Genomic DNA, 72089 nt, shown 5'->3' on the forward strand with positions numbered 1-72089 from the left:
ATGCTCCTATTCAACTAAACCCTACTTAGGAAATGATAAGTCACTTAACTTAGAAACCATTAGAGACTATTTAGTAAAGCAATTGTGAAACCATAGTAAACCCTAATAGCTAATTTATAGAACCATCTTAAATAACCATTCTTTGATATGATGTATATGGGAAACCATAGTAATAACCTTACCAATACTTGTTGTATATAGAACCAATTCTATTTAAGAACCCAACTAGTTCCTATTAGTGAAACTAAAGGAATCCAATAGTAAACCCTAGAAAGCCATAGCACCTATATATAGTAGTTCATATTCTTATTTTAACATGTTCTTCAAAAGTTATTCTCTTGAAGTACAAGTGTCAATCAAACCTTAGAAGCCCAATACTTCTTTGAAATACTAATTATTTCTTAAACAACATGTTCTTCAAAAGTTATTCTTTTGAAGTATAATATAAGTAATCATCAACCATGTCTCGTAGAATTTAAAATTGACAACTGTTCTTCACATATTATTCCACTACTATTCTTTATGTATATGATTGTTATAATGCCTTATATCACTTAGTTATGATGCTAATATAACCAAACCCTAATAAGAACCTTGTTTGAGAACCATTCTAAAAGTGCAACCAACCCTAAATAAATCTTTACAACTCATACATCCTAAATCTTCGAGGTTAGGTTACGCTCGGGACGATTGCATCTCATACTATGCATTATAGCATCTTTGCCAGTTCTTTAGACATTGTCCTTACCGGACGATGATGGTATTTCAGCATTTGGAGTTCTCACGTATCGAAGCTTTTGCTCGCATAATCTTGCGGTCAAGAAAGGCAAGTTCATCGCTTGCTCATGTCATTTGATTATTTTTATCAAATTATATGCAAAGTACTATACTTATCATTCTTGCATTGAAAGGCAAATATTATTTTACAATTATGAATATGACTATGTGGTGGGCAATGGAACCATGGTATGTGATGTTTGGTGGAGGTTCCATTGCACGGGTACTATTCATCTAGGATTAAGTACCAATGCCGTCCAGTGATTCTAGCGCCGTACATATCGCGTTAACCATAAGATCTATAATGGCTCGGGGAAGTCAGCCGTATCTTTTCCCTCTCGCATGCCAACGGACTGGTGATAAGGGTTGCCCGGATCGGTCTATCTTTGGTAAAGGTGGGGACATGTGGTCCTGCACGGTCTACCATTAGATATAGGAGAGGGTAGACTTATTATTGGTCTATGAAGGATTGTAAGGGTTGTCCGGATCGGTCTATCTATGGTGTATAGGACAGGGCATATTAATTGTTCGGAACGGTCTACCTTATTGGTAAAGGTGAGAACAAAGGCCCGGGTCGGTCTACCCATAGATATAGGAGAGGACAGACTTACAAAAGGGTGGGTCCGCGAGGTCGCGGAGAAGGCGGTGATTGGCTTGGATCTTACACCGGCCCCACACCAAGGAAGTGTGGACGAGAAACGCGTCTCGGCAAGGCATCAAGGATAAGTTCTCTTATGGGAAAAGTAACGCACCTCTGCGAGAGGATACTGAATTGTGACTGTCACTCCTCGTTCGGGAAGGGAACTGCGAACGCGGCGAGAAAGGAACTCCACGAAGTTCTAGTCAACTCGTGAAGACCGACGGGCATAGTTTTCAGAATAAAATAAACCTTTTGAAGAAATGTTTACAAAAACTTGCATTGGCCTATGACTTTCCGGTCTATGGCTGTAGCTAGTGCATGATACACATATTTCCTAATATGAACTTGCTGAGTACGCTCGTACTCATTCTATCTCGTTTGAACCCCCTTCTTAGAGCAATGCACCGAAGGAGAAACTACCGTGGAACTCGAAGACAAAGGAGTCAACCGCAACAAGATGAAGAATCCAATCAACGAAGTCAATGGAGTCAACTCCTGCATCGGCTATAATGGAAACCTAGACTAGCAATAGAAGGGAATCTTTCCCTAATCCTAGCACCTAAGTAGCTAGATTTCTATAGCAAGCCAAGTAGCTCTTGAACTTGAAGTTAGCAATAAGATAGACTACGAGTCGTTCTTCTGGAGCTTTATTTGAAGTTTTACCTCACTGTAAAGTAGGAGGCTGTGTGGATCTTATGTAAACAGTTCGTGTGTACTTCTATAGACATACCTTGGACTCGCATATGTTTCTGTTGTATCACTCTGAGAGATGTAAGATGAGTGGAACGGTGTTTCACTTGTGTTATGTCAACGACTTGTGTACTACACCATGCAGTGGTACGCTGGGTCATCACAGATTGGTATCGGAGCAAATGCTTTGACCCTAGGATTAAAACCCTTTAAAGGAGACCTATAGGTTTGGTAGTGTCTATAGGAAGTTGTCTTAGCCAAACCAACTATTCTTTTGACTTGAGATGGGTATTCACTTGAGAATAATCCTGACACACTTGAGTCAATCTTTCTTATCTATATTTCTTAAATAAGGTTAATTAGTTATCTTGCTTCATTCCAAATAATTAAAACACCATTGAAGCTTAAGATAATGGGTGGTAGTAGACCACAGTTGGTATACAATACATGGTAGTCCAAAGAGAGGATACAACCATAAGGAAGATATCCTATTGGAAGAAGTATACCAATGCAAGTTATAATTAAGTAAGAGTCATTAAAAAAAAAATGTCAAATGACTGATGTTAAGAAAGGGAGATAAGTTATATAAGGTAGTATATGTCTATGATAAGTCAATCATAGGAGGTAAGGAAGAGTGATAAGAGTTATACAACTCTATACTTCATGGTAAAGTGGGTAATCATATATGATTTACTTGAGAATCATGGTATGATGGAGTAGAACATCATAAGTACGATAACAAAAGAATGATAAGGAGTAAGGATTTAGGGAATAGTTCGAAAGCTTAGGCCTTAAAATCTTGGAAACTGTACCAAGTATGTGAGAATCATAGTCCTTAATTTAAAGAAGGCTTATTTAGAGCATATCACATAGAGAAATCCTAGAGTATAGGTGGTATATTCTAAACAATCATGTGTTTAGAGTAGACATGTTAGAACTAATTGTATTATAGGAAGTAGTCCTCAATAGCACATATATATGGTATACTACTTTGTTAGTACTTCCAAACAAAACTAGGTTAACTTCAACTAACCCAGGCCATTTTGTTTCAAGTTGTCTCATTGCAAATGTGCAATTGAGATAAATGTTGAGACAAATAGTAGAAATTCACGTATTCGTGCTAAGTATCACGACCTAAACCTATCTTATGTGGTGTTATATACTACACATCTGAACCTGATGTTTAGGGATGTCTTACCCCAACTATTTTATTCAGGCATATCAGGATGTGTATTATAAGCACAAAGCTGGATCTTATTGGATTTTCTTGAATCTTTATTGATTGACTAGATCCATACATGAAGTTTGACTTTGATATGCAAATGCATGTTGCAATATCAAGCTCTTACTTGATGTTATAGGTCTAGAGGGTAAAGGTATTCGTGTAAGGAAGTGACGAATTCTGAAGATTTGAAGACAAGATGAAGGTTCACTTGAAGAAGGAAGTAAAATTGTGGGAAGCAACCACAACAATCTGAAGGAAGGACCAATCAAAACTCACTTTTATCCTTAATCAAGGAGTACTTCAACATGGAAGTATCATGAAAGTGAGAAAAATAGTGAATATGGAGTAGTAGAAGTGGAGCCATATTCACTATGGAAGAAGGGAATGCAAGTGAAGTCACTTATAATACTATTTTCATAGTGTCAACAAGTGGTTATCTTGCAAAACAAACCCTAGAAGAAGGAAAATAGACAAGTGAAGTCGTAGCTGGTATAATAAGACCGCAACTGATATAGGATAATCATGAAGAGAAAGTATGTGAAGTGAGGTACATCTTAACTAAAACTATGTAAGTAGCCACAGCTGGTAAGTAGATTTTGACTACAACCATAACATAGCCACAGCTGGTATCCAATAAGCCACATCTGGTACTAGGTAGTCTGCAGCTGGTACCAGATAGCCCACAGCCTGAACATTTCTTTACCCTAAAAGAAAAGGGGATTCCGCAGCTAGTATTTCACAGCTGGTATTCCATAGCTAATAAATATTTAGTCGGAGGATTCGCATTGGATACTCACAACTGTGTGGATACACCGCAAAGAATTTTTCGTGAGACTTTAGAAAGGTACAAAATATGAACCAGACTTAAACCAACTACCTAACCTTGGAGTTTAATGATTAGAAGAAATGAAGTTGGAAGATCATTAGTAAACTCCAAGGGGAGAGGAAGGTTGAATGAGAAGTATTAAGATATAATATTTGGAGTATGATGGACCAGGAAGAAGGTCTGAACTGAGAGGAAATCCGATCTTATTTTGATAAGGTTGTTGAGAACTACCCCTATAAAAGTACTCTCGGGAGGTTGTCAGACCAGAAGCCAAGGTTCATATCTCGAGGAAGTAAGGGTTAGACCTTAACTTGAGTGGGTAATTGTAATTACTCGAAACCAAGAGAACTTAAGTAAGTCTTCGATAATGAAGTTGGAGGAAGAAGATATCGGAGAACAATCAAAGCCTAAGAAGATACTATACGAAGGAGTTTGACCATACCAAAACTAATGATTATTAGAAAGATCCCTTTCATGGAACCTAAAGAAACCAAAAGGAAGATAACTAGTATAAACTAGAAGCCATGATGGGATGGACTAAATGAGTCTAATCCATTCGTATGACTAAACAACCTGGACCATGCCTATTGTAAACACCTTACGAAGTACCATTACTTTCGTTATGGTAGTAAGGGAAAACAATACCCTGCTTTAAATGAATCTTTTAGAATCGAGGTTTGAACATCGCAGCTGGTACACCATAGTGCCATATTACATCACAGCTGGATTACCGCAGCTGGTAGAACCAAGTTTTGAGTACCCAAATAGGAAGATGTCACCACAACCATTAGTAAAGTCCATTAACACCATAAGATGTCTTAATCCAAGAATCTTTGGATAGTAAGCCTATAAGCTTAGAGTGCTGGAAGAAATCATAGAATAGAAGGCAGTATCAGTGCCAAACATCAGAAGACTCCAGGAAGGATCTGGACAAGGGATATATTCCACTATATTTAGTGGGATCACCATGGAGTTGAAGGATGGTGATCTGTTCAAGACATTTCAACATTCCGAAACATGAGAGCGTTCGAACTTCGGGACGAAGTTCAGTTTAAGGGGAGAGGCTGTAATATCCCAGGTTTAGAGGCAATAAAAGGAGAGAACACCAAAGTGTGCATTGCATTCATGCATAGAAAATCCGGGGAATTTTCGCGCTTCAAATAAAACTTACCACGATAGCCGAAGTTTCACTTGACTTGCTGGAATTGAAGTAGATCATCAAGTCAAGCGCTATAAACTTCACTGTGATCTTTGTTAAAACCTTGTTTTGGGTAGAGATGATTTGATCTATGGATTAGACCAAATGGAATTATATTTACAACAACACATTCTTTAAGAATCAAACCCTAACTTATTAACACTTAAAAGTTAGCAACTACCTTTGTGTGTAAATTAATTCACTTATAAATAAGTTAAACCACAGGGTCTAAAGTGCATAAAAGCCACACATTCTTGTTTAAATCATAACTTATTAAATACATGGAATATCATAAAACTAAATCCATTTACATTACGAATTATAGTTCAAACTATTTGAATCAAACTAACTATGAGTATTTTGAAACTCATATGACCATGCCTTGGTGAAATCAAACCCAACTATCCAAAATTGAGGAATAACCTTCAACTTTAACTTTTTACCAATATTATAATGTAAATACAATCAAATATGATATGATGACTCATCCACAATAATAAAACCATCCACATGATATTTAGTAGCAAATGCCACTTGGCTATCCAAAAATAAATCATATGAGAGGATAATCTCTATGCCATGTGGGATGAAAATATCTACATGACTTGCTTTCCAAGCTTTGCCACCTCATGCTCAAAGGATTGCTATGGATGAGGGCATGACAACCAAGCACCTTACTCATCAAACCAAATCAAGAGTCACCACCTATGTGTCATGATACTAGAGCTTGCCCAAGCCTATAAATAGAGCCACACCCTTCATCCATTTGCTCATCAAGTACCATGATACATGGGAACAAACACATAGAGCCACTCCATGTGAATTAGCTAGGATCAAGATGAAGAAGATAGGAGGTGGAGGCATACCACAAGAAGAAGGTTTATCAGATTTCCTGAAGAACAAGCTACATAAGATTGCAAGGTAGAATTCCTAGGCAAACCATATATTTAGAGGATCATATCATCATCTCTTGAGTAGGATCTTAGGATATTCCAAGACATTGAGAAGTGAGAGAAGTTATAATACTAATCATAGCCATGTTCATACAAGAATACTAGAGTAGTACTAATCTTAGTTGTTCAAGTCAATATTTAATCTTGGAGGTGAGAACCCTATTCCAATAACAATATCTTAGAAAACCAATTCCATAATCATCACAACTTAGTATTAATTATAAACCCTAAGAATCTAGGATGAGTGTGATGAGAGGAATAATAAGGAGGGATTAGTGAGGAATGAGTGGATCTTATCTAATGCATGATCATAACTTGTAGATATAGATGATAAGTTAAACCCATATGATTGATAGATATCATCTACCACATAAAATAATAAGTATATCACTAGTAGTTAACCCCAGACCAAACCTCATGCCTTGTATGGAGGAGTAACCCTAGCCAATTTAGCATAACCTAGCTTATGCTTATATTCTAATCCTAGTTGTGTATCACCTTGGTAATCACTACTAAAATCCTAGACCACATTTAAATACCAATCCAAGTATCCCTTTGGATTATAAGTAGAACCCTGCCATGCCTCATGCCTATTTATACTTAAATTAGTGAAGCATTATCAAAACCCTAAACCTCTTCACATAGGATCCAATCCACCTAAAATATTGTTCCCTAACTTATGTATCATAGATCACAAGTACACATCCAAGCTAGAAGTGCTAAGCAAGAATCATAATCATAAAGTTATCCAACCATTTTCTTAAACCCTAGAAATAATCACTCACATAAAATCATGAACCAATCCCATTTCCTTTACCATTTGTTAAACCCTAGCCATAATTAATTTTTATGTGAATAATCAATATGGTTAAGCACTTGCAAAATATAATATGTTCACCATTCACATGTTATCAATTTTAGATCTTTTAAAACAGAATTGATTCCTAAATTTAAAGTAATTGAATTGAACCCTAAAATTCATATCTATTTGAATTTTAACTTGTGCTTTATAAGAACTAAAGTTAATCCATTATAAATGGTTGTTTAAAAACAAAACAATGCAGTGGGTATTATCATAAAATGATATTGATATTCAAATAGTGTTGAACCTACAAAACAAAGCAGAAATCAAATTTGAATTCAAACCAGTAAAATAGAAAACAAAACAGAATTCAAAATAGAAATTTAAAAGAGAATTGGAGGGAAACTTACCTGGTGGACCTCAGCACCACGGCAGCCCATCACCACCACGTCCACGCAAGCCCACCAGTAGCCCAGTCCACGAACCAAGCACCAGCCCACCGTACCGATTCGCTTTAAGAATCGTGCGAAGAAGAAAGCCACCTTCTTCTTCTTCCCCGGCGTCGACAGCACGCCTGCGCCAGTAGGCCACGACCCCGGCGGCGATAAGGACGACCTGGACGTCGCAGGACATCTCAGAACCGTGCCCAACTCCTCTCGCGTCCGTCCTATCCAACTACGTCAAGATTCACGCCCAGAACTAACGCCGCCATTGCCGTGCATCTCGGCCAGACGCCGCCGTCGCGTCGTCAATCCTGATCGCCTCGAGCTCTATAAATAGGTCAAGAGCTTCCCTGGAAACCCTAAAGCTTCGCCGCCCATCCATTCCTTCCCAGATCCTTTATATCTCTCGCAATCAAGAAACATCACCGACGGCCGTTCTCCGGCTAGCCGTTGATTGAGAGCACCCCGGAGACCGTCGAGTGGCTTGGAGGATGCGCCAGAGCCTGCAGATCATCCTCATGGAAGGAATCGAGTAGGGGAGCCCAGGGTGATGCCAATTTAAGTTTTTCCCCTTGCAGCACATCGCCGGGAATGGCGAGCTAGAGCTCGTCTCCGTCCTCCATCCACCCCGTCGAGCACATCATCATCATCAGAGTGAGATTCCGCACCTGCGGAGCCTTTTATCTCGATTTATCTTTCATCCTAGCTTCATTTTGCGTTTTGGCCGGAGCTCGCCGCCGCGGACCTCGTTGCTCGGAGCTAGCTCCGGTGACCATTTCGAGGGGCGCTGCCACCGGTAGATTCGCCATCGTCTTCTCGTTCAAACGCAACAAGCCGCTCTTCCCGGGAGCTCTAGATCGCCGAAACACCGTCGCCGTCGATCGCCGGAGACCTTCCGGCGAGGTGACGTGGCCGGTGGGGTTTGTTTCTCTTGTTGACTCGGTCCAAGCCCAGCTGGCAGCCTACGTGTCCATAGGTCCCACCAGTCAGTCTCTGCGGGTATAGGTGAACGAGTAAGTTTAGTGTTTTAGATTTATTTCAAATTCCAGAAAATCACTGAAACTTTGCAAAATTGTATAAAATCCATTTCAACTCGGAAAAATATAAATAATATATCAAAATGTTCACAAAAACAAACTCTATTCAAATAAAATATAAAATAAAAATGTGTGTCAAAATAAAAATTCACTTATTTTTAATTTTGTTAATTATGCCTTTCCAATTATTTGAAATCCAATTTGAAATCAATAAATTAGATAAGTTCAAAATTAAATATTAGTTATTCAGTAACTAAGTAAAATGTTAGGATTAATTTTATTTATCATATTTGTATTAACTTAATTATCGGTGGTAATTCATAAACCCTAATTTGAAAATTCTAAGTTACTATTTTCTTAAATAATAATAAATCAAGAAAATACTAAAAATCAATATTAATTTAGTAACTTAAATATTGTGAACTTAAATAATTTTAATTTGCAAGTTATTATTTTTAAAACCTAGTAATAATTGTTAAACCCTTATCTCTGAATTAAACTTAATTAGGAGTTACCCTGATTATTAATTCTTGTGGAAGTTAATAAAATGTCAAACCATTATTAATTATGCTTCAAAGTAATTAGTTACCACACCTATATTTCCAATCATCATTTTAGGAGTTGTACCATAATTTAGAAACCCTAGTTTCAATTTGAATAAGAACCTTGAACTCATTATTCCATGTGTTCATCCATAGTAGTTGCAAACCTAAAACCCTAGGGGTTTAGCCCATGTGATCATAGCCACCTCAACTCTACATGTAGAACCTTGATAGGTAACCAATGAATGCATGTTTATAATCCACCCACATAAAACCAATTCACATGAGATTATCATTTCATGTTCCTATTCTTAATTAAAACCTATATAACCCACTAGTATCACCTAGGTATAAACCCTAGATTATCATTTCACATCACATGCTCCTATTCAACTAAACCCTACTTAGGAAATGATAAGTCACTTAACTTAGAAACCATTAGAGACTATTTAGTAAAGCAATTGTGAAACCATAGTAAACCCTAATAGCTAATTTATAGAACCATCTTAAATAACCATTCTTTGATATGATGTATATGGGAAACCATAGTAATAACCTTACCAATACTTGTTGTATATAGAACCAATTCTATTTAAGAACCCAACTAGTTCCTATTAGTGAAACTAAAGGAATCCAATAGTAAACCCTAGAAAGCCATAGCACCTATATATAGTAGTTCATATTCTTATTTTAACATGTTCTTCAAAAGTTATTCTCTTGAAGTACAAGTGTCAATCAAACCTTAGAAGCCCAATACTTCTTTGAAATACTAATTATTTCTTAAACAACATGTTCTTCAAAAGTTATTCTTTTGAAGTATAATATAAGTAATCATCAACCATGTCCCGTAGAATTTAAAATTGACAACTGTTCTTCACATATTATTCCACTACTATTCTTTATGTATATGATTGTTATAATGCCTTATATCACTTAGTTATGATGCTAATATAACCAAACCCTAATAAGAACCTTGTTTGAGAACCATTCTAAAAGTGCAACCAACCCTAAATAAATCTTTACAACTCATACATCCTAAATCTTCGAGGTTAGGTTACGCTCGGGACGATTGCATCTCATACTATGCATTATAGCATCTTTGCCAGTTCTTTAGACATTGTCCTTACCGGACGATGATGGTATTTCAGCATTTGGAGTTCTCACGTATCGAAGCTTTTGCCTGCATAATCTTGCAGTCAAGAAAGGCAAGTTCATCGCTTGCTCATGTCATTTGATTATTTTTATCAAATTATATGCAAAGTACTATACTTATCATTCTTGCATTGAAAGGCAAATATTATTTTACAATTATGAATATGACTATGTGGTGGGCAATGGAACCATGGTATGTGATGTTTGGTGGAGGTTCCATTGCACGGGTACTATTCATCTAGGATTAAGTACCAATGCCGTCCGGTGATTCTAGCGCCGTACATATCGCGTTAACCATAAGATCTATAATGGCTGCGGGGAAGTCAGCTGTATCTTTTCCCTCTCGCATGCCAACGGACTGGTGATAAGGGTTGCCCGGATCGGTCTATCTTTGGTAAAGGTGGGGACATGTGGTCCTGCACGGTCTACCATTAGATACAGGAGAGGGTAGACTTATTATTGGTCTATGAAGGATTGTAAGGGTTGTCCGGATCGGTCTATCTATGGTGTATAGGACAGGGCATATTAATTGTTCGGAACGGTCTACCTTATTGGTAAAGGTGAGAACAAAGGCCTGGGTCGGTCTACCCATAGATATAGGAGAGGACAGACTTACAAAAGGGTGGGTCTGCGAGGTCGCGGAGAAGGCAGTGATTGGCTTGGATCTTACACCTGGCCCCACACCAAGGAAGTGTGGACGAGAAACGCGTCTCGGCAAGGCATCAAGGATAAGTTCTCTTATGGGAAAAGTAACGCACCTCTGCAGAGGATACTGAATTGTGACTGTCACTCCCTGTTCCGGGAAGGGAACTGCGAACGCGGCAGGAAAGGAACTCCACGAAGTTCTAGTCAACTCCGTGAAGACCGACGGGCATAGTTTTCAGAATAAAATAAACCTTTTGAAGAAATGTTTACAAAAACTTGCATTGGCCTATGACTTTCCGGTCTATGGCTGTAGCTAGTGCATGATACACATATTTCCTAATATGAACTTGCCGAGTACGCTCGTACTCATTCTATCTCGTTTGAACCCCCTTCTTAGAGCAATGCACCGAAGGAGAAACTACCGTGGAACTCGAAGACAAAGGAGTCAACCGCAACAAGATGAAGAATCCAATCAACGAAGTCAATGGAGTCAACTCCTGCATCAGTTATAATGGAAACCTAGACTAGCAATAGAAGGGAATCTTTCCCTAATCCTAGCACCTAAGTAGCTAGATTTCTATAGCAAGCCAAGTAGCTCTTGAACTGAAGTTAGCAATAAGATAGACTACGAGTCGTTCTTCTGGAGCTTTATTTGAAGTTTTACCTCACTGTAAAGTAGGAGGCTGTGTGGATCTTATGTAAACAGTTCGTGTGTACTTCTATAGACATACCTTGGACTCGCATATGTTTCTGTTGTATCACTCTGAGAGATGTAAGATGAGTGGAACGGTGTTTCACTTGTGTTATGTCAACGACTTGTGTACTACACCATGCAGTGGTACGCTGGGTCATCACATACCTCGACAAGGGCTGGGAGAAATTCGCCATCGCGCACGGTGTGGATTTCGGCTGCTTCGTACACTTCAAATATGAAGGCGATGATGTGCTCACAGTGAAGGTGTTCGACGGAACAATGTGCAGGAAGTACTACTACTCGGACGACGAAGATACTCGACGATGAAAGCGACGACGACGTGAAGCCATGCATCCATCCCCTTTAGATAAGGGGATTATGACCAAGAATATATATGTAGCTTCATATGCATCGATTTAGAGATCTAACTATTTTCTATATATTATGCACATGTAAAAGATAATGTCGCATTTCCACTATTATTCGAGCACCACATCCTCCAAACGATGCCGATGCCGATGCCGATATCGGCATGGTCGTAACGGCTATGCTCGCCGCCACCGCTAGGTCAACGTCGGGATGCACAATGTTTAGCATAAGAGTCACTTTAGATTAAGCCGCGAAAATAGTCACCTGCCACAGCCAGTCATTGGCTGCGGAGGCCCCACAGAGCGGCAATATAATTTTCTATAAATAAATAGACGACCCATCGGTCATTGGCTGCGGCAGCCCCATAGAGCGGCCCCATTTGTCATTGGCAGCACCGTGTATACAATCAGGAAATAAAACGATCCACGCGTCAACGGTAGATGGATGGCTACCCGTCGGCACGAGACGGTCGAGAGGAACTGCCCTCTATGCAGCCCCACCTCTCGTGCAGCCCCACCCGTCGATTAACGGTAACGGTAAGGCCTCCGACCCGACGGCAACCCGCGTCTTCGAGGGGTTTCAAACTAGAGGGAGGGGAAAGCTGAGGAAAAACTAACGAGCTGGGGAAAACTGAGTACAACTAACGAAGCTAGGGGCACGAAAATAGAAATTATCATAAGTAGAATAGTTCGGACTAGGCCCACTCAATTTTTCACTAAAATATGCAACAGGTTTGCCCTCTTGTAATAACACACCTCCCAAACCAATTCCACTAGCATCACATTCAAGCTCAAAAGTCTTATTGAAATTAGGAAGTTGGAGTAATGGAGCATGTGTTAACTTATCTTTCAGAATCATGAAGGCTTCTTGTTGTGCATCGCCCCACACAAAGGGCACATCCTTCTTTGTAAGCTCATTCAGCGGCGCAGCAATGGATCCAAAATCTTTCACAAAGCGCCTATAGAAACCAGCGAGGCCAAGAAAACTCCTCACTTGTGTGACCGTCTTTGGCTGCGGCCAACTCTCAATTACCTCAATCTTGGCTGGATCAACTTCAATACCCCGCGCGATAACAACATAGCCAAGAAACGCAACTCGATTGGTGCAAAAGGTGCACTTCTCAAGATTACCATACAAACGTGCATCACGTAAAGCATTGAAAACAGCACGTAAATGATCCAAATGATCCTCCAAAGATTTGCTATAAATCAGAATATCATCAAAGTATACCACCACAAAACGTCCAATAAAAGCACGTAAAACTTCGTTCATCAGTCTCATGAAAGTACTAGGTGCATTAGTCAAACCAAAAGGCATTACTAACCACTCATATAAACCGAACTTAGTTTTAAACGCTGTTTTCCATTCATCTCCTAATTGCATACGAATCTGGTGGTAACCACTACGCAAATCAACTTTAGAGAACATAATAGAACCACTCAATTCATCAAGCATATCATCTAAACGAGGTATTGGATGACGGTATCGAATGGTAATATTATTAATAGCTCTACAATCAGTACACATGCGCGAAGAACCATCTTTCTTAGGTACCAAAATAATAGGAACAGCACATGGACTAAGAGACTCACGAATGTAACCTTTATCTTGGAGAACCTGAATTTGTCGCTGAATCTCTTTCGTCTCTTCAGGATTGGTACGATATGGCGCACGGTTGGGCAGCGAAGCACCTAGAATCAAGTCAATCTAGTGTTCTATCCCACGGATAGGTGGTAGTCCAGGAGGTACATCTTGTGGAAACACATCAATGAATTCCTGCAAAGATTAGCAACCGTAGGTGGCAAAGAAGGAGGCATATCCTCAAATGAAAACAAAACTTCTTTGCAAATAATAGCATATCATTGAGTAGTGTTCACATCAAGTTCAGCAATATCAGATTTGCTAGCAAGCAAAATACAAAGCTCTTACAAGTTCTTACCAAACAGGAGGAAGGTGATACGGCAACCAACAAGGATCAGCGTCTCCAAAGATTGCCAAAGCGATTACCTGGGATCGACACAGTGCACGTGGAGACAATATGTAGAGCTGTAGGAAGGCTAATATGGTAGCAAACAGCAATTGTCAAAACATCAATGCAATATTGAAAGTATGCTCAATAACGGTAATGTGCTGGTCCTAGGCTAGACCGTACTAGAGACGCGAGCCTAGAACACCAACAAGGTCACGGCGCGGCACACAAGCAACTAGCAGTGATGATGTGGCGATGATGTGGCGACGCGAGGTGCGAAAAATCACTATGATGGCAAGTGTCTCAAACTGATCCCCAAGGTCGAAAAATAGTATAGCCTCAGAAAAAAAATTGTCGAAATTTCTGGAAAGTACTCCGAAAAGCGCGCAGGCGCCAAAAAAATGTCGCTATAACGGCCAGTGGCGAAAAGTGATCGCCAAGTTGAAAAACCAATGTAGCCAGAAAAATTTTTCGGAGGCGGTCCCAGACTTTTTTTTTGCTCTCCTTCCAATTACTTACTGGCGGCCGAAGCTTATCTCACGGAATTTTTTCTACAGCACAGACGGAATTAGAAGGCAACAGCTAAGGAGGAAAAACAATAAAACCTAATTCTACTCGGACTCTGTCACGGCAGAGAAACAACACGAATCTGTGTCGCGGTAGGAAACGGGGTATATGGTGGATACAAATGTATGTGGCAGAGTGTATATGGCAGTGGCGGAAGTATATGGCAGGGTGTATATGGCAGTGGCGGAAGTATATGGCAGGGTGTATATGGCAGTGGCGGAAGTATATGGTGGTGGTGGTGGCGGTGATCTGCGTATGGTGCGAGTGGCGGCGGCGGCGTGACTAATATGACCAGAACTCGAAACTCTAAAGGAACTAGATGCTAAGACCAGCAACTCGACACGAGGATGCAGACACAAATTCAACTATGCAAAATTGAAAAGACAATGCAAGGCGTGGCAGGGGTTTATGGGACTATGATATAAAAACCCTAACAGTATTTTTGGCTTTTTCGTGGTTTATGGGTATGATGGCAGATGCAATCTACACTACGAAAACTGTAAAAATCTCACCGAGCAACCTGAAATCTGATACCACTTGATAGGGCAAAGGTGGCCGATCTTTCGATGAGAGTATGATAGCGTCTATTTGTTGGTGGAGTTCGTGCTTGACGATCCGACTACACGTGCAAAGCTCGTGCGCCAATGCAATCGCTAGGACAATCTCCGGGAGTTACCGATCTTGCGGATGCACGATCAGCCTGACCAGCGAGGGTCTTAATTCCTACCTGAAATCGATAACAAGTAAGAACTAATAATGCAATCAGAAGTATTGCGGATATAGATGAAAGCTTTATTGAAAAGGTGGGATTCCGAATAGTCGGTCTTGTTCTGGGCGTTGGCCTCAAAAGAAGTACACGAGAGTTGCAGCAATGGCTAACTTTTAATCTAATCAAAATCTGAGTCTAAACGTGACGGCTATGGGGGTATTTAAAGGAGGAAAAGGTGGGGTTTCGGCCAGCCATACATGTGGTGGCCGAACCAAACCCTAGAAGGCCTTTTCCCCTTCAATACGGACTCTAAAAAGTGGCTGACTTAATTCCAGACTGAAAATGACATGGGCCTGGCCCAAAACTAAAGGTGACGCAGCACCATATTATGCTATGGACGAAATTATGAAGTGGAGAACTCTATATTTCGTCCATGTCTTCATCTCTTCTTATGGTGGCTTCAAAGTTCTGAAATCTCCACTTGTGGCGTCATCTTCAATCCTCAAGTGCTTGCTGCCATCTCCTCCATGTGTGATCATGCTCCAATGCTTGTCCTCCTCATCCATGCTAGGTCCATCATTCCTAAGAGTAACAATCATATCTGATTTAGGCAGCATCATATTCTCATGTATATGAGGAATAGTTCCAAGAAACGAAAGTACCTGATAGTTAAGTTGTTTGGCACGAGCTCGAGTGATTGGTCCTTGTATTTGTGTGGCTGTAGGTACAGCGGTTGTATCAATAGATGGGATGTCCTCATCACACTCTGAGCAAGAAACATGGGCGAGGCAACATGACCTCCCCAAACTACAAGTAGAAACATCGCAGGGGGAGACAGAACCAAACAGTTGGCACATTGCCCGGAAGCACCACCACCGTGGACGAAAAGCACCCGTCAGCCGAGACCAAACCAAACGTTGCCGGCGTGCGCGAAAGGCGAAGCGCAACCGAGTCCACGCCGCTCCACCAGCAGGCCAAAGGCGTAGTCGAAGGGCGACAAGCAGCCGAGACAATGCCGAAGGGCTACTCCGCCGAGATTACAACCAAAGATCAACTGTGTCGCCAATGTGCACGAAAGGCCACGCCCACCGAGCTCACGACACGACGCCGCCGGCGAAATCAAAAGGCATCACAGAGCCGAGTCCACACCCGGGTAGCTTCAGGAAGCACGCGCGCACTGTGGAGCCAGAACCACAAGCGCAAACCGAAGGGCACTGCATGGTCGAGGCTGCACCGTCCACCGGTGTCGCCGAAGAGCAATATATACGCTAAGGTCGAACTAAGGTACCACACCAGGCACGATCTAGGATACAAGCGGGGCAGCACCTGCAGCTGGTAACACCCAAGGAGGCAAGGAGCAACCACCACCAAGCCACAACACTCCTGGATAGGAGAAAGCCGCCTCCATGGCTGCCACTGCAGAACCATGGAGCTTGTCAGCCCGACGGAGCAGCGTCCACCACGATTGACAATAGGGCTTGGGGACCGAGCACCACCACGGCAAGTCCCGGGGTAGGGAGCGAGCCGTGCTCCAAGGCTGCCAACTGCGAACCGAGGAGTGTTCGTCTCAGCAGAACGCGCTGCAGGAGACCGATAGAGATGCGGGGACAAGGGACACCTTGGAAACCACTGCAGAGGGACAAACACCAGCCGCCACGGGCCAGGCCGCCACAAGCCGAACCACAGATGCCCAGTACCACACTGGCCACCGAAGGCCTCGCCCGGAGCTCACCACCGACGCCACGCTAGCCTCATGCACCAGGCTAGGTGGCGGAGATCTGCCGCTAGAGCCCGCCAGATCTGGCGCAGCGCGAGGCTGCGTCGAGTCCGTCGTGCCACGCACAAGAACTGAACAAAGACCAACCAGGGTGGGCAGGGAGAGAGGCAGGCAGCGCCGCCGCAACTGAGCGGAGGGCTGGGAAGCAGCAAGGGGCGGACGGGATGAACGCACCAGATCGGATCAGCCCACGCGGTCGATCTGGTCCTCCCTACGCAGCCCAGCCGTCCCCCAGCAGTAAGGGGACCGGAGAGAGGAACGGGTGCCGAGGAGGAGCACCCACCAAGCGACGACGCTGCCAGCACACAAACGGAGGAGCACCAGCCGCCGCCATTAAAAGACGCCAGAGCGCAGCGCCGCAAGAAACCACCACCCCTTCGGGACAGGGGCCTGCCGCCGCCACCCCTTCGGGGCAGGGGCCTGCCGCCACCGCGGCGGCTGCCAGCGATAACAGCGGAGAGGGGGGTCGCCGGAGGAGGGCCCCGCGCTGCCGGAGGTGGGGGACGCCCCGCTGCCGCCCACAAGCGGCAGGGGAGCGGAGTCCTATTACTATTCGTCCACTCTGAATCATCAAATAGATGCATTTTACTTATTTTAGAAGTAAGGAAGCAACTTTTTGAATAGAATTTTCATCATAATCACCTGCCTAACTTTGCCAAGTTTCCTTGCACGCAGCACATCAGGTATCACCTTTTTACCAGGCACTCAGTACCATGAAGCTATCCTAAAGGGTACCATTCTGCCAGCACCAGAAAAGAAAGCTAGGGCAGCCAGTTAGATATCACAGTTCACAATACATCAGGCAAATCGAGGCCACGATGAAATAGTTTTTGGTACAAATGCAGTTCCATTCGATTATGCCATGACCCAGCAGAGAAATCTACCTGGGGACAGACAGACACTCAGAAATGCTCCTACGCTACACATATATTACTCGGTACTCCTTACTACTACAATTGAATGGAGCCAAGAAGATCGTGTGCGCCCTAAGTTGACTACCACCGTGATTAGACTATACAAAAGTGGAGCAAAGAACCTCAAAATCATCTTCTCTACCGTAGACACAAATTATTAACGGTGCAGGTAGTTACAGGAGGAACCCTTCCTGCAGTACCCGTTCTCGTGGAATTTACATGCCCCCCTCGGGGCTGTTCGTGATGTCCCGCCGCCGCCAAGTGCATCTGACCTACTCCTAGAGTTGTTTGAGCTGAGAAGCCAGGACTCGCTGATCTGAGAGTACCTGTCACGGCGCTGGCTGCCTCGGTTGGCATTACCAGTGGACACGTTCCAGCTCTTCGTGTTGTTCCCTAGCGCTCCTCCCGAATTAGCGGCATCAAATTCAGTGAATACTTCCCGCTTCACTGATGCTTCCTGAGAGGTTCTAACTGATGCTGCTGTTTGGTAATTGTAGTACAAGTTTGGATTCTGGCTAGTGCTCCACGCGGCTTCCATGATTGGCCTCTCACTGGCTGATGGTTGCCAACCAAATAATCCTGTGTTCAAATCTACTGATGATGATACTGGCGCAGCAGTTACTTTCGGTTTCTCCTACAGAAGCACAGAAAACTCAATGTCATATGAAATGTCATGTACTCCCTCCGTTCCAAATTAGTTGACGCAGCCAAAATGAGTGAACCTACACACTGAAACGTGTCTACATACTAGACCAAATCTGAGTAAAGCTGTGTCAACTAATTTGGAATGGAGGGAATAGGAAGGCAAATGTTGGCCAGATATCAGGATAATATTACTACCTGCTCAGTCAATCCCCAATACTCCCCTGGTGTTGGACCTCTTTGGAAAAAATCAATCTCTCCTTGGGTAGCAGCTACCGCATTGATACCGTGAATGCCGCTCCCATCGGATTTAGCCCCTGGAGGAGAGAAATGGATGATTAAACAATACAGAAACAATGAAGGCATGCTAAACATTGACGTACTGACTAACTAACCAGATAAATGTTGGGGAGCAGGCGTCGGTGACAGCAATGACCACATATCATTTATTGGGTCATCTTGGACACCCCATAGCCCAGAATCAACAGCATCACCTTGATAGTAACCAGATTCACCCCAGGGAGATAATGCGATAGGGCTAGAGCATTGTGGTTCTTCCGCAGGTGAAGTGGTCATGAATTCTTCTATTGCTGCTATCGCATCCATGCACAAAGTCCCACGATTCCGTTCTATTAAAGACTCCAAGGCATCAGGCACCACGTTCTCTCTTGTGACAAGAGTAGACCCTTCATGCAATTCTTTTTGAATATCTGAGCCTTCACCTTCTAAATATGTCTTATTCAAGTTAAATACTGATCCCACAACACCAGACACATGTACTGACTCACAAGAGGGAGGCTCAATTACTATGTTCTCCCTTGTGACAGTAGTAGACTCCTCCCGCAATTCCTTCTGAATATTCGAGTGTTCACCTTTCAAACCTGCTCTCTCTAGGTTAAATACTGAGTCCAAGACATCGGAGACATCGATCGACTCAGCACAAGGAGCGGGATCAACCACCAATTTCTCACTTGTGACAAGAGTAGACTCACTGAACAGTTCCTTTTGAATAACTGAATCTTTATCTTTTAGATTTCTTCTTTCCAGATTAGATACTGATTGCAAAACATCAGACACATCTATTGACTCAGACCAAGAGACAGGTTCAACCACCATTTTCTCACTTGTGACAGGAGCGGACTCGCTAAACAATTCCTTTTGAATAACTGAATCTGCATCTTTCAAATCTCTTCGCTCCAGGTTAGATACTGATTGCAAAACATTGGACACATCTATTGACTTGGAACAAGAGGTGGGTTCAGCCACCATTTTCTCAGTTGTGACTAGAGCAGCTTTGCTATACAGTTCTTCTTGGATATTTGAATCTTCACCCTTGAAATCTCTTCCCGGAACATGAGACAAATCTGGCTTGGCACAAGAAGCAAGATCAGCTACCGTTTTCTCACTCGCGACAAGACCAGACTCCTTGTATAATTCTTTCTGAATACTTGAATCTTGACCCTTAGAATCTCTTTTCTCTAGATTAGATACTGATTCCGGGACATCAGACACGTTAATCGTCTCAGCACAAGAAACAGGATCAGCTATCAATTTCTCCCTTGTGAGAAGAGTAGCCTCACTGTAACGCTCTTTTTGAGTATTTGAATCTTCACCACTCAAATCTGCTCTCTCAATGTTAGGTACTGAATCCGTGACCCCCATTTCCTCAGTTGGAGGACCAGATACTAATTCCGGAACATCAGGAGCATCTATCGTCTCTGCACAAGAAGCAGGATCAGCTACTGATTTCTCCATTGGGGCAAGAATAGGCTCGCTGTAGCATTCTTTTTGAGTATACGAGTCTTCTCTACTTAAATCTGCTTTTTGCGGGTTAGATACTGAATCCGTGGCACATTTTTCATCAGTTGGAAGATCAGATTTTTGCGAAACAATATCAACTGGCAATTGGTCAGGTATCTTAGCATCTAAAATTTCAAGTGGTAATGATGTTGAACCTAACTGGTCCATAGATTTCTTACTCTCAGACTTCTGAGTTGCACTAGGGTATTCACGTTCAATATCTTGGTTATCAGGAGAAGAATCAGGGAACATCTTGGACTGCGGAGACTGGTTAACTGAAGCATTTGATGCATCAGCTTCACATATTTTTTGCTCGTTCTTTCTCTCCCCCACCTTGCATGTTTCAGAAATGGCTGGAACTCTTTCAGAGTGGGTCAGCATGCCAGACGGCGAACTAGATCCTCTATCTTCAACAGAAGTTGCAGGAGCACAACTCTTAGCTTTTTCCGAAGTAATAGAAGAATGAAGTTCATCATGAAGGCTCGGATTGGTTGAACTCAAACAAGAGCTTTCATATTGACTTGAAGCAGTTCTGGACTCAGATGGGCTCAAAGCAAGTACAGGGCTGGGGACATCTCTCCTGGCTAGCTGAGTAGGTATAGTCCGTGAATGTTCCTGCCTCAAATCTAAATCCTTTAGAGAACCTTCTTGTAAACTACTTTTAGAATCATGCTGAACCAGTGACCGCGAGGCATGATGATTGTTATGAGATTCTACACTATTCTGCCCGCTGCAACTTGCCTGTGTCGTGCTTGGACTCCACAGATCGCCCCGGCTGTGGCCATTATTCCATTCAGCAGAGCATCTTCCCTGTACTCCATCATGTTTCAAGTCTGGCTGTGCATGTAGACTCCCAGAAGATGAAACAAAACCTGAATACTTGGCATGCTGCTGAATTCGACAATTATCATTGTCAGCAACCTTTGGTGGAACCGAGCTTGTTTTTAGAGAAAACCTGCCATCTGAAGCGTGCGCACTTCCCCTTTCTGGAATAGAAGACATATTATAACCAACTGGGGATAGAGTGCTATTCATATCCACGTTTGAGCTGTTTCTGTGCTGTGCAGAGCCTGCCAATGTTGTTTTACTACTTCTAACTGACGCAGCCTGACCAAAATCTTTTGGTTGTTTTGAAAGCACTTCTGTCAAAAGCAATGATCTTTCTTCACTCTCAAAAATCAGCCATACTCTCAGGTCACGTGGGAAGTAAGCAGTCCATTTAGATAGCTGCAAAAGAGTAAATGGACCCTGGACATTTCCAGAAGGATCCTTGTAATGCCATACTTTCTCTGGCTCTATGTCAGTTGATAGTTTTACTGGGGAAGATGAAAGGGGTGCAGCTTCTGAGATTCTGCTGCTTATATTCATGCCAGATTTTGGAATATCCATACCATTTGTTGAATGGAAATTCTTGGAGTTTCTTACTGCTCCCAATTTCTGTGATGTACTCTGTTTAGATAGGCTTTTGGGATGGCGGATAGCATCAGCCATTTTCTTTGCAAAATTTTGCACTTTAATTGGTGAGAACCCCTTTGATCTTTTGCCATTTTCATTCTGTTCAACTGCACATAACCAAGAGAGATGCCATCAAACATTAAATTTGGTTAATGCAAAAAATCAGATTGCATTGGCCAGTTGTTGCGTTAGCTGAATTTAACTTTGCATTAAATAAACTGAGAGATGTTCCAGTTAATTGAAAATATTGCAGTGAAAAAAAAATTTGAACGGATCAGAATAAACTATTGCAACATCTATAGATAGCTACTTCAGCATACCTAATGAATTTAAGCAGCTAATCCCTATCCATTGAATGACAGATCACTAGTTACATTTTAATACTTTATTAATTATAAGTAAATACAGAATTAATATTATAAGTAGATAAATACCAGCCGGTTTATCCTCCATTTCTTCAGCAGAATCATACTCTGGATCCATATGAGAATCAACATGTACTTCTAGAAGTTCATTCATTATGCGCGTTCTTTCCTCGGAAGTGTTCAGAAGCTCCAGCTTTTCCACATACTCTCGAAGTGTATGATACAGTTAAGGTTCACCAGATAGACAAATAGAGTTGCTTTAGGTTATCATGGTGTTGAATAAAAGCAGGGTGAACGAACATAAGTTATGTGCACCTACAAGAAGATAACTGAAACAAAGCAATGAAACAAAAGGAGGGGAGCCCTAAGATTAGTTAAATAAATGATTATCCATGTGTGTTCAGATCAGCAATTCACACCTAAACTTATTCAACATATTTGTACACTACAATCTTTTTACGGCATATTTGTAAATCTATGGTCTGAGATTAAAAGATTAACACTCGAGTCTAAAGACATTTCAGATCACCTAGAGCCAACCAAGAACATGAGCACCAGATTAAGTAAGAATGCAAAACTAGCAACTTGTAGGCAGCTCGAGGCTCATTAGGATATTCCTTTTTGCGTCCTGTTTCACTTGCACGGTCTCGAAGATAGCCCAGCCTCTGCTTCTCATTTTCCAACCGCTGTTGGAATTTCAGGTAGTAGTATAAATCAGAAATTTTGGAAGAAAACAAATATTAATCAAGACTTGTACATGTAATTTTATTGCAGTAAGATTGTCCTTACATCATTAAATCTTACAGACTGGAAGATCGTGGCTTTCTCTTGAATATCACCCTGAATAGATAAAACAAAACAAACAGCAGATCAGACCTGCACTTGACAAACCAGGAAATCAGTTGCTCATCAGGTGTTTAATCTAATAAAGCTGTACCACTTTTAGTCGGCTGATTAGATTATACTTCATGCTCTGCCTCAAGCGTCTGCACTCCTCCTACACATATAAATACAGATAATTCACTGAGACGGCAAAAGAAGGTGGCAAGGAAAACTATTGACGTTTCGATTAGCAGCACAACGGTAATCCATTGAACCAGAATATTGAATTAGTCAGAGTGAATTTTTACATGTCTAAAAAAGAATAGATGCACATAACCAAAATCCTTACGCCAAATGCCGAGAGCAGGAAAATCCCCTCATGTTTATAGATCTTGCATGTGCAACACTTACAAGTAAGTCCATTCTATACCTAGCTATTAATAATAAGCAAACCTGTGTCACCATCACGTATACAATGATGCAGACTAGGAGTAGAGTAACTATATGGACAGAAGACTTTGTGAACTCATAAAGTATGTAATGGTATTGCATATCCATTCATCTTTAAAGATAGACTCTAAAAAACTATCAAGAGAGAGAGAGAGAGAGAGAGAGAGGGAGGGAGAGAGGGAGATGTATATCTGACCTCTGTAAAGTCCTGATTTGATATTGTATCCATCGTGATAATCTCCTTTTTGCTTAGATTTAATATCTCGAGTGCAAAATTTGTTGTTTTCTTCCCCGTGCTGTATTTTTCTGAAACCTTATGCGTCCCTGAACAACAAAAAAATCTGATTCGATTAATTCTGTATAGATATTTCTACCTTTCGTAAGTAGATGACATTTTGGATGTCAGCAGTATTCAGTATTACAATATTATCAAAATGTTCTATATGAATAAATCTAAGGATACTATTTTCCTCTTACAGATCTACAGTTTGTTTATAGTTTAAACCATCGTTCATTTCCAGACAGAGGTAGTAGAAGTTAAAGAGTTAAAAATCTTACCAACTACTTTTACAAGACGATACATATGTTGCTTCTGTCCAACATCGGTAATTTTTATCCTCACAAAACCCCCAGAAATTTTGTCTGAGAATGTGGGATCATCAAGAAGATCTTCCATCAAGCTGCGACGCAGGTAAATTAAATTTATATTGTGCATATCAATTGCTGCGTAATCCTTGAGATTTGCCAGTGGTTCTCTTTCTATCTTTCTATGCATCCTCTTCCTCCTACCAGGACACGGTTTGTCTGTTATCTCACCATATCCACTGTCATCTATCTGAGCTGAATTAACATTGACGGTCTCATGGTTGTCATTATTTACTGTTGAAGCATCACTTGCAAGAAAGTGCATCTCCAGAAGCCTCAACATCTCAAAATGAGCAACATGTGTTTTTCTGAACAAGCGGTGAAGTCTTGAATCACAGATTATTTGACTTTTCCTTCGAGGATTGCGGAGGTCATTCTTTTTTATGTATTCAAGCAAAATAGCCTGTACGTCAAACTGGGAAATAAAAGATTGGTCACCGTCTCTCATGTGGCCCACAAACTCGAGTAACTCTGGTGAAGCCCATTTGGAATCCAGTGGCACCCCTTCACTTGGTTCTTTCTTGGGCAGACTTTCTGCATTTCCAGTTGCGATCTCTGCATTTTCAACTTTTACATTACAAACAGAATGTGCTTTTCGTCGTCTTTGACCCTTTTTCCTTGAAGCATTAGCACGTTTTCGTTTTCCTGGGGAGCAGTCGGAACCAGCACCCTCGTCATAATTAGCATCATATAGATCATCAGATGATTCATCCTTTTCTTTCCTAGCGTACGTGATAGGAGCATTCCATCGACTCTTGGCATCAGTCAGTTCTTCCATTGTTAATGAAAGCTTCCCTTTCAGATCCAACCAATATAGCTTGAACAGGTATTCCCAGCTCAATCGATCATCAAAATCAACCTTAACCTGCAATAAACAGGAACATACATGAAAAAGGAAGAGCCAATTGGAGAATGTAAGCAGCCAACGAAGCCCAAGAGCAACTAGTAGTTTGGTCATGGTTGCTATATTTCACTAAGGAGCGTAATGCTGAATTGCTGACTGTACATGAGATCGTTGACCACTATCAGTGAACTCTTTGCTTGATATAGTAAATTTCTGCTTTTAGTAAGATATATTTGCATTCTGAAGCGTGGAAAGATGCTTGAGATGGTTACATTATACGTTTGCCAATTTTGAAATGGGGTACACACTGCTAATCGCATCTCAATTATGCAGAGACTGTGCTTCCATAGAGCCACTTGGGAGTGAAATGATCACTAATACTGGAAAAGAACTCAATGAAAAATTTGGGTTGCAGATTTTGTGGAATGCTGCGATGCAAGAAGATGAAATGGAATGACAAAGACAACAGAAGTATTGTATAGATGCGACTCAATTAGCCTCAACAAAAACATGCCATACAAGTAAGAAGACGATAGAATAAATTTCGCAAACTCTGTCTACGAGGAACTACTCTTCGGAGCTTGCATAAAATGCCGCAGCCCCGAAATTGAAGCGAAACCAATGTTTTTTAGATACTAGCATGAAATGAATGGCGATTTGTGAGTAGAAAAAGGTAACCGGTAATACCTTAGTCGTATCACCGCCTTCATCTTTTGCCTCTACTAACACTATAGTGCCGTAGCAGGTGTCGCAGAAGCCCTTGTTCCCCCTGACGCTGAAGAACTTGCCGTGCTTGATGCACACTTTGCAGACGGAGAAGGTGCAGGTGTAGCACATGTAGTGCACCGCCGCCTTCTCGCAGCTGCTGCATATGTGCCAGCCTGAAACGCGAAATGCGGGCAAACAGCATCGGTTAGTAGCCGTAGGCGAACTGCTGGGCTTGGCTCATAAGATTAGAACAACTTGTGAATGTGCGCATTGCTTAATCCCTATCGTGAAATCGCAACGCTGACTGAACATTGACTAACGATGTAATCGGTTGTGAGTATGATGGGTTTTCATTGATAAACCCCGTTGCTCTAATGATGGTATTCATCGATAAAGTGGTCTCTTCGCTCGGATGAGACAAGGGCACATCGTCATGATCAATTAGCTCAGCACACGCTGAATGCTCCTGCTCGCAAGCATTTAGTGAATGCTCGACTTGGGCTTGGCAGTTAGCGCGAGAGAAGCAACTCCATCTGGCGGCATCTAATTGCACAATTAAGCTGGCTAACTAGCTAGCATGGAGAAGCAGCAAGCACGAGTGGCAGCTAGCAAATCAATAACCGTGTCGCTCTAAAGAATGTCAGTCATGGATAATGGATAAAGCAGTGTCTTCACTGGGATGAGACAAGAGCAGAGCATGACGAGTTAGCTCAGCATGCTCAGTTCTTATTCCCGTTGCAAAATTCGCTTGGCATTTAGCGTGGGAGAAGCGGAGCAATCTGGCGGCATCCAATAGCGTGATTAAAGCAGTATAGGAGCTTAGCAGCGAGGTTTGAGCTTAGCAGGGTAGCTGACCGCAGTTCCACTTGCTGCGCCCCTGGAAGAAGGCCTCGTCCCGCTTGACGCAGGCCGGATGGTACACCTTGGGGCAGCCCCTGCAGGTAGAGGATAGAGCATGAATCGAAATCAGGTTTGTGAGCTTGGTAGTTGTTTCATTCCGCGACGCAACAACCGACCCACCTCCGATCGCAGACGACGAGGTCGCCCCCGTCGAAGCAGATGAAGCAGACGACCTCCTCGTCGTCCTCCTCCTTCTTCCTGGCGGCCGCCTGCTTCGCGGCCGCGGTGGGCGCTGCGACGAGGGCCGCGGCCCCGGCCCCGTTCCTCGGCGGCCTCCCCCTCCTCTTCTTCGGCGGCGGCGCTATTTGGGACGGAGCTGGAGGTGGAGCAGGCGCCGGGGAAACGGCGGCTGCTGGCTGGGCTAGGACGGTGTCCCCCATCATCGATCCGAGGAAGTGCGAGTCGTCGTCCATCCCCGACGGCCCGCCGTCCATGGATCGGCGGCGGGCGCGGGGTCTAGGCTCCTCCGGCCGTCGCGCGCGCTGGCCTGGGAGCTCGGCCGAATCCGAGGCGGAAGGTCCACCCACCGCCCGCCCCTATTGCTACAGAGGAGTTGAGGCGCGTCGCGTGCTGGGATGGAGGAGGGAGGAAGACTAGGCTAGACTAGGAAAGGGGAGAGGACTAGGAGGTGTGTGAAATGGGAATAATAATTTCCGGCTTTGGCCAGGCCTTTCGGCTTGCTGCTCTGGGTGCTGCGGTGGCGGGGCCCTCCATCCCCCAACCACGGTGAAGACGGAGGTGACGCGTCAGGCCAAGTGACGGTCCGGCCCTCGCGCTTGTCTGATTTTGCGGTGCCGGGGACCGGGCCGTTGCCGGTCTGTGCTGTGCTGGGTAGGTGAGGCGAGGTTAATGAAAGCGGGGGCGTGAATCGCGTGGCGCTGGCGGCATTTCCTTGGACGGCTCCCGTCCTAGTCTCCACGCCACACCGCGGCGAATCCTTTGACCCGCTTCGGAACTTGAACGGAACCCTACTTGTTTACTTGGGTTGAATGAACCGCCCGTCCATGTCCTCGGCTCTCTCTCTCTGATCGGGTCTGGTCAGCAGATTCCGTCCGGTGTTTTTTCTTTCCGAGATGAGCGTAGACAAGGAGCACCGGTAAAGCATAATTAATGGAACCTAGTTAAAGCAAACAAACGAACAAAGAAAGAAAAATCCAACGGACGCGCCACGCCTCCTCCCCCTCGCCGTGTGTCTGTGTGGTCAGGTCAGCGGACGAGATTCCCGCGTTTCCGTTCCCGTGATCGATGAGCACAGCGCAGCACAGCCGGAGAGCACTAGTAGTGTACTAAAAATGCTTAAATCGTCCAAAGCAAAGGATTTTGGGTTACGCTACTGCGTGTCTGCGTAAGATGCTGCTACGGAGACGTGCGGGTCTCGGCCTCACGTGCCGCGTGTCCTCCCTCGGGCAGCGCCGACCGCACTCACGTCGCAGCCGTCATGGGCAAGCTACGCTATGCTAGGCGTGCTAGGCTTTTCCAGTACCGGGAGAAAACGACGCGATGAGCGGCGATGTGCGTGCAGGTGGTGCGAATGGCCAGTTAAAAGCGTTACGGACAGGGACGTGCCAAGCTGTTTCGGAGTTTTATTTTCTTTTGAAGATTACCCGTTTCATCATTAGTCAGGAGACATGTGAACGATCAGAACGATCAAGAGCAAACGCGTTTCCACAAATCTAAGCAGATAAACAACTCCTGTAGAAGAAAATTATAGTGGAGTTCGTACAATTTTCTGCAACTGCCATCACCACCGCAACTGTCGCCAAAGACGACGAGGGAGAACCACCGCCTCGAAGGGGCTTTGTGAGCCGATGAAGAGGCCTGCAGTTGGTGAGGACTTTGTCGCCATGGCGCGTCGGTCGGGGATCATCCCCATCCTCCTTGAGTCCCAGAAATGGTGCCATCCATTGACATCACCAATGTCGAGCACCAAATACGCTGCCGTCGGGTCATCTGCCCATATCTTGGCCCATCATCTTTCCTCGCACGACAATGGCGCCATCTAGGACGACAATCACTTGCCGAAGACCTAAGCCCACCGACCAGAAAGGACGACGGGATACACAGCCCACCGGCTCCTAGACACTACTGAGAGTCTCGTCGAGACGAGACTGGGAACCATTGTTGTATACGCCGTTGCCGTCATCGTCAAGAGCAGTGCCAACCTCCACACTACTCATGCCTCATCTACAAATCGGACTTAACAGAATCGGGGTTCCCTCCACACCTGTCGCGGGAGTAGACGGGTGGGAGAAGAACCCACGATCCCGCTGGCGGTGGATAGGGCAACAAGGATCACCTCCTTCGGTTTTCTCTCGTAGGCGGTTACGAAAATGCGTGGAGCGAGCGAGGATCTTTTTGAAATTCTTACGGCTATTTCGGGCTCGGGGTTTCATGGAGATGAGAAGGGACGCGACGGGACGGGACGTGCAACGGTGCAACCGGCCGCCCACATAATTAGGGCGCTTAATTAATATATCTTTCAATGACACAGCAAATACGCTATACTACCTGTGCGCTTGGATCGTATCGAAAACCCCTGCCTCCAGGAGGCCAGGACGTGTACGAGGGAGAGCCATGCATGCGCGTCGGCGTCTTGTCTTTCGTCCCGGAGCTAGGTACTTACTAGCTAAGTAAGCGGCTCGTAAGTGGCAGTGTAGTGTTTAGCCGTTCCACAGTTCCAGCCCTGCTGACCCGATCCTGCCCTCTGCTCATGCTTGGCGACATGATGCAGCGTCGTGAAGCCGGTCGATGTGAGTCGTAGAAGAAGAGAATCGTCGAAACCTGCTGCCTCTCGTTCTCGCGCGCGAACAGTGCAGCTCTCCTCTCGGTTGCTACCTGCTGCCTGCCGTCCGTCATTCAGCCGGTCAGCGTCAGTACACTGAAGTACATCCCCGTCACGTGAGAGCCAGCCGCAGTTACGCGCGCACGTCGTCCACTGTACAACGGAGGTGACGGCTCGTGCTGTCGCAGGCAACAGTCACGTTGAAGGTGCCATTGCTGTGATCGGAAGACAAGATCGTCCCAAAGTGACCCGACGGCACACGATCGATAACAAGGAGAAACGTCGCGGAGAATATGTACCGGCATCTACAAAATCGGCGGCCTCCCCCTCCTCTTCTTCGGCGGCGGCGCTATTTGCAGCTTGTACGGAGCGGGAGCGGGGGCCGGAGCTGGGGCCTGAGCGGGGGCGGCTGCTGGCTGGGCGAGGACGGTGTCCCCCATCATCGATCCGAGGAAGCTCGAGTCGTCGTCCATCCCCGCGGCCGCGGGCGGGCCCGGCGGCCCGCCGTCCATGGATCGGCGGCGCGCGCGCGCGGGGTCTACGCTCCTCCGGCTCGCCGTCGCGCGCGGTCGCCGTGGGAGCTCGGCGGAATCCGGAGGCGGAAGGTCCACCCACCGCCCGCCCCTATTGCTACAGAGGAGTTGAGGCGCGTCGCGTGCTGGGATGGAGGAGGGAGGAAGACTAGGCTAGACTAGGAGGTGTGTGAAATGAAATGGGAATAATAATTTCCGGCTTTGGCCAGGCCTTTCGGCTTGCTGCTCTGGGTGCTCTGCTGCTGGGGCCCTCCATCCCCCAACCACGGTGAGACGAGAAGACGGAGGTGACGCGTCAGGGCAAGTGACGATATGGCCCTCGAGCTTGTCCGGTTTTGCGCGCGTAGCCACGGCCGGGGACCGGGCCGTTGCCGGTCTGTGCTGGGTAGGTGAGCAGGGTTAATGAAACCGGAGCGAGGTGCACGCGGGTGCGTGAATCGCGTGGCGCTGGCGGCATTTCCTTGGCTCCACGCCACACCGCGGCGAATCCTTTGACCCGGCTCGGAACTTGAACGGAACCCTACTTGTTTAGTTTTAGCTGGGAAAGTAGAGAGGGTTGAATGGAACTATGGAACCGTCCGTCCACGTCCTCGGCTCTCCCTCTGATCAGGTCTGGTCAGCAGATTCCGTCGGGTGTTTTTTCTTTCCGTTATTAAGAGCGTAGGCAGACACTACTGGCAAAGCTTAATTAATGCAACCTTGCTGGAACAAACGAACAAAGAAAAAAATCCAACGGACGCGCTCTCGCCGTGTGCCTGTGTGGTCAAGTCAGCGGACGAGATTCCCGCGTTTCCGTTCCCGTGATCGATGAGCACAGCGCAGCACAGCCGGAGAGCACTAGTAGTACTAAAAATGCTTAAATCGTCCAAAGCAAAAGGTTTTGGGTTACGCTACTGCGTAAGATGCTGGTGCGGAGACGTGCGGGTCTCGGCCTCACGTGCCGCGTGTCCTCCCGCGGGGTAGCGCCGACCGCACTCGCACTCACGTCGTAGCCGTCATGGGCAAGCTACGCTACGCTAGGCGTGCTGGCGGGCTGGCTAGGCTTTTTCAGTACCGGGAGAAAACGACGCGATGAGCGGAGATGTGCGTGCAGGTGGTGCGAATGGACAGTGCAAAGCGTTACGGACAGGGACGTGCCAAGCTGTTTCGGCTTTTTTTTTTTTTGAAGATTACCCGTTTCATCATTTGTCAAAAGACATACTCTAAGAACGATCAAGAGCAAACGTGTTTCCACAAATCTAAGCACAAAAAAACCTCCAGTAGAAGAAAATTATAGTGGAGTTCCTACAGTTTTCTGCAACTGCCATCACCACCGCAACCGTCGCCGGAGACGACGAGGGAGAACCATCGCCTCGAATAGGCCTTGTGAGCCGATGAAGAGGCCTGCCATTGGCGAGGCCTTTGTCGCCGTGGCGGGTAAACCGGGGATCATCACCATCCTCCTTGGGTCCCAGAAATGGTGTCATCCATCGGCATCACTGAGGTCGAGCACCAAATCCGCTGCCGTCAGGCCTTCTACCCATATCTTGGTCCATCATCTTTCCTCGCACGACAATGGCACCGTCCAGGACGACAATCACTTGCCGAAGACCTAAGCCCACCGACCAGAAAGGACGACGGGATGCATAGCCCACCGGCTCCTCGACGCTGTTGAGAGTCTCGTCGAGACGAGACTGGGAACCATTGTTGTATACGCAGTTGCTGCCATCGTCAAGAGCGGTGCCGACCTCCAAACTACCCATGCCTCATCTACAGATGAACCGACGATCTCGCCGACGGTGGATAGGGCAACAAGGATCGCCTCCTTCGGTTTTCCCTCCTGGGCGGTTACGAAAATGAGTGGAGCGAGCAAGGATCTTTTTGAAATTCTTACAGCTGTTTCGGGTTCGGGGTTTCACGGACATGAGAAGAGACTCTACGGCCAGACGGGACATGCAACTGTGCAAACGGGCCGCCCACATAATTAGGGCGCTTAATTAATATCTTTCAATGGCACAGCAAATACGCTATACTACCTGCGTGCTTGGATCGTATCGAAAACCTCTGCACCCAGGAGGCCAGGACGTGTACGAGGGAGAACCATGCATGCGCGTCGGCGTATTGTCTTTCGTCCCGGAGCTAGGTGTTAAGGGCATCTCCAACGGGGCGACCCATCCCGCGCCCGCGCGTCCGGATGGGTTCAGTCGGACAAAAACCCGGCCCAACGCGGGGACGCACCGCAAAAGCGGACGGCCGCGGCGTCCGAAACGACGCAAACCCGGCCCAAATCTGGGCCGGGTTTGCGTGGCCGCGGATGGCACGCGCCGTCCTCGCGTGTCCGCCCTGTCCGCGTGGCTCGGCCCACTCGCCGGTGCCCCGGTCCTATTAAATGTGGATCGGGGAAGGGGACTGTCCCTATCCAGTCCCCACTTTTCACTCCGGCCGCACGCGCAAGCTCGAAGCTTCCGCGCCGCCATGGCCCCGAAGCGCGAGTTCGAGCCGTCCGCCAACGACCACGAGGCCGGCAGCAGCCGGCAAGTCGCGCCGCCGGCGTTCACAATGGGGCCACCGGCGCCTCCCAGACGCGAGCGGATTTACGTCACCGTAGCGGTGGCGCAGATGTTCGGGACGCCGGCGTCCCAATGCCGTGGGGGACGTGGACCTCCCCACGGCCGGCACCCGAGCCCGGATCGGGTTCCGGTGCCGCCCATCCCGGCTCCGGCCGCGCCCGCTCGCCGAGATCCGGAGGCGCCGAGCTCAGCCGCCGGCGGACCTCCGAGCAGGACCCCGCGCACGGCGACGCAAGTCCCAACCGGGACTTGTGGTTCGAGGTGGAGCACGATGCGCGCCGCCGCACGTGCTTCACATCCGCGACGGCGCGGCCTCGCGCGCGGCCGGGCACACTCGCTGGGCGGGCTGGCCGCCGCCCCGGCGGCCTCTACATCAACGAGCCCGCGCCCCGGCCACAGCCGCAGCCGCAGCCCCGGGAGGAGGAGAACGACCCGGAGCCGCAGGCGGCGCTCGCGGCGTCCCGCGAGCAGCGAGGACCTCGACGAGGCTGGCCAAATGGCCGCACCTCGCCGAGGGCGCCGCGCGCCTCCGCGTCGGAGGAGGCGGCCAGGAAGGCCCAGGAGGACGCCCAGGCGGAGGCGTGGGCCTTCCTCGAGCTGGCGCGCCGTCAGGAGGAGGCTACGCGTCAGGCGGCGCTCCGGGAGGAGGAGGAGCGCCGGGCCGCGCGGCTGGCGGAGGAGGAGCGCCTGGCCACGCAGGCCGCAGCGGAGGAGCAGCTCCGGGCCGGAGTCCGCGCGGAGGGCACGGCTGCGCGCGGCCGGCGAGCCCGCCGAACCCGCACTCCCCCGGGAAAGGGCGCAGTGGGAGCCCCGGCCGGAGTCGCCGGCGTGTCGAGCCGGAACGGCGCGTCGCCGCCGGGGGGCGTCGTCGTCATCGACGCCGACGATGACGAGTACTACCGGGAGTAGTACTCGCCGGCGGCCACCGTGCTCGCAAACCCTGTCTAGGGTTTTTTTTATAGTTTAAAGCCCATATAGGGCTTTCTTTTGTGTAAAAATTGCCCAAAATAGGGCTAAGTTTAATTAACCACTACTTTAATGTTATTTTTGGCTGTTTTCCTTTTTTATTTTTATTTTTGTTATTTTAATTACATATGCGGTGCGTCCGCGTGTTGGGCACAGCGTGCGACCCAAACGGACACGCGGACGCGGACCGCTGTCCGGGTGTCCGTTCCCAAACTGCCCAAAACGGACGGCCCAGCGCGTCAGTTTGGGTCGCGCGGTTGGAGATGCCCTTAGGGCCGCCCGGTTGGAGATGCCCTAACTAGCTAAGTAAGCGGCTAGTAAGTGGCAGTGTAACAGTGTTTAGCCGTTCCACAGTTCCAGCCTGCTAACCCGATTCGGCCCTCTGCTCATGCTTGGCGACATGATGCAGCCGGTCCATGTCCACGAGTCGTAGAAGAAGAAAATCGTCGAAACCTGCTGCGTCTCGCGCGCGAACAGTGCAGCCCTCCTCTCGGTCGCTAGGTGCCTGCCGTCATTCAGCCGGTCAGCGTCAGTACACTGAAGTACATCCCCGTCACGTGAGGGCGAGCCGCAGTTACGCGCACACGTCGTCCACTGTACAACGGAGGTGACGGCTCGTGCTGTCGCAGGCAACAGTCACGTTGAAGGTGCCATTGCTGTGATCGGAAGACAAGATCGTCCCAAAGTGCCCCGACGGCACACGATCGATAACAAGGAGAAACGTCGCGGAGAATATGTACCGGCATCTACAAAAACGGTACCGTCGGATTGGGTGCGATTGAGCAGTACTATGTCCAGCGGAGCTTGAAAGAGAACTCATGGCAGGTGAAAAATATTTTTAAAATGGAACTCTTGAGTTATAGAGTTTATTGAGTTATTATAGTGCTGAATAATCGCAGTTCTGGGCGGGCCATGGCACATGCTTATCTCAAGTAAGCTCCGACACTGACTAGGTCTGTTTCATAAAATACTAAAGTTTGAAATAAAACCTTCGAAGATCCCCATGCATGCATAAACCTAACAAGGTGAACTCGGGACAAGGGTGCTAGACAACACATATCCGGGGCATTGCAATTCGATGACTGTTAATCGAAAGAAGAAGAAAACAACTTCTTCGAGCTTCACTAAAGCATGGTCGCAGCATTGCGAGCGCTTCACCATGCGCCGTGAAGCGGAGGTCAACCTCGGCGCCTCAAGGCGCTCAGCTCCGGCACGGACACGGGCCATGATGATGTACGAGTGCCTCCATGTCCGGAAGATCTAAATGCCCTGGGGCCTTGCTGCGACGCCGCTACTACCCCACGGCCTTCAAGGACGGAGTTCACTAGTCTCGTTGTGCAGAGCCATTGATGGGCTAGCCAGAATCGCTTGATTGAGGCATGAAAGTGGCGGTGGATCTTAGCAGATGTGGTGAAAATGGAGGGTTTGAACCCGGCTGCGTCCTTTTGAGCTTGGTATATAGCGATTGGATCGGCTAGTATCAAGTACCTTGGATAAGATTTTTGAGTCCGGTATATTATGGAAGATCTGGTTGGTGCACTTTTTTTTACACAAAACCAGCTTGCCACCGGAACTATATGGGCTTGGGTGGACATCCGAGATTTGCTTGAGTTGATCTTGGGCTATATTCGGTTTGGTAGGGGTCGAAATGGATTGAAATGTTTTGAGGGAATTAATTTATCTACAAGTCAAAATTGGACAAATCCACTTAAATTCATACGTATATTCTAACAAAACATGGCTTTGAAATTATAGACGGTGTTGAAATGGAACCTCTCGGGCTTCTAATCTCGGGAAGATGGACTTACTAATCTCGGTTCCGATAGAAATTAATCTGTTTTTTTACAAAGGGAATATATTAATATCAAAAGATACCAATTACACCCAGCTGCAACAACGCACCACCCTAAAAGCACTACGGTGCCAAAAAAATAGAAAAGAAAACTAAGAAACAAAAGTTCCGCTATAGTATCTCGGAGCCTAACAACATCAATACATCCACCACAAAACCAACATCTAAAATACAGACCCCCCTCAAAAAGCAGAAAACAGTGCTCTAACACCGTCGTCGCCCGATAAAAGATCAAGAAGGGAAATTAATCTCTGCACACACAACGAAGAAAATGGCACGTCATCACGTTTTTGTTTGCCACGAAATCCAAAATTAGGCTGAACCTAGCACCGAAACATGAGAGCGACTCATGAGGGTAGGCATATGCTTCGTGATCATTTTTTTTTTTTGCGAATCAAGGAGCTTTATATATTACTCAACCGTTTTTGCTTCCGTACGCACCCACCACAAACTCGCCAAACCGCGAAAAGACGTGGACGGTTAGGATTCGGTCATACCGATTCGGGTCTGGGGGCATGATCGTCATTTCCTGTGGACTTCGGGTTTGGCTGGGTTCGTATCGGCCCACGTACAAGCCCGTATGACCCATACCTCTATGTATTATACGCCTACGTGTCCACGCGCGGCCACGACGGAACCGCCGACATATAAATGTCTTTCTCCCCTGTCCTCTTCACCACATCTATCCAAAGCAAAAGCAATCCCCAAATCGGGCAAAAAACCCTAGGTCAAGAACAGCAGAGCTCGCTCTCGTGCTCGTTCGCGCTCGTCCATGGAGAGGGGGAAGGGGAAGGAGGGGAAGGGCAAGGAGGCGGCGGTTGAGGAAACCCGGTTGGCCGCTTCATCGGCGGGCGGAGCTGCCCCGGATCCGAGCTCCGCTTGGGGCCGGAGGACGGTGGGTGCACCGGCGAGCAAGAAGCGTGCGCACGAGACGGAGGCGCGAGAAGCGGCGGCGCCGGAAGAAGAATCGGAAGAACCGCGAGAGGCGAGGAGAGGAAGGCGGCGGGGGAAAAGATCAACAGCCCCGACGACGTGCCCACCTTCGACGAATCCGACTCCGCCGACCCGTCCGAGGTAAATTTCTCCGCCGACCCCGACGACATGCATGAATGCCTTGCTCGCTCGCAAGCTTGTACGAAATCCGTGGATTTGGCTAATCTATATGCTGTGAATTTGTTGTACTACCAAGCCATTTTGATATTTCTAGTAGTTCCGGAGATGAATTTGAGCTTGCTCAAGTGTTCATCCGAGGTTCTTGCTTGGTTGGGTTCCCTGTAATCCCTATCTCGCTCATAAATAAGGCTATCTAGTTTGATTAGCTTGCTATTATGATCTGGTTCCTAGCAATTATATGGATCTACGCACTTGGATGATTCACTTATCACTTGTGCCTCGCTTGCAATTGATGTCTAGACAGGTTTTAGATTAACTGCTACTACATTGTATGGACAAAGAAGTTGATCATAAATGTGGCTCCAATACTAGCAGATGTTGCCTCGTTAATCATCGCATGGAAGCCTTGATTTCTTGACTGGAGCTTTGCCTTCACTAGAGTGTCATGTGCAAGTCATGCTACTGTAAACTTGATCATTTGGTGTTGTTATTGTTAATAATTGAACTATGGTTGCTTGTCTGTGTAAGGATATTCACTGGAATTCTTTATTGATGAACTGTGTATTGGTAATGATTCAATTTGTTTGAGAAGAATGGATGCATGCCAACTATTGTTGGATTAATATTCATCACAATCTAAATCTGTCCATATTATGATGATTGATGCTATGGCTGTGGCTTACTAGGTTTGATGTGACCTCAGTAGCTCTTGGTACTCTTACTTGGTTGCTCACCTTGATGGATAAACTCGTTGGTTTTTATTAATAGAGATCCTCACGGTAGGGTATCATACATATGAATGCCACTATGATTGTTTTATGAAGAAAATAAGGGTTTCGATGGTTTAATAGCTAGGTGGTGCTAGGTGGTGTATGTGGCTGTCAAAGCTTTGTGTGTATCTGGTTTATACTTGGATATGCTTGTATTTCATACTATTTTGCATATCTTCATCTACTGGGCACTCCAAGTTTTTGTTTGCCTCAAATATTGCTACCATCACTTGGTCTATACGAAGTGATGACTAATACCTTTTGAGCATCTGCTCATTGGTGTGATTTGAGCATGCATATTGATGGATTGGATCCCTCTGGATCCTTTCCGAGTATCAAGTATACCTTTCTCCAGACATCTAGACATATATAGTGTTTTTCTTCTGTGATGGTATTGCCACTTGTTCCATTCCAAACACTAGTTTTTGTTTAAATTAGATATGGTATGTATAGTTACTAACTAATGTGCATTTATACAAATAATTACTTTGCATTGTTTTCATTCCTTTTCTATTTATAGTCATTACATTGTTTATATGCAATAGCAGCTAATTAACCTAATTTACTTCATCTAACGGGAGGATCCTTCGGATGAAGTCGGTTCGACCGGGAGGATAGGGACCGGAAGAGCGAGGCATGTTCTCCGCGGGCTTAGGTCCGGGGAGATTCGCTACCTTCTTGGCCCGGGTAGGTTCAAGTGCCCCTGGTGCGGCCGCAAGGAAATGCCGACGGACTTCCTCGGCATGTACCAAGCATGCCACCTACACCGGTGTTGGCAGCGGGCGGACACCCGCACACATCAGGGCCAAGCATGCCGCCTACGGCCTGTTCCTCAAGAAGTACGCCCCGGAAGTAGGAGCATGCGGAGGATGGTGCCGACCTGCTCGCCTACCCGCTGCCGACACCGCCTGCCTACCCGATGCCTCTTTCTTTAGTTGTGTGTTTATGTTAAACTCGTCGTGCTTGTGGTGTTAAAACTTGGTTAATGCTCTGTTGTGAACTATGTTTCTATTTAAGTATGTGTGAACTATGTTTCTAATTAAGTATGCTTAGTGTTTAAGCATGTGTATGATGTGCTTACTACATATGCTGATGTGTTGTGCATGCTTGGCCGTGTTGTGTGCTTGGATGCTAGGTAAGCATGTTCTATTTGCTGCTGTTGATCTAGCCTGTTAGCATGATGTAGTGACAAAGATTTATTTTTTTTAGATCAACACGGGTTGCCCCCCAGCCCCAATTTCATTGAAAAAGAAGCCAAGTGTATTACAGGATTAAAACTAGACACCAACAAAATAAAAGGAAAACAGGGTTTACCGGGTAGATTGGCTGCCATCCCAACCAACTCCGATGTACCGGGATAGCCTGGAACAGGTTTAGAGCAGATGATCACACACCTGAAAACAACCGCCATCTAAATCCATTACATGGGGTCAAACAGATAGGTAGGACACACTAGCACAACTGCCATGCTTCAATTCACCAAGTGACAAAGATTTTGCCAAAGTAAGCGTTTGATTATAGGAAATCATGTGTCGGTTTTGCTCAGTTGTGTTGCGGACGATTTGTACATAATTGATACGGTATTTTCCGGTGGAAATGGGGGAAAACCTCCGGTAATCTAAAATAAAGACGGCGTGTTGGCGGTAGGGTGGAGTTGTTATCTTATGTGATACTTGACGAGCAACAAATCTCTCAGTCAACAACAACAAATAGCTCATTTCACGGCTACAACACTCACAAGCAGACAGCAGCCCAATCTAGACTTGACTAATGGGCCAACTCCATCCAATTAGGCCCATTAGGCTACATATAAAACAGGAACAACTATCTCATTTAACAGCAACAATAATCGCAGCGGATAGCCCAATCTAGATTTGACTAATGGGCCATCTCCAACCAAATTAGGCACATTAGGCTAGTTGAGGTGGTACATATTAAATATCAAAAAAAATGAAGCAAAAAATGGGTGTTGCCGCGACTCGAACCGCACACCTCGTGGGAAGTCGTCTCGCAGGGGTAGTTTGGTAACCAGTGGGACAGATAGATACATGTTGACATCTCAAGTAATAAAGGTATCTATAGTTATTTTATCACTTCCGTTAGGTTATTAAATCCATGTTTGTACATTTTTCAACACACAGATCTTTGTGTAGTCTATTATATACAATTCACTAATTCACTAATTGAATATGAAATAGATAATTCAATATGAATCTTAACACTAAATTTGTAATATATATGAATAACAACTTAAAAAATTGAAAATAGCTAAAATTCTAGTCTTAGTGGATTAGAATTTTTTTGTTTTTTGTTGGGTTTTGTAAACAATTTGGTACAAGAAATAGTAGTCATTTGAGGACGAACATATTTGAACACACATAGAGACTCACTTAGATTACATAAATATGTCACTTACATAAATAAGGATGTAAACAAGTACCACCGTCGTTACATAGATAAGTCCAGGGACACGACACGGTACAATATATAAAAACACGGCATTTTAAATAAACACGATAAACTAAAAAGTAGAGAAACGTGCATGACAAGCTTCACGAAATTCCTCCTCAACTTTCTTCCACCCTGGCCGGCGCTACTCGACCACCGTACGTCATCAACACCTCACTCCTCGTAGGGGAGGCGGTGCATCCGGTTTTCGGTGGGGAAGATGCACTCGCAGTTGGTGAAGATGTTGTACGTCGTGAAGAAGATTGACTCGCAGCCGCACTCAGGAACACTTGGCCGAGGAGCTCGTACGCGTCCCACGGGTTGGTGAGGGTGACCGTGAGCAACTTGAGGGTAACGCCGTCACGAACCTCGTCGAGGTGGAACATCGGCGGCGATCCCGGTGGGAGGTGGGCAAAGCCGGCGGTGAAGAATGCGTCGGCGAGCTCGACGGGGCTCCTCCACCTGGATTGCGCCCACACACGGAGCGTGCGCTCGACGAGGACGCCCGGCGGGTAGCGCAGCTACGGCACGGTAGGCGGCCGAACGAAGGTCGGTCCGACGTACTCGCATCTTCTCGGTGGTGCTTTGGCGTTCTAGGAAAGGATGAAGGGCGTCGTGTCCGGAGTGGAGCTGGGTGGTGTGTGGGAGAGGAATGTAGACGTATAAATAGGCTAGAAAAATGTGGTGTGGGAGACGAAGATTGTTGTTTGGCGATGAAACGACGCGAGTGACGCGTGCATGTAGCCGTTGCCGTTTCGCACATTAATCGAGGGGGTGTCCCGTGTCGTTGTCGTTTTACACCGAAACGGGGCGGCGCGTCCGCTATCGAGCTGAATCGACCGCACTGAAACGGGGCTTGCTCGGCTCATTCATGGCGACGTCGTGGCGATGCATGCATAGCTGAGTCACCTGCTGCGGGGCGCATGCATGCCGTCGTCGTCGCTTCCGCGCATGCAGGCCTAGGCCGGCGCATTGCACAACGGGCACAAGGCCAGACCGCAACACGGCCCAACAGTCCATCTAGCGTGCCCGCTCGGAACCCCCACCCGTGTTCGAGGAAAACAAAAAGGAGTCCAGCCAATCAGATTGCTCGTATATTCAAATATTCCTAAAAATTTCAGAGAAAATCTAAAAAAAATAAAATCTTCAAAAACAGTGTATACATATCAAGTAGATGTCTAGGAAATTTATTTGGGTCGTTTAGACAAGGTCGAAAAAAAACATGCTTAGAAATGAGGCCATTTACCCTACGTTGTGGAGCCTGTTTCTGGCACTTTTTTGACCAACCCTGGGATGACCCCATATTGTCGGCAGTGGTGCACCATGTCATTTAACACACTTCAAGCCATGAGTTTTGCAATTTGCATGTGTGAATGCACTTGTTCATGTGGTGTACACCCCTCAAATACGGTGTCAAAACGAGTGGATCGTCTGACGGCGCGTGGGCATGGTGGTCCCATCTTTTGGGATCTGCTTCACCATGGCATCCAAACACCACTTACATCACCATCCATGGAAGAAATCATGTGCTCCTTGCCTAGCTACCTCACGGGAGCCCGCACACATGGTTTACGTGCAAAACGGCTCTACCCGGGCCACAAAGTGGGCCCACAACCCTTGGGTGACCCCATGTGGTGGGCACTGGTGCACCATGTCACCCCACCCACTCCTAGCCATGGGTTTAGGGTTGTGCATGTGTGAATGCCCATGTTCATGTGGTGTAGACCCACGAAATACGGGGTTCTCGTCGAACGAGGTGTCAAAACAGTGGATCGTCCGACGGCGCGTGTGCATGGTGGTCCCATCTTTTGGGATCTGCTTCACCATGGCATCCAAACACCACTTACATCACCATCCATGGAAGAAATCATGTGCTCCTTGCCTAGCTACCTCACGGGAGCCCGCACACATGGTTTACGTGCAAAACGGCTCTACCCGAGGCCACAAAGTGGGCCCACAACCCTTGGGTGACCCCATGTGGTGGGCACTGGTGCACCATGTCACCCCACCCACTCCTAGCCATGGGTTTAGGGTTGTGCATGTGTGAATGCCCATGTTCATGTGGTGTAGACCCCTGAAATACGGGGTTCTCGTCGGAACGAGGTGTCAAAACGAGTGGATCGTCTGACGGCGCGTGGGCATGGTGGTCCCATCTTTTGGGATCTGCTTCACCATGGCATCCAAACACCACTTACATCACCATCCATGGAAGAAATCATGTGCTCCTTGCCTAGCTACCTCACGGGAGCCCGCACACATGGTTTACGTGCAAAACGGCTCTACCCGAGGCCACAAAGTGGGCCCACAACCCTTGGGTGACCCCATGTGGTGGGCACTGGTGCACCATGTCACCCCACCCACTCCTAGCCATGGGTTTAGGGTTGTGCATGTGTGAATGCCCATGTTCATGTGGTGTAGACCCCTGAAATACGGGGTTCTCGTCGAACGAGGTGTCAAAACGAGTGGATCGTCCGACGGCGCGTGTGCACGGTGGTCCCATCTTTTGGGATCTGCTTCACCATGGCATCCAAACACCACTTACATCACCATCCATGGAAGAAATCATGTGCTCCTTGCCTAGCTACCTCACGGGAGCCCGCACACATGGTTTACGTGCAAAACGGCTCTACCCGGGCCACAAAGTGGGCCCACAACCCTTGGGTGACCCCATGTGGTGGGCACTGGTGCACCATGTCACCCCACCCACTCCTAGCCATGGTTTTAGGGTTGTGCATGTGTGAATGCCCATGTTCATGTGGTGTAGACCCCTGAAATACAGGGTTCTCGTCAGAACGAGGTGTCAAAACAGTGGATCGTCTGACGGCGCGTGTGCACGGTGGTCCCATCTTTTGGGATCTGCTTCACCATGGCATCCAAACACCACTTACATCACCATCCATGGAAGAAATCATGTGCTCCTTGCCTAGCTACCTCACGGGAGCCCGCGCACATGGTTTACGTGCAAAACGGCTCTACCCGAGGCCACAAAGTGGGCCCACAACCCTTGGGTGACCCCATGTGGTGGGCACTGGTGCACCATGTCACCCCACCCACTCCTAGCCATGGGTTTAGGGTTGTGCATGTGTGAATGCCCATGTTCATGTGGTGTAGACCCCTGAAATACGGGGTTCTCGTCGAACGAGGTGTCAAAACGAGTGGATCGTCGGACGGCGCGTGTGCACGGTGGTCCCATCTTTTGGGATCTGCTTCACCATGGCATCCAAACACCACTTACATCACCATCCATGGAAGAAATCATGTGCTCCTTGCCTAGCTACCTCACGGGAGCCCGCACACATGGTTTACGTGCAAAACGGCTCTACCCGAGGCCACAAAGTGGGCCCACAACCCTTGGGTGACCCCATGTGGTGGGCACTGGTGCACCATGTCACCCCACCCACTCCTAGCCATGGGTTTAGGGTTGTGCATGTGTGAATGCCCATGTTCATGTGGTGTAGACCCACTGAAATACGGGGTTCTCGTCGGAACGAGGTGTCAAAACGAGTGGATCGTCCGACGGCGCGTGTGCATGGTGGTCCCATCTTTTGGGATCTGCTTCACCATGGCATCCAAACACCACTTACATCACCATCCATGGAAGAAATCATGTGCTCCTTGCCTAGCTACCTCACGGGAGCCCGCACACATGGTTTACGTGCAAAACGGCTCTACCCGAGGCCACAAAGTGGGCCCACAACCCTTGGGTGACCCCATGTGGTGGGCACTGGTGCACCATGTCACCCCACCCACTCCTAGCCATGGGTTTAGGGTTGTGCATGTGTGAATGCCCATGTTCATGTGGTGTAGACCCACGAAATACGGGGTTCTCGTCGGAACGAGGTGTCAAAACGAGTGGATCGTCCGACGGCGCGTGTGCACGGTGGTCCCATCTTTTGGGATCTGCTTCACCATGGCATCCAAACACCACTTACATCACCATCCATGGAAGAAATCATGTGCTCCTTGCCTAGCTACCTCACGGGAGCCCGCACACATGGTTTACGTGCAAAACGGCTCTACCCAGGCCACAAAGTGGGCCCACAACCCTTGGGTGACCCCATGTGGTGGGCACTGGTGCACCATGTCACCCCACCCACTCCTAGCCATGGGTTTAGGGTTGTGCATGTGTGAATGCCCATGTTCATGTGGTGTAGACCCCCGAAATACGGGGTTCTCGTCGAACGAGGTGTCAAAACGATGGATCGTCCGACGGCGCGTGTGGCATGGTGGTCCCATCTTTTGGGATCTGCTTCACCATGGCATCCAAACACCACTTACATCACCATCCATGGAAGAAATCATGTGCTCCTTGCCTAGCTACCTCACGGGAGCCCGCACACATGGTTTACGTGCAAAACGGCTCTACCCGAGGCCACAAAGTGGGCCCACAACCCTTGGGTGACCCCATGTGGTGGGCACTGGTGCACCATGTCACCCCACCCACTCCTAGCCATGGGTTTAGGGTTGTGCATGTGTGAATGCCCATGTTCATGTGGTGTAGACCCATGAAATACAGGGTTCTCGTCAGAACGAGGTGTCAAAACAGTGGATCGTCTGACGGCGCGTGTGCACGGTGGTCCCATCTTTTGGGATCTGCTTCACCATGGCATCCAAACACCACTTACATCACCATCCATGGAAGAAATCATGTGCTCCTTGCCTAGCTACCTCACGGGAGCCCGCGCACATGGTTTACGTGCAAAACGGCTCTACCCGAGGCCACAAAGTGGGCCCACAACCCTTGGGTGACCCCATGTGGTGGGCACTGGTGCACCATGTCACCCCACCCACTCCTAGCCATGGGTTTAGGGTTGTGCATGTGTGAATGCCCATGTTCATGTGGTGTAGACCCCCGAAATACGGGGTTCTCGTCGGAACGAGGTGTCAAAACGAGTGGATCGTCGACGGCGCGTGTGCACGGTGGTCCCATCTTTTGGGATCTGCTTCACCATGGCATCCAAACACCACTTACATCACCATCCATGGAAGAAATCATGTGCTCCTTGCCTAGCTACCTCACGGGAGCCCGCGCACATGGTTTACGTGCAAAACGGCTCTACCCGGGCCACAAAGTGGGCCCACAACCCTTGGGTGACCCCATGTGGTGGGCACTGGTGCACCATGTCACCCCACCCACTCCTAGCCATGGGTTTAGGGTTGTGCATGTGTGAATGCCCATGTTCATGTGGTGTAGACCCCTGAAATACGGGGTTCTCGTCAGAACGAGGTGTCAAAACAGTGGATCGTCTGACGGCGCGTGTGCACGGTGGTCCCATCTTTTGGGATCTGCTTCACCATGGCATCCAAACACCACTTACATCACCATCCATGGAAGAAATCATGTGCTCCTTGCCTAGCTACCTCACGGGAGCCCGCACACATGGTTTACGTGCAAAACGGCTCTACCCGGGCCACAAAGTGGGCCCACAACCCTTGGGTGACCCCATGTGGTGGGCACTGGTGCACCATGTCACCCCACCCACTCCTAGCCATGGGTTTAGGGTTGTGCATGTGTGAATGCCCATGTTCATGTGGTGTAGACCCCGAAATACGGGGTTCTCGTCGGAACGAGGTGTCAAAACGGTGGATCGTCCGACGGCGCGTGTGCACGGTGGTCCCATCTTTTGGGATGCTGCTTCACCATGGCATCCAAACACCACTTACATCACCATCCATGGAAGAAATCATGTGCTCCTTGCCTAGCTACCTCACGGGAGCCCGCACACATGGTTTACGTGCAAAACGGCTCTACCCGGGCCACAAAGTGGGCCCACAACCCTTGGGTGACCCCATGTGGTGGGCACTGGTGCACCATGTCACCCCACCCACTCCTAGCCATGGGTTTAGGGTTGTGCATGTGTGAATGCCCATGTTCATGTGGTGTAGACCCCTGAAATACGGGGTTCTCGTCGAACGAGGTGTCAAAACGGTGGATCGTCCGACGGCGCGTGTGCACGGTGGTCCCATCTTTTGGGATCTGCTTCACCATGGCATCCAAACACCACTTACATCACCATCCATGGAAGAAATCATGTGCTCCTTGCCTAGCTACCTCACGGGAGCCCGCACACATGGTTTACGTGCAAAACGGCTCTACCCGAGGCCACAAAGTGGGCCCACAACCCTTGGGTGACCCCATGTGGTGGGCACTGGTGCACCATGTCACCCCACCCACTCCTAGCCATGGGTTTAGGGTTGTGCATGTGTGAATGCCCATGTTCATGTGGTGTAGACCCCTGAAATACGGGGTTCTCGTCGGAACGAGGTGTCAAAACAATGGATCGTCCGACGGCGCGTGTGCACGGTGGTCCCATCTTTTGGGATCTGCTTCACCATGGCATCCAAACACCACTTACATCACCATCCATGGAAGAAATCATGTGCTCCTTGCCTAGCTACCTCACGGGAGCCCGCACACATGGTTTACGTGCAAAACGGCTCTACCCGAGGCCACAAAGTGGGCCCACAACCCTTGGGTGACCCCATGTGGTGGGCACTGGTGCACCATGTCACCCCACCCACTCCTAGCCATGGGTTTAGGGTTGTGCATGTGTGAATGCCCATGTTCATGTGGTGTAGACCCACGAAATACGGGGTTCTCGTCGAACGAGGTGTCAAAACAGTGGATCGTCTGACGGCGCGTGTGCACGGTGGTCCCATCTTTTGGGATCTGCTTCACCATGGCATCCAAACACCACTTACATCACCATCCATGGAAGAAATCATGTGCTCCTTGCCTAGCTACCTCACGGGAGCCCGCACACATGGTTTACGTGCAAAACGGCTCTACCCAGGCCACAAAGTGGGCCCACAACCCTTGGGTGACCCCATGTGGTGGGCACTAGTGCACCATGTCACCCCACCCACTCCTAGCCATGGGTTTAGGGTTGTGCATGTGTGAATGCCCATGTTCATGTGGTGTAGACCCCTGAAATACAGGGTTCTCGTCAGAACGAGGTGTCAAAACAGTGGATCGTCTGACGGCGCGTGTGCACGGTGGTCCCATCTTTTGGGATCTGCTTCACCATGGCATCCAAACACCACTTACATCACCATCCATGGAAGAAATCATGTGCTCCTTGCCTAGCTACCTCACGGGAGCCCGCACACATGGTTTACGTGCAAAACGGCTCTACCCGAGGCCACAAAGTGGGCCCACAACCCTTGGGTGACCCCATGTGGTGGGCACTGGTGCACCATGTCACCCCACCCACTCCTAGCCATGGGTTTAGGGTTGTGCATGTGTGAATGCCCATGTTCATGTGGTGTAGACCCACGAAATACGGGGTTCTCGTCGGAACGAGGTGTCAAAACGATGGATCGTCCGACGGCGCGTGTGCACGGTGGTCCCATCTTTTGGGATCTGCTTCACCATGGCATCCAAACACCACTTACATCACCATCCATGGAAGAAATCATGTGCTCCTTGCCTAGCTACCTCACGGGAGCCCGCACACATGGTTTACGTGCAAAACGGCTCTACCCGGGCCACAAAGTGGGCCCACAACCCTTGGGTGACCCCATGTGGTGGGCACTGGTGCACCATGTCACCCCACCCACTCCTAGCCATGGGTTTAGGGTTGTGCATGTGTGAATGCCCATGTTCATGTGGTGTAGACCCACGAAATACGGGGTTCTCGTCGGAACGAGGTGTCAAAACGAGTGGATCGTCCGACGGCGCGTGTGCACGGTGGTCCCATCTTTTGGGATCTGCTTCACCATGGCATCCAAACACCACTTACATCACCATCCATGGAAGAAATCATGTGCTCCTTGCCTAGCTACCTCACGGGAGCCCGCGCACATGGTTTACGTGCAAAACGGCTCTACCCGGGCCACAAAGTGGGCCCACAACCCTTGGGTGACCCCATGTGGTGGGCACTGGTGCACCATGTCACCCCACCCACTCCTAGCCATGGGTTTAGGGTTGTGCATGTGTGAATGCCCATGTTCATGTGGTGTAGACCCCCGAAATACAGGGTTCTCGTCGAACGAGGTGTCAAAACGAGTGGATCGTACGACGGCGCGTGTGCACGGTGGTCCCATCTTTTGGGATCTGCTTCACCATGGCATCCAAACACCACTTACATCACCATCCATGGAAGAAATCATGTGCTCCTTGCCTAGCTACCTCACGGGAGCCCGCACACATGGTTTACGTGCAAAACGGCTCTACCCAGGCCACAAAGTGGGCCCACAACCCTTGGGTGACCCCATGTGGTGGGCACTGGTGCACCATGTCACCCCACCCACTCCTAGCCATGGGTTTAGGGTTGTGCATGTGTGAATGCCCATGTTCATGTGGTGTAGACCCCGAAATACGGGGTTCTCGTCGAACGAGGTGTCAAAACGAGTGGATCGTCCGACGGCGCGTGTGCACGGTGGTCCCATCTTTTGGGATCTGCTTCACCATGGCATCCAAACACCACTTACATCACCATCCATGGAAGAAATCATGTGCTCCTTGCCTAGCTACCTCACGGGAGCCCGCACACATGGTTTACGTGCAAAACGGCTCTACCCAGGCCACAAAGTGGGCCCACAACCCTTGGGTGACCCCATGTGGTGGGCACTGGTGCACCATGTCACCCCACCCACTCCTAGCCATGGGTTTAGGGTTGTGCATGTGTGAATGCCCATGTTCATGTGGTGTAGACCCCGAAATACGGGGTTCTCGTCGGAACGAGGTGTCAAAACGAGTGGATCGTCCGACGGCGCGTGTGCACGGTGGTCCCATCTTTTGGGATCTGCTTCACCATGGCATCCAAACACCACTTACATCACCATCCATGGAAGAAATCATGTGCTCCTTGCCTAGCTACCTCACGGGAGCCCGCACACATGGTTTACGTGCAAAACGGCTCTACCCGAGGCCACAAAGTGGGCCCACAACCCTTGGGTGACCCCATGTGGTGGGCACTGGTGCACCATGTCACCCCACCCACTCCTAGCCATGGGTTTAGGGTTGTGCATGTGTGAATGCCCATGTTCATGTGGTGTAGACCCCTGAAATACAGGGTTCTCGTCAGAACGAGGTGTCAAAACGGTGGATCGTCTGACGGCGCGTGTGCACGGTGGTCCCATCTTTTGGGATCTGCTTCACCATGGCATCCAAACACCACTTACATCACCATCCATGGAAGAAATCATGTGCTCCTTGCCTAGCTACCTCACGGGAGCCCGCACACATGGTTTACGTGCAAAACGGCTCTACCCAGGCCACAAAGTGGGCCCACAACCCTTGGGTGACCCCATGTGGTGGGCACTGGTGCACCATGTCACCCCACCCACTCCTAGCCATGGGTTTAGGGTTGTGCATGTGTGAATGCCCATGTTCATGTGGTGTAGACCCACGAAATACGGGGTTCTCGTCGGAACGAGGTGTCAAAACGAGTGGATCGTCCGACGGCGCGTGTGCACGGTGGTCCCATCTTTTGGGATCTGCTTCACCATGGCATCCAAACACCACTTACATCACCATCCATGGAAGAAATCATGTGCTCCTTGCCTAGCTACCTCACGGGAGCCCGCACACATGGTTTACGTGCAAAACGGCTCTACCCAGGCCACAAAGTGGGCCCACAACCCTTGGGTGAAACCAACAAAAAATGACTACCAAAAACCTAACATAATCAACTGAAAACACTACTTTTTAAAAAAACTCCACGCATAGATCGGGTTCCCCACTCCTCCCGACACCGACGAAGCCCGGTTCAGACTTCGCTCGTGAAGACTACTATAGCTATCTAAATTTTTTTGTTTATGTCATGTCCGTTGGTACACTTTTAGTATGGTGCACATTTATGTCATTTTTAATGGTTTCTCACTTTTATGACAATGTGTGAAGAGTTCGATCGTGAATGCTTATTAATTATATCCGACTTATTTCTCTACAAGTGTTGTATGAGGGTTGTAGCATTGTGAAATTTGTTGATGCCCCACTCGACGGTGGCACTATAGATATGTCAATTATGTGCATTGCGAGATCTAGTAATGAGCAAAAAAGACCATATTTTTTAAAAATTCTTCGTTACAAACAATTGAAATCGTAATTAAAAAATATTTTGCACCGTCGTACTAGCTACAAGCCATTGTTGTGTGGTGCCATGCGGAACCATGGTATGCTTGTAGGTGATCGGCACCTTTGAACATGTATATATTGTTGCTCCAAAAGAGAGAGGGAGAAGTAAGTTATCGATTCGTACGCCGAATGCAAAGCGAGTGTCTTATCACATGCATAGAGTGGCCTCCGTGTATGGGCTGGGTACTAACGGGCTGGCCCGGATATCCATCGAGAGCTTGCCTAATTATAGTATTAACAGCAGATGCCCTAGTTAGCGGCACGTCCGACGCACAACGTGTAACTACCCACGATTTCTTCTTCAAGTCAACGTCGCCTTCCATCGCCGTCTGGAGAAGATAGGAGTCCTTTCGTCGGCGGAGCCTACAGCTCAATCTAACGACGGCAACATCCGTGTTCCAGCCTTCCAGGTGCGCGCGTTTGCAATCTCGTTTATCATCGATCCTTTCGCCCACTTGATCTAGAGTGCGCTTGATCTAAACCTTCATTCTTTGCCGGACGTGTAAGTTTTAGGTTGACATTTACGCTGTAGATGGTTATTAATTAGGAGATTTTCTATGTCGGCAATAATTGTTGTTTGTATATGTTATTTGCAGAATGGATGAATTAGATGGCCCGGTCTATTGTGACCACACATTGTGGACGAATCTCGTAGCCACTTTCTCAGGACCTCAACGTGCGAGGTTTAGCTCTACTAGTTTGCGGACGATGTTGCAACCGCCAGCCTTCGCCACGCGCACAAATATGATTAGATTTATGATAGAGCTATATGATACTAAAACTGAGACATTCGTCGTACAAGACAAGGCAGGAGCGATAACTGCAACCTCTGTAGACATAGAATGCATTTATGGTCTACGTAATGAGGGTTTTTCCGCTTTTGATATAATTGATCAAGAATGTCTAACAAGTAGAAGGAAAATACCGCCTAGTTATCTCAGCAAGTCTAGTGGAAATCTAGTTATTTCCGACTTGATTGCTGACATACGAGAGAGAAAGCTTCCGATGATGACTTTGTGCGGAAGCGGTGCTTGTGCTAATTGGCACGGTTACGGCGCCATCCGGCCCAAAAACGATCGATAGAGATCACTATTGTTTAGTGGAGGATGTTCCTAGAATATTTCAAATTAACTGGAATCACTTCACATTGCGCTACCTCCTCGATAATTTGTCTGCTTACACAAGACCAGCAGCAAAAGGTAGGGGATGGCCGGATGGAAATCTTTGTCTCACTCAGGTATGCAAACATGATTAGCACTATATTTGATGTATGTGACAATTTGAAACTTATTTCATTTAAAATGTGTTGTTTGTAGCTACTATACTGGGAAAAGGTGGTAGTCGTGGATGATCCTACGTATATTCCACACAAGTCTATTAGGCCACTAATGAAAAACTGGATCGAAGCGGAAGCGTAAAGGAGGTCGCAGATACGACTATGCAAATGGTCGTGGGAGAGGCAAAGTGAAGGTTTTGTTTTTTTATCACTACTTCTAGCTACATTATATCATAGTCGATGTTGTGTTGTTATATTAATTTATGCCATTTGTTTTCTAATTTGACATGCAGATTATTAATGATCTTACACCTCAAGCCAATGCCGGTGCGCAAACAAAGCGAGAACACATCGCAGAATGGTGAACAGATCACGTTCGACACGTTCGAGACAGAGGCGTAGTAACAAGGACATACTATTGGAAAGTTTGAAGAAGGAACTGACGGATCACATTGACACACAATTAGCACTTGTACCAAAGAGATGTGCGGAGGTGAGGAGCCATACATTTTACGAACACGAAAGTTTTACATTATCGGTAATGAATAATTATGGTACTACTTGTTTTGCGGGAAGTTCTAAAAATGCTAAATAAGAATGGTGTCATGTACAAACCGGTTGAAGGATCGAGTCGGATAAAGGAGAAGATGAGGAAGAAGACACTTCTATTCACATCGATGATTCATCTAAGAAGGAATTCATGTACAAGAACAGTTTTGACGAGTTAGATGCTTTAATTAGCAATGTAACAAAGACTTCTGGTAAGTTTGTCACACCTCCTAAGCATAATGGGGTGCCGGAGGCAGGAGATAATGTGTACGTCACACCAGGAAACCTCGGTAACACGGAGGGTACACAAGATAATCCTTTTATCTTAAATGATACCACAAAACCGGCATCATCCTCGGATATACGTATACCGGATGACATTTTCGCAAGATCTACCACCAAGGTGAATGCTTGGACAGAAGGATGATGACCTACATGACGGTGAACATGAAGTTATGAGTACTCATAGTGTTGAAACAATGGGACGAGAGGCTAGTAGGAAGAAGGGCAATACAGGCAAAGTGTGCAAATAGTAATGGTAGAAGGAGAAACGCAGCGGCGGTACAAGTTGGAGGGAAAAGGAAACGGACGACGAATCAAAAATATGGATCACCATATGTGGTCGCGAAACCTAGAGCAAAACGTCAAAGCCGTGTAAAGAAAGGTAACACCATTTATTCGTTATTTCTTTGTTGGCAAATAAATGATGCTGCAACCTGTAACACATATGTTATTACTACTAGGTGAATGCCCGTGCGTTGCTACGGTCCTATTTTTGACACATGTCAATATAGGTGGCAGAGCACAGATTTCTTACAATAAGCTAATAAATGATGCACCATTTACATGAGCAAATCACATTATTGATCTAAACAATTATGAAAACACATTTTTATGAAATGGGGGGTTTTACCCCAACCTCTGCATCAAAATGTTGCATATGGCTGCTTTATTTTCTTATTCATAACCAGTAAGTATTATCCTTATTACAACTCACGAATCAACTAAAGTCGATATAAAGATCAACCATCTGAAAATGCAAAGTAGTAGATGCCAAAAATACATCAAAAAGTGATTCTACGGTCAAGCCGCCGACCACACCGGCTGTAGAAATCTCGTGCGACCATCTCCGGTCGCAATAATATCTCTTTAAACTATAGATAAATACCAATGAGTTGCTACGATTAACAAATTACCTACCATGGTTAGCAATTGTCATCCTAGACTTATTTTCTTCATGGTTTAATGCGCGAACGATCCCCTCCCAGCGCAGCTAGCATACTCCGATTGCACATGTGAGATTTCCCCATCAAGTAGGTCATTATCGAAGCATGAAGTGTTTGTTTCACGGTTCGGGAAACCAACATGACCTATTTTGCAAGCCATGGCATGGCGACAACGACGACGAGAGGATGCTCGGTCGTATAAGGATATACCCATAGCGCAAACCCTTTTCGTTGATCTTTAACATGAAGAAAGTGAAGGTGTCAGGCGCTGCAAGCACCAAAGGATAGGTATCACGGGAAAATCATGGGTTTACAACATAATCAATAACCATTTAAGTACATGAGAAAATCACTAAATAAAACAAACTATAGTTGTAACTTGCAGCCACCTTAAGCACACACCTCGAAAAGTACCTTCTAAAAAAATTCTACTTCCTCTGTTACATTAGTGAGCTAAAATAGCCTACTAAAAGGTCTTATATATGGTGTGTGGAGGTAGTAATGACTAAAATAAAAAAAATACTGTAACTACATATGTACTGAATTTTAGAATATATTTCACCTCTGACCATGTCTTTCTAGTTTATGTGACAAACAAAACTATTCTTCTTACATATAAAAGAATGGCAGAGTACAGGTTGTCAATCTGTAATGCCATCAAATAAACGGCAAGTTATTGTCCTGTTTGGTTCACCGACATCATATGCAACTTGCCTCACTAAATGGCAGAGTACACGTAGCCGGATAGACATGTCCAAGTTTGTGTCTTGAGCAGAAATTTCTTGTGGCCCTTCTATGCTCTTTGGAGGAGTAGATCCTCACGTTTTCGTTATTGTTCTGTTTGGTTTCACCGACATCATATGCAACTTGCCTCGGTAAATGGCGAGTAGTCGAGTTTTCTTTAAAAGGCGAGTAAACACAAATATGTGAGGTTAAGCCATCCGACGGTTTGACATCCGAAGGCATCCTCCGATAAAAATTACTAATCTAATGCTTGTGGGACAAAAGACAATCGGTGGTTCCAAAACCATGGATTATTAACGACTACGAAAACAAACATGGTGTCCATACTAAATGATTCTACCGAGTGTTACAAGCTTTGATATTCTTACACTTATAAAGCGGTTGTTCTAAAAATACTTAAAAAATTACAATCAAGAGCATTTCTTCATGTAGATAATTTACAATGTGTCTTAAAGGTCATTTCTTCACATAGATAATTTAAACATGTAAATTGAGCATCATATGCAAAAATTAAAATATGTGCGATAATAAGTTCGTTTGTATCAAGTACATGATTTTCTTTTGTAGCTTTTTTAGGTGTCACATTCCGGTGGAATAAGTTCCCTGCAATTGATCTTTTCATTATTATATTATTCTTACATGACAAATAGCAAACATCGAGTAGACCGCAATGGTAGTTTTGTTTGCCCCAAAGAGTTATCTATTTAAGGTAATTTGTTGTTTGTAAATACGGAGTTGTTGCCATCGAGAGAGTTCTGTCATACCTCCTTATAAAGCCGGCCCTAAGCGGATTATTCTCTATTATCTCGCCTCAACGCCACAATTCCTTCCATCCAATATTTCGAATTGCTCAAGACTATCTTGTTTATGTAACTCATTCTAAGAACTCATTTGTCCCTTACTTGAACTCCGACACCAACTTGGATGGCAACTTTCGGTCGTTCTTCGACTTTCCCTGCATAATTTAGACCATTGTGTGAGCACTCATGAATATGGATATACAAGTGATAGAGTGACTCTAAAGTACATGATGTCTACAAATGATGTGTTGTAGGAGCAACAGGTTGTGGTGTTTGGGCTTTAATATTTCAAAAAAATTTAGTGTACAAACTGGCAAGTGAACCTACACGGTATGTGTAGCCAAAATAGACATGCCAAGTTTGTTTCTTGAGCAGAAATTTCTTGTGGCCTTTCTAGGCTCTTTGAAGGAGTAGATCTTCACGTTTTCATAGAACTGTATATCCATGAATGGAATATGCACTTATATATGATGTTGTTTTCATATGCAGCAGTAAATCACTGACCAGGCCCAAGATCAGTCCTCACCAAGGAGCTATGTGTAGCTCCCTAGTAGAAAAAGGGATAATCTTCAGAGTTTGATCCCAAAAAAAAGTGAAATAGGCATGGTTGTATATATCAAAAGTACTTACTTCTCTATGTAGGATATCTTATGAGTTATTTCCCTAATCTTGGTCCATGAGCATAATCGTGATCAGCATGCATAATATTTTCAATCCAAGAAGCTGGTTACATGGCTATTTAAATCCTCGGACACGAACTTGCTTGGCAACTTCGCCTGCCCGAAATCCAAGCCGGACGAGTCATTTTTCCTGGAAGCAACACATAATTCCATGGCTTCGTCAAAATATACGGCACAATATATTAAGCGCAACAATTATAGTAGACTAGCTGCTTACTAAAAGTACTCATTGAGATCATCGTAGTTCCTTCAGTGTGAGTGTTTAGATTCCATTGTCTTGGTCCTGAGAGCTTCCCGTAGAATTTCAGAGGAGGGTTAATAGTTAGGTTTGATATAGGAAGAAATAAACAATCTGAATACAAAAATACAACTATACCTCCTCCATAACTCTGTATATCGGAGTCACAAGATTCAAGAATGCCTCATCATTACCGCCAAAAGTTGGTTTAATATCTGCGCCTCCTCGCCGTCATTCCTGCGCCATGGCGGGCTTCTTCGGCACGCAACCCTCCCGCCGGCTGCAGCCGTAGACGAGCGCCCCCTTCATCACTGTCGGCCACCATAGCTACGCATGGAGCTCCGTTGCCTACACCGCCTTCGATTGCCTGGCGCGGCCGGACACGGGAGCGAGCGCGGGCATGGGGCCGGCCGGCAGGTGCGCCTGTCGTCCGTCCGGTACTTCCACGATCACCGGGAGGCCGGAGACGAAGCGGCTGATGAGCTGGAGGGAGCGGCCGTCGGTGGAGGGGCTGGGGTGTCCCGAGAGGTGGGTGGTAGAGACGGCGATAGCAAGATTGGATCCACATAGAGGGAAAAGTTCCTGGACGATGATGATGGCGTGTGAAATTCTTTTCGGAAATAGGGAAGGTATCTTCCTAATTATTGCACCGTAATTACCGTAATAGTTTAAGGTAGGAGTACCAGCACGGGAATAGGAAAGATATCTCCTCATACCATAGTCCGATGAAATTTATTCGTCATGCATGCCATCATTGCGTCGCGAGCCCAGATTTCGTGTGGAATTTGATTGGACAAAGCTAAGACCGTCAGATTAGATTAGAGGGTCCGGATTGTTTTAATGACGACCATCAAAGTGCGTTGAGTGTCAAACGACCAACTCCCATTTAATAGTAAAGATTATGTGCATCAGGGTTGTTTGCAGAACATGAAGTTGGGGTATCTTCGGCAGTACCAACACAGCAGGAAATAGAAGCTGCCACTTTATATGTTAAAACAATATCCAAGCTACCAAAAGAAGCATCTAAAGGAGTGTACAAGAATGAATATGGCGCCAGCTTGTCTTCAGAAAAGCTTAACGTCGTTCTTGCGCACAAATGGCTATCTGATAATGTAAGTCTTCAAAACCAAAAGTTTGCGTTATACTCGTAATTAAAGTATTTGAATTTGAAAATATTGTTGTTGCTATCAGATTATTGATGCTGCTATTGGGTATTTGTCTCTCCGTGTTGGGTCCGATCGAATGTTATGTCCTGCGTGGAGGACAAACTATCTCCTTGAACAAGCGGAAAAACAATACGAGAAAAAAATACACTATTAGAAATATAGATGAGGTAGTTACAAGACCGGGAGCCTTAGGTAGGGTTATGGATGAATATTTCAAGCGTGAGAAGGTAACGGCACTTTCTTTCAATGTTTCATGCGAAATTAGAATAAAATAATATGATAATTGACAAAGTTTATTCCTTCTCTTGTAGACATTTTTCGCACTCGAACATACGGAAAACTCATTACGTAACTCGTTGTCATGCATACAAAGAAGAAGGAATTCCGAGGTCCTTGATCCTCTGTTTGGTTTAGGGGTGTCAAAATCAGTTGTGGAAGACTTGGTATTACACTCTCTACACACATGTCTTTGTGTACTTTCTCATGTACGTAGCAGTAATATATTTGTTGTTTCGTAGATTGGGCAAATTTCACGGGACATACAAGAAGCAAACAATACTTGTGACACGGAATATCCGGATGTCGAAGAATGGCCTATTAAAAGATATGACATCCCTAAGCAAACCGATGAGTAAGTACCTATATTGCATTACACATAAAGAAAGTCGGTTTTGTATATGCGGACACTTTTAAATTTTGTCACATTATATACCAGCAATTCATGCGGATTATGGGTATTGCAATGTATGGAGCACCGGGACGGAGATCGGATGACTTGCCCGGTTTCTCGGGTTGGCTATACTATGTTCCATGCACTCGGTTAATTTTAACAATGTTAACAACCCATGTGTATAACACCTTGTAATGTTTTGGCAGGCCACAGTCGATGAATCGAGAGAAAGTACAGTTGCAAACATTGTTTTATCACCACACAACATTCTTGAGAAGGTGAAAAACAAAGTGAGATTGCTAGCAAAGACCAAGAAAATATAAATTTGATAGTGTGATTGTTCGGTTTGCTCCCGCGGAAGGTTTCCGGACACATGTAATATTGAATTTTTAATTGTCTTCGGTTGTAAACAATATTTATTCGGTTAAGATTATCTACAAAATTTTGTAACATTGATTTTATTTCCCATTATCGAAAGTATGCAATTATTTTTATCTTTGTACATGCATGCTATGATGATTATAAGGAAATGCCTACTTCACAATATATAATGTCTTTTGCCATTTTTACAAAAGAACACCGGAGAATTAAGAACATCGGTACAAAATAAAAACATCGATACGTTGCAAACATTAACAACTCCATCAAATACAAAGCTATAGTCGTCCCATTCATAATTAAGGAAATTTACTGCCCTTTAGATAACTATGAAAGAACTACCCTTCCTGTCGCGAGCACATTCCTGCACATGTTCACGAGACATAAAATTACACAACAACTCATATGAATCTTTTAAAGTATATGAAACAAAATGGCGAGAAAAACTTACTTCGGATGAAATATGCATATTGGGTTTCTTCTGTTATGCCCTTCTCCTTGGCATGCCCCGCACACCTGCACCCTGCGTTCCTTGTGTCCTAGTGGTCTTCCATTTTTAGTCATTGGAGATTTCGCGCTTCTTGCCTAGGTGCACCCTTAGTGGACACTTTCAAAGGATCACCAACAACAATATCGCATGGTCCACTAGCATCTTCATTTTCATGCACCGACACTGAGGGGACCATATGCTTTACCTTTAGCATACCCCTCTCTTCTAGAAATTATGCCATCAATGGTACTTGTTCAGCGAGATCATATTCCTCTCGAATTGTTTAATGCAATATGCATAGCTCGTGATACCTTAATATTCATCCTGCTCGTATTTCATCCGCTCCTCCGCCCTGGACCAACCCCACCCAAACATGTCGCTGGTGCGTTTAGATGGCAACCCTAACTCTGGCATTTTTTGTGAATCGTCGTAGAGCACAACATTGTGGAATTTCAGTAAATTTCAAGAAATGCAGCACATGCGATATGTGCTTGCAAGGGATCCCCTTTCTAATCATCCTTTGACAACTGCACCTTATAATTTCTGCACTCCTTGGGTCTATATTCCACGTAGAACCCGGTCCTTACATGATTCCTCCATGCCACAATGAAGATGTTTGAGTCTCCCGCCTGCATTTTTTCTAAGATCTCTATGCCGCCAATCTTTGAAAGCTCACCTTGAATAATATAGAACACAACAGGAGTGAAGATTTTTGCAGCGAGCAACCTCTAGTTCTCCGAAATTAGTAATTGCCACTGGTGTAGTACGTGAAGCCGTGCGGTCGTCGTGGGCTTCGTTCTCACGGAGACGGACAATTGCGTTGTCGTAGTGCATAATCATATCAACAATTGTCATTTCCCCATCTAGGTGCAGGTGCAGACAAGAGTTTAAACTTTCACTCCGCTGGTTACTTTTCATACCCAGCCAGAATCCTTGAGCGAGATACGCTGCAGCCCAAAGTTTCCTCTTGGTGTACATCCTCTTCATCCATGTTCTGGTTTTTGGGATTGCCATTTTACGTAAAATGCATGCCATCGCTCCTCAAATACTTGCTCTGAGGTGGTGTAATACAAAAGAGTCCTGAACTCGTTCGGTGACTTGTTAGGTAGATGCATCTCCATATTTTTTTCAATGTGGAAGGCTGCGGATGCGATGCGGCACACCGAGAAAATACTTCGCCGATTGCGGCGATCATCGCGGCATCTGCATCCGTGATTACTCGCCTTTGGCTTCGTTGACACATCGCTTTGAGGAAAGTCTTTAGAAGCCAAACATATGTTTGTTCATTCTCACTTGAAAGGATGGCACACCCAAAAACCGTTGTCCTACGGTGGTTGTTCAAGCCCACAAAAGGAACAAATGGCATCTTATATTTATTCATCTTGTATGTGCTATCAAACACCAGGCACATCTCCGTAGTCCCGGTAATCCCTACGTGACTGGGAATCACACCGAACATGTGCTTCGGACGGCCTTTTTCATCAACGTCATATTCAAAGAAAAATTCAGGGTCCCTCTTTTTCCTCTTTGACATAATGCGGATGGCTGTGGTAGCGTCACCGTCGAAAAGCAGCCTCCTCCTCTCCCTAGAGCACATGTTGTACAAATCCTTTCTTGTGAATCCAACACCGAGCAAATGAACCGGAGCCTGCAATGAATTTTCTCATAATGAGGTGCTTCCCGATTCCCATGGTTCCCATTGATAATATCTCGGATCTCTGCGCGTCGTTGATCGTCCTATGGGACCGAAGAAACGGAGTCCGACATGGTTCAGCTGGGTCATGGTTATGTTTGTCACGAAAATCTTCAACAACCCGAAACCAGTTCTTCCATCAAACTTGACCACCAAACGTGCCTTGCAGCCGCAGCTGAGACTCGGTGTCCGTGCCTATATACACGGCCTTCCGTGGTCGGTTGGTTTTTGGGACGTACGCCCTGTCCGGAACACACAAAACGCCTTAACCGAATTACTCCATCATCAAACCGCTTAACCTGGTCAAGCCGGATGCTGAACCCATAATCTTTAGCATATCTGTTGTAGAAAGAATATGCTCGTTGCTTCGAAATAAAAGTCATCTCTTTTATCATCCGAGTATAAATCCCGATCACTATCGGGATATTCATTGCCATTGCTACCTTTGTGTGGTTTCTCGGGCTGACTAGCGGTCGGCGTCGCTCGCAAGTAGAAAACGTAGGCATTAATTAAAACTATAAATTTATGTGTTCCAGACTATATAAGACTGATAAAAAAGAGATAACAACCTGGCTCATGTCAACGGAATCCTCGAGAACCGATGCACCTTCCACATCATCGGTGTGGCCCGTGTCCAAGTCGGATTCACCGTAATAGTCGTACTCAAGCTGCGTGTCAAATTGTTCCTGAAATTTATTAATGCATTTCGAAATTTAGTAACCGTAAATTTTACGGTTGCCATCATTTCATGCATCATTTTATGTCACTGTATGAGTCACTACACATACCTCACTAGTATTTAGACTGTCATCGTGTGTTCACCATGGTTCTCATCATTTTGATCGTACTGTGTGTTCGCTATGGTTGTCAACATTATCAAATTCATCGTACGCAATCCGCATAAATTATGACATGAGGAACCATATATAATTTGATGATCGTTGGACTGCTTGGTAATCGAAATGAAAAATAGTGGCTCACATCAAACTCATCTTCGCTCCAGCCGGCTTCGTGCTGCAAATTATCCTCCATTTCGGAGTCATCGGAATTATAGCCGACGTACTCGTTTTGTTCCTCAATCATACCGGATATAGAGTTCTCCATATTCTGTAGTATTGGACCATAATTAGAATTGAAAAACCGGCGGAATTGCGTCCTCTTACTATGCTACAAGATGAAGTCATGGTACCTGTAATTTTAAACCCTAGCGGGGAAGATGCCGAGCCGGTGGCGCGCCTTTCCAAGGTCGTCGATCTGCGGGGGGGCTTCGCGCGCGGTCGGCGGCGTCGACGTGCGAAACAACCACCGGCGGCGACGGACGTGCCGGCAACAACCGCCGACGGCCGGGCCGGCAACAACCGCTTGCGTTCAACCTAGCGACGGCGTGGAACGGCTCGATCGGATCTCCGGTACGTGCCGATGAAAACGATGCATGCAATGGGAGCTAATCACGGTGATTAGCTTAGCACGTGGGACCCACCCACGTGGGGTCGTCCGTATAGATACGCCCAGGCCCTGTATACCCATACGAGTCTTGCACTGGGCTTGGATATGGGTTTCGGCGGGCAGCACAAAAAAAACAAAATCGGGACCACCGTACCCCTTCGGCGATAAGTCGCGAGTTTGGAGAGGGTGCGCACCGAAGCACACCTCTTACTCAACATCATTACAATCTTTCTCTAAGATAGAGACTAGAAATGGTGGCGTATAGTTTAGCCAAAGGCATCTCCTTTGTTCACTACTAGCTTTATTTGCACAACTATGGGCAGCCTGATTGGCTAACCTACTAACACAAGAAATATTAAAGCTAGTAAACATATCGCTAAGCTCCTTAATCTCCTGGATAATACTGGCTATAATTGATCTACCACCCCTAGGATCCCTCCAACACTTGACAACTTCCTGTGCATCTGACTCAATGATGACACGCTGGTAACCTCTGTCAACTGCAAAAGATACCGCATCCCGAATTGCTTCGGCCTCCATAGTTAACGGACTAGCTGCATGATGGTACCACTTGGCTTGAGCACGGACAAGAGTACCCGTATGATCTCTCATGATACGGTGGATCCAAGCCAATCCACCTACGTTGATGCCCGATCTTTCACAGCGAGAACCTGGGGTAGTAAATCCTCCCAACAACGCGATGAACGCAGCCTGGAGAAGAGGGAACGAATCCAGCAAGCAACGGATCGATGAACGATATGCCTCAAACCAAGAGCTAGATAATCCTTGATGAACACAAGAACCTTCGCAGCGGATAATATAGATAAACGGCAGCGCCGTACCCCCGGAGGGATGATACACGTGAACACACGCAACTAGGTATGACCTAAACTTTAGACTAAACTTGTTCTATCCCTAAACCCTAGCCGCCCCACCTCCTTATTGTTATCACCGGAATTTGACCAAGTCAGAGGTGGGCCGCGATCAAAGATGGATGTGAAGAAATATATAGAAGAAGTATGTGGATCGGCCTTTTATACCAAGTTGGGCTTAATTGCCCGTGTATCTGTAACATATTAGATCGTATTTTAGTTTAGAGATAGAGTTTTATTCGTGCACGGTTTGGTGCACGCCCGCATTAGAGAGTCCGCTGGACTATAAATATGTACCTAGGGTTTATGGAATAAACAACAACTCACGTTCAACCCCAAAAACAAACCAATCTCGGCGCATCGCCAACTCCTTCATCTCGAGGGTTTCTATCGGGTAGCGACATGCTGCCTAGATCGCATCTTGCGATCTAGGCAGCACAAGCCCCACGTTGTTCATGCGTTGCTCGTCTCGAAGCGTTTTTGATGGCGAGCAACGTAGTTATCATTAGATGTGTTAGGGTTAGCATTGTTCTTCGTTTAAGCATGCTTACGTAGTGCAACCCTTGCATATCTAGCCGTCCTCACGCCTATCTCGGGTGTGGGGGCGGCACCCCGCTTGATCATTATTTAGTAGATCTGATCCGTTACGATTGCTCCTTGTTCTACAAGGATTAGTTTAATATCTGCAATAGTTTGGCCTTACAATGGGGGGAGGATCCGAGTGGCACGTAGGGTGGCGTTCGCAAGTCCTAAACGGGATGTTCCTAGGATCAACTTCATGTTGGTTTTTTGGCCTTGTTTAGGATCGGCTTACGAGCACCGTGCGTGGCCGCAAGGCCCAACCCGGAGTAGGATGATCCGGTTATGCGGTGAAAACCCTAAATCGTCGTAGATCTCATTAGCTTCATCTTGATCAAGCAGGACCACCAAGTATTCGTGCACCCCGTACGGATCATGGGTGGATCGGCTCTTTGAGCCGATTCACGGGATAACCTCGAGAGCCGATCGAGGCTCGTATTTAACGTTTACATGTATGCCTCGGCAGAAACTAAGCGAGGCAACCTCATCACCTTCCCGACCGGGTATAGGTCGGGTGGCACGCCCTTGCACTTCGCAACGCCGCGTGTGACCGGAAGAGCATTGCGGGCCGTCGCTCGGAGGGGTCTCGGCCAGCCGCAGCTCTAGGCTCCCCCGGCTCTACAGGTGTTGACAAGGCCGCTGCCCGCCGGTGGGTTTTGGCAGTCAACACATTCGGCACGCCCGGTGGGACATCGGCCGATGCGCAAAACAAACAAGCAAAGGAAAGCCGATGGCGAGAATTCGGGCTGATGCGAACGCATTACTCGCCCTCCCGACGGAGCCTAGTGCCCCAGATTTACACGAGGGGAACTACGATACCTTCATGAGAGGGCTTTGATCCAACGAGCCGGCTGAGATTATGTTCACCACATGGTTGCTTGGGTCCAGCGGCGATCTAACGGACAGCAGCCACGTCGACTACACGAATCCCAACGGGGCTGACTTGCGAGTACAGCGCCTGGGCGTAACGCAAAGCCGATATCTGTAGTTACCAGACAGATTCGGCTCGAGGGAGGCATATGGTCACCACACCAGACAGATGGTAAATGATAGCCGGTGGAAAATCGGCCAATAAAAAAAACAAGAAGGAGAGAAGCAAAACATTGCAAACGTAGCGATTAACACATCAAGGCCCTACCGAGAAGCAGAATCATTTGTCTATGAAAGCCCTACTGGAGAAACACACCGAGGGCGATGATAGCATCAACACGGATGCGTTCCGCCTCAGCGATCTCAGCCTCGTCATCTGCGTCTTTGCCCGTCACCAGCTGATTGCTCAGGGAACGGATTTCAGCCAGATCAGTCTTCAGATCGGCCTGTGAGACCTTTGCTTCTTCTTCGGAAGCGGGCAACAAGGGCCTCCTTATCTTGGATGAGCTGTTTGGTCACCCTTACCCTCTCTTCGAGGTCCTCCAACTCCTTGTGCAAGGTCTCGAGTTCGGTACGGGTGGCGAAGTATCCGTCTTGGCGTCCGGAGCAGCCTTCTTCTCATTGAGCCGTCGGCACTTCTCGGCAATATCGGCTCTCGGCGGAAGTTGGGAGTGGCGAAGAGTAATCCTTTGGCGAGCTGATTGAATCCGTGACTTAAAGACCGACGGGGTGACGGCGGGCCAAAGCTTCACTTGCGAGGGTCATAGGGAGATGAGAATGGATATCCGCGAGGATGCCTTTGACTTCTTCGGAATTCTCAATCGAGCCTCAATAGAGGTAGAGAGCAAGTCCTTGAGGCGCTGGAGCTGGCCACGGACCGTGCTGATGTACGGCTCCCCACTTGCCTTGGAAGGGCGGGATCGATGGATGCTTGGGTCGAACGTAAGCAAGCTCGAGAGATCACAACCACGATAAGGCAAACACGGTGAGTTTAGCAGGTGACAAGGAACCGATAGAGCCAAAAGGGAGAGACATACCTCTCCCAAGGGGGAAGGAGCAGCCGGCGCGAGTAACGATCGGCTTTTACGGGGACTCGGTTGGATCAACCGCTCGTGCAGCCGCGGGCGTCGGGGCAGCTAGATCCGGGGTAGCGGACGGCCTCTGTACCTCCTCAACATCCCCGCTAGAAGTTTCGGCGACCTACAAGAGGAAGTGATTAGCCGATCCAAGTGATAACGGGACAACATGAGAGCATGACCACGAAGATAATTACATTTGAGACCTCCTGGCTTGATGGAGAGGTTGGTGGGTTCTTGCGAGCCCTCTTAACGCAGCGATGCTTCGTACGTAACCCTGATCTGGTCGGGGCCTGAGGAGTAGGGGTTCCGGTGATCGACCTTTTCTTGGAAGCCGGCGCTGGCGAAGCCGTCTGACTCCGGGTAGTGGACCTCTCGGAATCACCTGAGCTCGATTCTCCCTGGCTGTTTTCTTCGGCTCCACTGGAGGATCCATCAGTGGAGGCCTGTAGGAAAGGATGCAAGTGCGTTATGAACAAATTCTTTGGGAAAAAATGGACAAGCGCCTGCGAGGTCTAAACCAACTTACACGCAAGCTTTCCGGGCCGGAGCTTTACGCTTCGGGGTTTTCCCCGACCGCTACCTTCCTCACCGCCGTCCTCGCCCGAGTCGAGGCTCGGGGGCAACGAGCCCCGAGGACGCTTTGCTCTTGGAAGCCGATTTCGGTGAAATCGGGCCGACCCCGCATTATAACTTTCTTCAGGGGAGGCGAACTGCGGCGAAGAGAACCACGCGGTGCCGGAGGAAGAAAGACGAAAGGGGAGCCGTCGGCTTGTGTAGGGGCGGGGCCATCTTGTTGCTGCCAAGAGAAGAGAGTCAGTTCACGGGCAATCACCATAAGGCAGTTACAAGAAATACTTAAGTGACGGTACCTGGTCGGCGGGGGATCATATTCGGCGTCAAGCTCCTTCGGCTGCGGTCCTAGTGCCCTCCCGAAGACATGGGTCTTCCACATGGACCACCAAGTTTCAAAGCCATCGGTGGTAAAGGAGAAACGGAGGTCGTGGGGGATTGGTATGGCCGAGAGCGTCAAAGAAGGTGTAACACCTTTGGGCGGTGAGGATGTCGGGCGGTTCAGCTCTACTTGTCTGTCGGGTGGTGTAGGAAGAAGTGTGGGGGCACTGTCCGAGACCAAGCTGCCGAGCCGCTACTATCGGTTGATAACACTCATAACCGGGCTTGATGATCCGGTTCGAGGTGCTCATGCCAACGAGGGAGAAAGCAAGGACGAATCATGGGGAGTACAAGTGCTGTGTGCCGGCGTCATCGGCAAGGTCGTCCAATCGGAAAGAAACGGGGTTTTCAAAGTTCACCGATTCAGTATAAGGGTGGAACAGGGGGTTGTCTAAACCCTGGAAGAAAATCTTAAACCACCCTGCTGCTTCCTTGGGGATCAATCGCTACCGGGAGACCATACGAGGGCTTGGCCGTAGCTGGTACACCGAATTTCCTTGCCATTTTCATCCGGAAAGGTGCGGTTGGTCGGCGATGGGAAGTCCGGGATTTGGCTTTGGAAGTATAGTTGGGCCCACAGTTGGATGAACCACCGGGGGCCGCCGGTTTTAAGCTGTCTTGCGAGTGAACAGGTTGACGGACATCGGTTGAAGGGATCGATAAATCTCTCCAAGGAATAGCTTGCCCGAGACCAAGTTGGGTGCCTTTAGCGAGTTCATAGGCCGGGGAGAGGTAATTCTTGGTAGGAGCAAGTGACGGACCACGAGAAAATGAAGTGCTCCAACCAGAAATTCAAGAAGGCTGTGTGCTCCCTCTCTCGTCACCGGGCCTTTGGTTTTCATATAACGATTAAGATAGGCACCCCGAGCTGGTACACTCTTTTTGGAGGAGAGAGTAAAGGGGACCTTTGGCAGCGTGAATGCGAAGGGGTCGGGAGATGCAATGTCTAGCCCTGTGATCATGGCCACATCCAGCGGGGTCGGAGTCATAGGACCATGACCAAACATGAAACGAGTTCGAGTGCGTCAGACCAGAAGTAGCCGATGGTTTTCAAGATGTTCTCATTCTTCTCAAGAGAAGACAACGATAATGACAGGGCATCGACTATTCCTATGGTTTCCCAAGTGGCATAGTGAGACTTTGACACCCTACTGTACCATGCCACCCAACCTTCAGGGGGATTGGGCCAGGCTCGCAGGCAGTCGGCCCAGGAAGTCAGATCTAGGTTTTGGCTCACAAAGGGGATTCGTTAGCTTCGCACGAGATCAACGAGGCAGGGGCTCTCGGAAGAACGAGGGCCGAGGCACATCGAATTTGCGAGAGAAGGGTGTGGCGGAAGAATGTCCGAAACCTAGATTAATGGCGGAACAAGGTATTAATTCAAGTGTTTGCATTAATCCCGTGTCAAAACCAAACGGCAAGAGGAGGTTGAGGATTACCTTCGGTCCGGAGACCGTGGTGTCGGTGTTAGGCTGATTCCGCCATGGGATGCGTTGAAGAGATTGGAAGCCGCGCGGTCGAGATGCTGTGAAGGGGTGTTGGATTGGAACTGCTCAGGCGGCGATTTGGGGATCTGACTCTGTCTTTGCAGATAGAGGTCGCGAGTTACCGTTTGGAGGATGGCTAGCTCAACGTTGCCCGGTGTGTTTATAAGAGAGACTGATGCGGCGCCATCGGTTTCCTTTTTTAAAAAAAAAGAGGAGGTCGTCTGATTTCGACTATCGGCAGAACAGTTGGCTGGGAACGCTTCTTCAGTATTAAAAGAGGGTTTTTTAGTAAAGAGCCGATTTGCTCAAGGAGAGCCGATTGTTTGCATACCACTGATGCCATGTTACTAATCTTCGCTGCCTTCGTTATCGGCATCATGGCTCCCTTCGTGCAAAATATGAAGAGACAAGAGGTACTGCAACGGTGATGCCACGACATGACCCGACGAGAGAAGAGCATGATGATTTTGGAAATAATATTTCCAAAACCGAGGGGGCATGTGTTATCACCGGAATTTGACCAAGTCGAGAGGTGGGCCGCGATCAAAGATGGATGTGAAGAAATATATAGAAGAAGTATGTGGATCGGCCTTTTATACCAAGTTGGGCTTAATTGCCCGTGTATACGTAACATATTAGATCGTATTTTAGTTTAGAGATAGAGTTTTATTCGTGCACGGTTTGGTGCACGCCCGCATTAGAGAGTCCACTTGGACTATAAATATGTACCTAGGGTTTATGGAATAAACAACAACTCACGTTCAACCCCAAAAACAAACCAATCTCGGCGCATCGCCAACTCCTTCATCTCGAGGGTTTCTATCGGGTAAGCGACATGCTGCCTAGATCGCATCTTGCGATCTAGGCAGCACTAAGCCACGTTGTTCATGCGTTGCTCGTACTGAAGCGTTTTTGATGGCGAGCAACGTAGTTATCATTAGATGTGTTAGGGTTAGCATTGTTCTTCGTTTAAGCATGCTTACGTAGTGCAACCCTTGCATATCTAGCCGTCCTCACGCCTATCTCGGGTGTGGGGCGGCACCCGCTTGATCATTATTTAGTAGATCCGATCCGTTACGATTGCTCCTTGTTCTACAAGGATTAGTTTAATATCTCGCAATAGTTTGGCCTTACAATGGGGGGAGGATCCGGTGGCACGTAGGGTGGCGTTCGCAAGTCCTAAACGGGATGTTCCTAGGATCAACTTCATGTTGGTTTTTGGCCTTGTTTAGGATCGGCTTACGAGCACCGTGCGTGGCCGCAAGGCCCAACCTGGAGTAGGATGATCCGGTTATGCGGTGAAAACCCTAAATCGTCGTAGATCTCATTAGCTTCATCTTGATCAAGCGGGACCACCAAGTATTCGTGCACCCCGTACGGATCATGGGTGGATCGGCTCTTTGAGCCGATTCACGGGATAACCCGAGAGCCGATCGAGGCTCGTATTTAACGTTTACATGTATGCCCTGCGAGGAAACTAAGCGAGGCAACCTCATCACCTTCCCGACCGGGTATAGGTCAGGTGGCACGCCCTTGCACTTCGCAACGCCGCGTGTGACCAGAAGAGCATTGCGGGCCGTCGCTCGGAGGGGTCTCAGCCAGCCGCAGCTCTAGGCTCCCCCCGGCTCTACAGTGTTGACAAGGCCGCTGCCCGCCGGTGGGTTTTGGCAGTCAACACTTGTATGAGGGGGAGGTGGCCGGCCAGCCCCTATTGGGCTGGGGCGCCCCTCTATGGGCCTCCCTAACTTGGTTGGACAGGCCCAAACCAAGACTGACTCGATTTATTAAAAATTCCTAATTGGCCCATATATGACCATTACATAAACTAAGATAATTAAGCTGGTGGAGTCCTGAATCTGGGCTCCACATAGGCCTCCATGCCCGTATCATCTCACAATCAGACCTGTAGCCCCATTATTCTCATTCTCACGGAAGCTTGCATCTACATTAATCTTATAAACACCAGGGTTTGGTTTCTTCCATTTCACCAACACACGAGGCTTCCTTGGGGTGCGCTTCCCTGCCCGAGCTAGGTCAACAGTGGTGTCAAGGGTCCATTTGACGGATACTGACACTGACCGTCCATTGTTACCATGCCACACTGAATTCCTTTCTGTCCAGACCGACCAGCACCCACACAGAATAATGCTCGCCGTCTCCTCATCAGCAATCTTCCCCTCAACTAGATCTGTCGCCCAAGAGGTCGGGCACAGCTTTGGAAGTTTCACCTTAGTTATCTCTCTGACTTCTCTCCAAAATTGTCTTGCCCAAGCACATTCAAACAATGCGTGAAATATAGACTCTTCCTCAGCACCACACGTTTTGCAATGTGCAATTTCCTCCATATGTCTCTTCTTTAGAATCTGACAACATGGAATAAATTCATTAATCACTCGCCACCAAAAACCTCTTACTTTCGGAGGTATAGGAAGCTTCCAGAGTTTCTTCCAACATAGACTTGTACCCTCGCCCGAACTGGACGGTAAGACATTCTCCCGCACTTGCCTCGAAAGAATTCTATAGCAAGATCGCACGGAAAAATACCCGCTCTTTTCTTCTGTCCATGCCCAACAATCATCATACGTTTTTCCAATAGGAATTCTACTTATTGCCAAAGAATCAAAGGGAAAAAAGTTTTCCTCGATTTTCTTTATGTCCCATATTCCCAAATCCACATGTAGTAATTCACTCACTTTAGTTACTTCAGATTCTGGTTTTCTCACCAGTGGCTTCATGCTTGGATGATCTAGGATCCACGGATCCTCCCAGATATGTATCGAGGAACAGTTGCCGACACGTTTTGCTTAGCCCCGGTTTGAGCGCCTCGCGGCCATGAAGAATGGCTTTCCACACATGTGAGCTATTTCTCTTTGGCCTAGCCGACATAAAATCTCGGCCATGGTAATATTTCCCCCGCAAAACCCTTGCACATAGGGACTCAGGATTGGATAGCAGTCTCCATCCTTGTTTGGCAAGCATGGCTTGGTTGAACAATTCTAAATCTCTAAACCCCATTCCTCCCTCAGACTTGGGTATAGCAATATTTTCCCACTTCCTCCAATGAATTTTGCGCTTATTTTCATCACCTCCCCACCAAAACCGAGCTATACAACTCCTAATCTTTTTACATAAGCTCTTGGAAAGACGAAAACAGCTCATAGAATAAGTTGGTATAGCTTGACAAACAGCCTTGACAAGAACCTCTCTGGCTGCACTACTCATAGTTTTCGGACACCATCCCTTTATCAATTTCTTGATCTTAGCCACTATATGCTCGAACTGGGAATCAGTGGATCTCCCTAAGGCTGTTGGAAGGCCTAGATATTTCTCCACAAGAGCCTCTGAGGAAATTCCTGAATGAGCATGGACTTGGCTCTTCATCTCATTTGTACAGTTCGCACTGAAGAAGACAGCCGATTTAGCCCGATTTACAAGCTGGCCTGAACCTTGAAGGTATGTTTCCAATATATTAGTGAGTCTACTCGCACCCACCTCTGTTGCTTGCGTAAAGACCAGACAATCATCTGCGAAAAGAAGATGCGACACCCATGGCGCATGGATACCCACTCGGACCCCTCTCGAAAGATATGTCGGGCCACTGTATTTTAGCAAGCTAGATAAACCTTGACCACATAATAAAAAGAGATAGGGGGATATCGGGTCGCCTTGTCTAATCCCTCTAGTTGGCTTGAAAAACTCCGATAATTGTCCATTTACTCTCACCGACAAACTGACTGACTCAACACATGTCATAATTAGATTAATCCATTGATCTGCAAATCCTAGTTTCTCCATAATTGCACGCAGATATACCCACTCTACTCTGTCATAAGCTTTTGCCATGTCCTGTTTGATTGCACATGCACCGCTCTTTCCCTTCTTCCTTTTAAGATAATGAATACTCTCAAAAGCAGAGATTACATTATCTGTAATAAGTCTACTGGGCACAAAAGCACTTTGTTCCTCTTCAATAATTTATTCCAATACAGGTCTTAGTCTGATGGATAAGACCTTAGATACAATTTTATACAAAACATTGCATAGCGCAATCGGACGATACTGGGTCAGGTCCTGCGGATTCTTGATTTTTGGTATTAACACTAAGATCGTGCTGTTCACCGAGTCCGGCATATCTCCATCCTCCAGAAACTGCCTTACTGCCAAGCAGATATCAGTCTTCAAAATATCCCAGTGGCGAATATAAAATCCCGCCGTAAAACCATCTGGGCCTGGGGATTTGTTTGGATGCATCATAAATAAAGCATTCTCAATCTCCAAATCAGTCACTGGTGCACACAACCGGTCATTCATTTCAGGTGTCATTTTCTGATGTACATATTGAGTTATCAACTTAGGGTTAGTCTGATCCTGAGCAGAAAACAACTCCGTATAGAAATTAATGGCCATACATTCTAATTCTGCTTGAGAAGAAACCATGCTACCGTCCTCCTTTTTAAGTGAAAGGATTTTATTAGTCCTTGCTCTCTCTCTAGCTCTTGCGTGAAAGAAGCCAGTATTACGATCTCCTTCGTGAAGCCACTGAATTCTTGAGCGTTGCTTCATCATTGCCTCCTCTCTTGCAAGTAAATCTGATATTTTCTTCATTACACTAGTAGAAAAAGAGGCTTCCGTCCACCCCCATTAGTCCCGGAAATATTCGAACCGCGACTAAAGGGGGCTTTAGTCGCGGTTCGGGAGGCGACCCGCGACTAATGCTCCATCCGCGACGAAAGGGTACCCCTTTAGTCGCGGTTGGTAACACCAACCGGGACTAAAGGGCTATGGAGGGATGCGGCCGGCGGAAAAACCTTTAGTCGCGGTTGGGGACACCAACCGCGACTAAAGAACCGCGACTAAAGGTTTTTCCGAGTTTTTTTACTCCCACGCACCCTGCACCCCCTCCCCCCCCACCCGTGGATCGCCTTTTTTTGGTTTGTAAAATACAAAAGAAAATGATAGAAAATTCAAAAAAAAAATTTGTTTTCAGATTCTTGTATGTTATGCAACCTACTATTCGGAGAAATTAAGAAATTCGAATTTCCACTTTTTTTGCAAAAAAAGTTTAAAAAATGGTAAAACCGCAATAACTTTTGCATACGACGTCGGAAAAAAACGTATAATATATCAAAAAAATCAAGCATGGTTGCACCATGATCTTTTTCACTGAAGCTGGCATCTCTTGATTCAGTAGATTCAACACATGTACTTTTTGATTCGGCTTCTATAACCGAATTAACCATA

General features: G+C 47.0%; 1 protein-coding gene across 1 annotated transcript; it reads right to left on the reverse strand.

Annotated features, from left to right (window-relative positions):
- Nucleotides 1-17789: 17789 nt before the first annotated feature.
- Nucleotides 17790-26994, reverse strand: LOC124694375. Its single transcript, XM_047227367.1, has 12 exons — nucleotides 26681-26994; nucleotides 26516-26595; nucleotides 25640-25833; nucleotides 24022-24973; nucleotides 23660-23787; nucleotides 23129-23188; nucleotides 22981-23031; nucleotides 22807-22877; nucleotides 22261-22406; nucleotides 18967-21933; nucleotides 18770-18888; nucleotides 17790-18563 (listed from the first exon to the last, which is right to left on the reverse strand). The coding sequence occupies exons 1-12, from the start codon at nucleotides 26992-26994 to the stop codon at nucleotides 18087-18089; spliced, it is 5559 nt and encodes a 1852-aa protein (XP_047083323.1). The 3' UTR covers nucleotides 17790-18086.
- Between the last annotated feature and the right edge of the window lie 45095 nt (nucleotides 26995-72089).

Source organism: Lolium rigidum, chromosome 3, assembly GCF_022539505.1.
Source record: "Lolium rigidum isolate FL_2022 chromosome 3, APGP_CSIRO_Lrig_0.1, whole genome shotgun sequence".
In the NCBI taxonomy this organism is placed as follows: domain Eukaryota; kingdom Viridiplantae; phylum Streptophyta; class Magnoliopsida; order Poales; family Poaceae; genus Lolium; species Lolium rigidum.

What these genes read in the sequence shown, in the direction of transcription:
- LOC124694375 (XM_047227367.1), bottom strand. Translation starts at nt 26,994, where the DNA reads ATGGACGGCGGGCCGTCGGGGATGGACGACGACTCGCACTTCCTCGGA. An exon ending in GCGCAGCAAGTGGAACTGCG is followed by an intron (nt 25,834 to 26,515) that starts GTCAGCTACCCT and finishes TTCGCGTTTCAG; the next exon opens with GCTGGCACATATGCAGCAGC. An exon ending in TCGTCTTGTAAAAGTAGTTG is followed by an intron (nt 23,788 to 24,021) that starts GTAAGATTTTTA and finishes TTTGTTGTTCAG; the next exon opens with GGACGCATAAGGTTTCAGAA.